Source organism: Apodemus sylvaticus, chromosome 22 (assembly GCF_947179515.1).
Source record: "Apodemus sylvaticus chromosome 22, mApoSyl1.1, whole genome shotgun sequence".
In the NCBI taxonomy this organism is placed as follows: Eukaryota; Metazoa; Chordata; class Mammalia; order Rodentia; family Muridae; genus Apodemus; species Apodemus sylvaticus.
Window position 1 is genome coordinate 39,399,791 of NC_067493.1, and position 72,089 is coordinate 39,471,879.

The following is a 72,089-nucleotide window of genomic DNA, read 5'->3' on the forward strand; positions in this document are numbered from 1 at the left end:
CAACCAAGTAACTCTGGCTGTCCTAGAAACTCATGTAGATCAGGCTGGTCTCAACTCACAGATTGTGTCTGACTCTGCTGTGATTAAAGGCCTAAGCCACCACAGCATCCAGCCCTGTCAAGGATTCTTTTTTAAAATTCTTTCATGTATATTGTTTTGCCTGCATGTGTGAATGAATCAGATCCCCTGGATCAGGAGTTATAGACAGTAACGAGCTGCCACGTGAATCCTGGGAATTGAACCCATGTCCTCTAGAAGAACAGCCAGTGTTCCTAACCACTAAACCATATCTCTCCAGCCCCCTGTCTCGGATTCTTGAGAACCACAGGAATCCAAGAACATAGAGCCTAAAAAATTCTGAATAAAAAATTAGGAGAAAAGGCTCTCAATTAGTACCTGTAGGGATGGGTTCCGGTACCTCGGATACTCAAATCCTCCCTGACTCTAGACTTTGATTCACCTGGCTTCATCTTTGAAGACTCCACACTGAAGTAAGAACGATGGCAGCACAATATCCACAGGTAATGTCTACATTTATTTTATACCAAAAAAGTTATGTGCAACAAATAAACATTCTTACATATTTACATCTGTTTTTATTTACCAGTTAGCAAAATGGTACTCTAAATCTCTGATAAAGAATAGTTCTATCTATAGTAAAGAGGGAATCTTCCCAGTGAACTCCTTTTTACATGAAGGTTTACTCGGGAGCTTTTGAAGCAGGAGTAATATTTTAGATGGAACATACTTCACAGGTCAGATACACCTATTATCTAGGCCACGCTCAGTACAGCCTCATAACACTTCACGCCTCCTGGGCCAGTTAGTTTAAAGGGGAGGGGCGATTGGTCACACTGCCTGGAATCTACTCTGCTCTCTATGACTCAGGGCTGTCCTCACAAAGTTAGGATTCATATATGTACTGCCTAAAATGCTAAAAGGTGGAGGGAGCGGGTTCGCTGATGTGTGTGCACTGGAAGAAAACAGGAGTGGGTGAGGTTCGTTGCTCCAAACAGGTTCCTGGACATGAGTGGGGAACTTTGCTGACGTTTTCTGACTTTTAAGGTCAGGTCACCTACCACCTGCCAGTACCCATCAGAAGCAACTGGTGGTACCAGCTAGAGCTTAGCAAGTAACTGCTGAGCAGTTGTGTTTTGAGTTTTTGCTTTTCTAGAGACAAGGTCTCAAAATAGCCCAGACTGCCCTTGAACTTCTGGTCTTCCTGCCTCTACTTCCAAGTGCTGGGATTCTAGGCATGTGCTACCATGCCTAGCTGCAGTTTTAGTCTTTCGAATATAATTATAAATAAACAAAAAAGCAACAATATTAATTTTCTTGTCCTCATAGGTACAAGGGTCTTTTATACCAAACAAAATACTTTCATATTTATATGGGTGTTTTGCCTGCATATATATCTATATACCATATGCATGCAGTGCCCTCGGGGGCCAGAAGAGGGTGTCAGATCCCCAGGAACTGGAGTTGCAGCTAACAGTTGTTAAGCAGACATGTGGGTGGTTAGAGCCAAACCCAGGCCCTCTGCAAGTGCTCCTAACTGCTAAGCCACCTCCCTAGCCCCCAAAACTTGTCTCTTTACATGAAAAAAATCAATGTTTTTCAATATTCCTTATGTATAATGAATCTGAACCTCTCATCCTAGCACTTGGGAGGCTAAGGCAGGAGTAATGTCAAGTTTGAAGGCAGCCTAGGCTATGTACTGAGTTCTAGGACAGCCGAGGCTACAGAGAAAGATCATGTGTCTCTTTAAGAACAAACAAAACAACCACAACAAAAGAGCTGAAGGAGAGGCTATATAGATGAAGCAAAAATAATTCTTGGAATACAGCTAGTGCAACTAGTTAAACCTGAGTTGTGCCAGAAGTTTACCCTCCCTGACAGGAACCAGCTGTGTGAAAGGACCATGGGAAACCCCACATGCCGAGCACAGGCCCTGGAGCACACCTAGCCAGAGCTTCTCTTATTCCCTCAAATATTGTGGCTGTGAAGTGAGAGGCTTTTTGTTAGGAATCCCTTCAAAAGCATGAAGCACAGAATTACTGTAGGAATCATTTTCCCCCGGTCTGCCTGTCTATATTTATTGTTAAGTCAACTAGCAGTGTTCATTATTGTTTTGTGGGTAGGGTTTTTGAGTCCAGGTTTCACTATATAACTCTGGCTGGCCTGGAGCTCATTATCTAGGTCAGGGCAGTCTAGACCTCAGAGATCCACCTGCCTCTGCTCCCCAAGTGCTGGGACTTAAGGTGTGTGTCACTGGGCCCGCCAAACCCTGCTTCTTCAGTGTTTAAATACTCAGTCTGAAACAGTTATAACAATATTAGCAGTTTTATAACACAGTGTTTCTCTTTCCCATTTCACAAGATGGTACAGAGAAAAGGAAGCCTGAATTCCCTCAGGGCAAAACTTAACATAAAACACAACAGGCTCCCTTACAGTGAACATATATTTTAGAAAAAAAAAAGTCTCCTATAGCTAATGCTGGTCTCTATTTTGCTATGTAGTCAAGGATGACCTTGAATTCCTGATCCCCCTGCATCTATCTCTATCCCAAGTGATGGGGTCATGGGCAAGCATGAGTACACTGGTCAGCAAATGCTGTTATTTCCAACAGCACCTGGTAAGTCTCTGTGAGAAAGGGGTATTCATCCTATTAGGTCACAGGAATGTAACAAACAAACAAACAAACAAACAATTCATACAATCAACAATGGTGGTACTCCCAAGACTTAGGAAAGCAAAGGGAAGCCTTGAAGGGGCTGGCGGAGGGAGCCCTCTCACATTTTCTTAAGTAAGGGTTGGAGACATCTGTAATGTCAAGACAAGCTTTAACTCCACCCTGCTGAGTGATGATGTAAGACAGAAAAGGTCATTTGGAATAGGGACCCAAGCGACACTTTTAGCAGAGCCTTGATACATTAAGTAGCAGAAGTCTTAGCTATTAGCCATTCCACTGCCTTGGGAGACCGGACACAGGCCTATGAGATGACTTCACTGTACAATTCTTGATTGAGGACTTGGTTTACCATAAACTCCATTCAGTACTTTCTAGACGTTCTTTAACCACTTCAGAAGACAACAGTAATGCATACATAGTAAGATGGTCGAGGAAATGTTCACATTCATGGGGAAACACAACCTTTGATGAAATTGGAATTAAGCTGTCTTTTAAGAAACTGGTTAGGACCTTCTAAAGGAGCATTACAATTCCTATTTTATACCTGCCCCAGGCCAGAAATCCTATGGTGTATCAGTTTTGACTGAAAGTCATAAACCACTCAACGATTGCCATCTCAGAGTTTGCTGTCTAGTTGCCTGTTTTTTTGTTTTTTTTTTTTAACATATTAACCAAATCATAAACAAAAACACTGCTACTTCTCAACCCGAGAAATAAAATGGCTGCACGGACCCTTCTGGTAGAATGCAAGTTCTCTGCTTCGTGGTAAGGAGGGATACTTCTGCCCCAGTTCAACACACAGAATGATTTGGTTTGAGATTTAAGACAGAAGGCACTTTTAACATCTCCTGTAAGACGCTAACCAGAGAAACACAGCCGCCATGCCATTGGGGTTTATTCAGATCACTGCTTCTGTGTGGCTACCAGAGTGGGACAGTTTCCACGTTGTGTTTCTTCTGAGTCAGCAAACGGTTCCTCCCGACAGCCCTAAGGTTTACACATTCAGTATGTGATTCTGAAACACTTACTGACCATCCTTAGTGCAGAAGAAACGAGAAAGGAAACACTATGGCCCGACCTCAGAGCACCTGGCCTGTGCCTACTTCAGTCGGAATACTGCGCAGCTCACTGGCACCGGACTCAAGGGAACACATGCGTATAGAGAGGGCAGCCGCTGTTTAAGAGGCTTTATCCAGAAACGCCATAGTGGTTTTTCAGTTGTTCTCCAAAGACTATATCCACTTCCCACCATCAGTGTCCTGAGAGCCTTGGAATTAAAAGGTCTAGTCACGTGACATCCTGTTCCATTACGATCCATCCAGCTCTGACTAGTCAAGCTTGACTCGGATGTTCAGACTTAGTTTCTTCCTCTCAGAGTGGGAGATGGAAGGGAACCAACCATCCTACTGTTTCTGCTGTCAATACTGCACCAGGGCTATCAGCACGTTTCCCAAGATGTTCTGCTTGCCTCTACTATCTCCACTATCAGTCACAATGAGCTGACAATTCCTTGCTACACTTCAACTAAACTGTACAGTAAGTTCTGCAGGGGTGGATCCAATGTTTCTACCTTTATTTACAAATATCACACGAATGGACTCTAATTGAATCTACAGGTTTAAATCCATCAGCTAAAAACATATTACATATTGTAAACATGGCAATATTTAATACAGTATCTATTCTAAAATATTTTCATGTTCATGATCACATTTGTTATACCTGAAATTGAATTTATACACATTAAAGAATGACTAGCAATGGCTGCTCACTTTACGGCTGAGGACCGGGGCTAGGGCTACATTTTATTATCTCAGAAACATCTTCAAGGTAAGGTTAAAGCTTGTCTTTGATTGGCTCGGCGTATCCTTTTTTTGTATCCGGATTTAAAATGAAGACTGACACAGGAAATAGCTAGGGCCCCTTCTAATTTACAATATTTTAAAAAATCAGTTTAAGATTCTCAGGGAAAGTGTCTGTTGTGAATTAAAAAAACAAAAAACAAAAAACAAAAAACAAAAAATCAAAACAAAAAACCACCTTGCAAAATAAACTTAATGAAAGAAGTGTTTGAGACGGCTGGGTGGAGTCCGCTGGGCATCAGTCTTCCTTAGGCTGCAGCTGCCGCTTCCAGGCCTCATTCAAATAAACTAGTCGTTTGTAATTGATGATGAGGAGGAGGAAGTTCAGCACATATGTGGTGACGCAGATGATGCAAAACTCCTTCAGCACAAAGTACAGAATGTAACCCAGGTACAAAGAGCCCACCACAGACACAATGGAGGAGCTCATGAGGACCAGAGCTGCAACTGCGCTGGCTGTCAGGCCTGCAAGAGAGACACAATGGCTATGTCAGCGCTGGGCCTGGACAGACGCTTCTCAACTGACAAGTAACAGGCTGTGGCTAGAGCAGCGTATCAATACTGACCTTACCTTCTTGACTGTGAAAGAAAGCAGAGTGCAAACACTGCGCATGTGTCTTAAGGCTAAACGGGCTGAATTGTGCTGACAGGAGAGCTTCACAGCTGCCAGGGTTCTGATCTGTTACTACTGCACAAGGAAGTGCGCACACCAACTGTGCAGGCTCCCCATCACAGTGAGCCAAGATGCCAGTGGTCTCCTGATGAGCACAGGGACTAGGGCAGCAGCTTTCCCTCTGAGGACAGACTGGGTAAGGTCCACTCTTGTCATTTCTCTATAGGTTCTCTACCTGGGGAGATGCTGCCTTTCATGTTTAGATCAAATTTACCAAAAAAAGCCAGACCAGGTAATGCCCTTGCCTACACTGTGCTGGAGAGGAAAAAAAGGAGGGAGGGACGGAGGGAGGGGGGGCGAGAGAGGGGGAGAGAGGGGCAGAGAGAAAGAGGGAGGGAGAGAGAGAGAGAGAGGGAGGGAACAGAGAAGGGAGGGAGGGAGGGAGGGAGAGAGAGAGCGCAAGCAAGCAAACACTTTTTTTTTTATTTTTTGGGGTTTTTTTTTTTGTTTTTTGTTTTGTTTTGTTTTTTTGGTTTTTGTTTTTTGTTTGTTTGTTTTTTGTTTGTTTGTTTGTTTTTCAAGACAGGGTATCCCTGGCTGTCCTAGAAGTCACTCTGTAGACCAGGCTGTCCTCAAACTCAAAACTCGGAAGTCCACCTGCCTCTGCTTCCCTAGTGCTGGGATTAAAGGCTGCCCAGCACGTTGACACTTTAGAATGGTTAACTGATGGAGAGGGAAAGTAAAGCGGGCGGTAAACCACATCTGCATCAAAATACACGAGGGAGGAGGCAGCGTTCTGGGGGCAGAGGCAAAAGGCTCAGGCTGGAGGCCTGCCTGGATGGATATATAGTACGACCTTGCCGCAAGGAGAAAAATGAAGTAGTCAGGTATTAGTGTCTGCAATCTTCACTCCCTTCACTAGCACTATCCTGTAACTCCTAATGCCAGTAACACAAATACTATACATTGATTTTAAAGGTCAGAGAAAGCGAGAGCACACTAAACTCCCAATTATCTAATTGCTGATGGGCCAGGAAAGCCTAGACTCTGTCAATCCACTCACTTGCGCCAAATCATGTATGCTCAGAATCTAAAACTGAATAATTAGTGCGGACACCTTAACTTTATCAAAGAAGTTAGTTTTTAAAATGATGCAAAAGGCATGGCGATCTACTCCATAATCCAGTCAGTACTCAGGAGGCTAAGGCAGGGGAATCTAAGAACAGTCAAGGGTAGGAATGATTCCGGCCTAGCTGGAGATAGGTACGTAAATATTTTGAAAAACGACACTTGTAGGCTAACGGTGTAGCTCAGGAGGCAGATTTCTTGTCGCCTAGATGCTTACTTAAGGCTGTGGGGTTCAACCGCTAGCACAGCAAGCAAACGGACGACAATACAGACATAAAATGGCCTGTGAACCATGTCCTGGGTTGTCTCTGCTCGATTTAAGCAGCAGACAGGACTCTACCTCTCACGTCTGCTGTGAGAACGAAGCGGGCTCAGGTGAAGCTTGAGTCTATGAACTACATACAATAAGGTGCTCAGAATGCCCCGTGAGTGCTGCTACTGCAATGATTGCAGTATATGCGAGCACCTGTGATTTGTGGGAAAAAAATGTGGACTTTATAATGTGCCATTACTGTAACAATAGAATATCTTCTAGCTGTAAAAACATCAACCAAAAAAAAAAAAAAAACCCTAAAAAAAAAAAAAAACCATTAAATGTATTCATTCCATATAAATGTACAGATAGATAAGTTTAAAAAAAGAAAAAACAAATAAAAGGGGCAAAGGAAAATACACTGTAGGAAGGACAGCGAACACAGCATTTGCTTTTCTATGTTTTGAAAATAAAGAAGCCGGGCAGTGGTGGCGCATGCCTGTAATCCCAGCACTTGGGAGGCAGAGGCAGGCGGATTTCTGAGTTCGAGGCCAGCCTGGTCTACAGAGTGAGTTCCAGGACAGCCAGGGCTACACAGAGAAACCCTGTCTCGAAAAACCAAAAGAGAGAGAGAGGAGAGAGAGAGAGAAGAAAATAAAGAAAATTAAGAGCATGTGTTTGTTTGCATTTTCTTATTAAAAAACAAACTCCAGAAGCATTGCTCAGGGTGGGAGGGAGGTGAGCTGAAGTGAATCTGAGGTGGATTATCTTCACCACATAGCAGCTTGTTTCGTTAACATTTGAACTATGTGGAAAAAACCATTTACAATGATGGCTGTCACACAGTCTACAAGAGGGTGAGGTGGCACGCTCTGGATGTGTTAGGTGACTCAGAAGAGCTGACGTTACGAGAGCACGTGGAAGCCAAAGTCAGCAAATGTAAGTGGCTATGCCTGCGATGGGCCTCGCACACGGGCTGGAGCCAACACATCAGTATTATAAATACGGACCACCTCACCTTGGTCTTCCACGGGAACCTGGATGATGGTTTTCTCTAAGCTCTTTCTTTCCTACTACGGGGAAATGATGGCTCCCTGAGTTGGGGTTTGTGCTTTAGAAATCCCACAAAAAACAACAAGTTGGGGATAAGCTCCTCCCCTCCTCCGACGGGACCCCTCACTACACAAACAAGCATAATATATAGGATATATTATCCTATAGCCTTAAACCCCATTTTGCTTGCTTTACTGAACCTTAATCTCTTCACGCTCACTTCTTTAACACACAACTTTCTAAGATGGAGATGCCTTCGCTAGCTCAGCCACTGCTTACTGCCGAGGCCCCAGGAGTAGCTTGCCGCTTTAAACCGCACTGTCTTGAGTATCGTGTCTACACCTTTCTACTTCCTATTTCTGCAGGATAAATGCATACTCTCAGCATTGGGCAACCTTGATAACACTTTTTAGAAAAAGTCATACTCCAGTGTGAATGGCAGCAAGCCTACTCCAGACTTAGGTTAGCCAATCACTGCCCAAGAGAGCTGACGAACAATAGGATCTTATATTAACGGCTGATTGCAAAGCACAAGTGGGAACAGGAGCCTATCACAAAGCTAAAGTTTAAAGATTATCAAAGATGAGCTTAGTGGGTAGTAAAAGAACATTAAATACAATAACATCAAAATAATGGCTACTGAGACTTGACAACTAGAAATTTTGACAAAACAAAACAAAACAACAAAAAGCAAAAATGAAAAACACTTCTAAAATGGACATTAGATGGAGACCAGACGATTTGAAGAGAGGAACAATTTGGCAATAACTGTTAAAATCCATTTTTAAAAAAAAAAAAAAAAAAAAGGGCCTTTTTTGTTTTGTATTGCCCCATGGCATTGTTTAGTAAAAATGTGAACCTGAGATGCCCAGACACTCAGGACAGTAATACTGAAAATAAGAGGCTACAAAGTTTGTTGTTATTGTTTTCTTTTTCTTTTAGCAAAAGGCAGGGCTGAAGAAGCAGCTCAGCTGTCCAGTCCTGTGTTCAATTCCAGCACCAAAGGGACAAGCAGAAGACCCACAAGACAGGAAACAGTAGATACATAGACATGCTGAGTTATGGCAGCTTACTGCTACTGTTTTCTTAAGCTGTGATAGATACTTTAAGATAGCTAGAGCCTATAATACAACTTTAAAAAACAAGCTTACAAGCAGGACTGGAATAATAATTTCCATGGATGGGGCTCAGTTTCTGGACCTCATGACATACTACTAGCCATGACTAAACGTCCACTGATACCAAGGTCACCACATGATAAGCAGCAGTGACTCACACTTCACAATACAGAACTGTGCTGGACTCTGTGGTCCTCCATTGTTAGCACATGCTTTGATTGTGAGGACACACGAGGGAGAAGACACAAGCACTGAATGGGCAGAACAAGCTTATTTCTGTATCTCTGAATCAATACTTACCAAGCAATAACTGTAGTATATAAAATATAAGTCCAAAGACACTGTTTGGCTGGTTTAATACACCATCTTTTCCAAAAATGGAACCCAAAAGACCAAATCCTCGACCCCATCTGTAAAATAAGGAAAACCAGTAACCCTATATTTGAGATTCCCTAATTTTTTAAATGTAAAATTATTTGAGAATGTTATCCAATCCCACAATCAACTATGTTGACAAAACACTTAAGTATCTTTGTTCCATGACCGATTTGCACAAGGGGAAGGCCAAACATTAGATTTCTGTACTGTGTCTGAATTAAATAGATGGTTTAACACAAATATCCCTAAAAGCTCTGTATTGCCACCTAAGACTCTCCAGGGCCACTTTCTATTCCTAAGGCAAACACATGGTTTCTTTACCAACAGTATTAGCATTTGCAAGAGAAAACTTTGCTCAATCCAGATTATCCTCCGACCTTTCCAACTAGGTAGTTCTCTAGTGAGGGCTGTTCTTACATTTACAGCGCTTAGAGGGTCCCTGGCCTCCTCTCACTCCATTTCCCACCCTAGGCTGTGACCATTAACAAAGCTTGCAGCCACTGCTAAGTGCAGCTACTGAAAACTACTCATGTGGTCCATTCCATAGCAAACAAGACAGATCTTTGAGAAGCAGCTTACTGGACATTTCACCAGGGTAAGCTTGAGGAGAAACACTCTGATCTTTGAATCAGAAACCATAGGTCTCTTCTAGAATCCTGTTTCCAAAGTAAAAAACTGGTATTTCACATTCCACTATACATTTTCATTCAAAGTTTTTCAAAATTTGTACGTGACTTTACATTTTCAGAATCTTTTAAAATAATTTTTATTGAATTTGTTCTCTGACAATTTTATTCACATATAAAGTTCATTCTGTCCACCCCTTTAATATCTTTCCCACCTCTATAACCCTCTAAAATCTAAAATCCAATTTAATAAGGTAATACAAACAGACCAACAGTAACTGGATTAAAAACCTCCAGACACTTCAGCTTTAACCCAGAGTGACAGTGCTTCCTAAATACAAAAAGGAAATGATGTCTGAGACTAGGAATGAATGACTAAATCATGCTGGTTTAAAGGAGCTCATGTTGAATTGACAGAACAAAACCCCTTCACAGTCACACTGAAACAATGACCATCCCAATCTTGGAGCTGAGAGCTACAGAGGATTTTTATTTCACAGACTTACACATTTCAAACACACAAAAGCAGGCTCCATTACATTACATGCACGGATTCTCTCACCCACCAAATGCTTGGTGAGCAATGGTGGAGTACACCTGAGGCGCAGGACCTGATAGGCAGCACTGCCCTCGTGGACTTACATTCTAGTTATGGCCAAAGGAAAAAAAAATACCAAGTACATTACCTTCAGAATTGGACAAGCCTACTCAGACAGACAGAAGAACGGGGGTGGGACAGTCCAGGTCAGCACTTGGTAAAGTGAAGTCACCTAGTGAGGACTTGTCAAAATGCAGATTTTGCTTCAGTGGGCTGGCAGTGAGGCTAAGACTGCATTCAACAAAAGGAGCTGGGGCTGGGGTGCATATCTGTATTTCCAGCACTCTGGGGGCTGAAGCAAAAGGAGTATCATGAGTTTGAGGCTAACCTGAGCTACACAGTGAGTCCTAGGACAGCCTGGGTTAAAAAGAGACCCTGTGTCAAAACAACAACAAAAATAACCAGGTAGAAATAGATCTCCCATTTGAGCTATAGCTGTACTAGACAGAGCTCACTCCTAGCTATTTATCAGAATGACTCCAAGTTTGCACATCAATGTCTGCTGCATATGTGGGTAATTCCATACATGTAATAATATCCTGAGTTCAACCCCCAGAACCCACAGAACAGACACCATGATGTTGTCCTTTGACGTCCACGTGTCCCAGGGCATGGACCTCCACAACCCTCCCCGCATACATCATGTGTGCATATCTATACACAGTATTAATAAACTAAAAAAAAGTTAGGGCCAGTAAGATAGCTCAGAGGCCTTCGTCACCAAGCCTGACAGCCTGACTTCAATTCTCAGGACTTACTTTGGTGGAGAGAACCAACCCCTAAAAGTTGTCCTCTGACTGACACACATATGCCATTAACATGCACACCCATGATAAGTAAACAACACACCAATCTTGCCTAAAAGACAGCCAAGGAACCAGTATGGATAGAACATAAGAGAGGGGAAAAAAAGAATGTTAAAAAGTTGGCTTTTGGGCCGGACGGTGGTGGCGCACGCCCGTAATCCCAGCACTCTGGGAGGCAGAGGCAGGCAGATTTCTGAGTTCGAGGCCAGCCTGGTCTACAGACTGAGTTCCAGGACAGCTAGGGCTACACAGAGAAACCCTGTCTTGAAAAACAAAAAAACAAAAACAAAAACAAAACAAAAAAAACCAAACACCTTTGATCCTAGCATTTAGGAAGCAGAGGCAGTTGGATCTCTGAGTTTGAGGCCAGCCTGGTCTACATGGCAAGTCTGAGGTCAGCCAGAGAACTACATAGTGAGACCTGTTCCAATAAATTAAGTAAGTAAGTAAGTAAGTGAAATAATTTGAAAATTTATTTTAGGCATTCTAGCTTCACTACTGAAAATAGACTGGAGGGAGACAGCAGCGGTAAGACGTCCAGTTAACCAGCACTGAAGGATTCTCAGGGGATGGAGCGTGCGGCTATGGCGGCCATGTGCTGAGAAATGAGATCCAGGCTCTTTGGAAGGGGCAGCTCCCACAACTTGCTCCCGGATGGAACAAGCAGCATGACACAAAGAAATGATGCAACATGACACTGAGGACTTTGACTTGAGCAGCTAGGCAGAGAAGCTGTGTTTTCTGAGCTGGGAAGAGGATCTGATCAGAAACTCAGCTTTGGACATGGCTCACCCTGCCTTTAGAAGCTAGAGAGAGGACAGATAAGCAAGTATAAACTTGCAGTGTAAGCTAGAGATAAATTTGTTGGTAGTCAGGATATGGGTGGTATTTTAGAGTCAGGAGACTTATGACAGCAACAAAAAACTTTGATAAATTAATGGCTATCAATCAACAACTGACATATGACTCAGCTTCCGAGATGGCAAGGGTGAACACGTGGCACAGGACTTTGGTGGCTGATGCTTCTGTTGACATCAACCATGACTGTTGTTTCAGTCGTCAAACTTTGCCTTCAGATGTTCTCATACACATAGTTCAGCAAAAAACACCCAAGCAATATTAGAACACTGATTTTCCTCAAGAAACTGTAGATTTAAGTGGCTTTCCCTTTAATTGGCCCTGAAAGTTAAATGTATTTCCTATATATGTTGAAATGAAGGCTGTGGATATTTCCTCAATACCTGCCTGCAGGGATGGAGATGGCTCTAGGGGAAAGTGTTTGCCATGTAAGCAGGGAATCTGAGTTCAAGCCCAAGAACCCAGGGAAAATGCTACATGTGGTGGCACCTATGACACTAGCTGGGGGGAGAGCCCTGGTAAACGAATACCTGCGGCTGGCTGCCTAGACAGCCTAGCCAAATTAGCATGTCCCCATACAGTGAGAGTCAAAATTAAGGTGGGGCTGTCGAGATGGTTCGATGGTTATGGTGCTGGCTACGAAGCTTGACAACCAGAGTCTGAGTTCTAGTCCTGGGACCCATATCCGTGGTGGATGGACAGAACTGACTACTAAAAGTTGTCCCTGGACCTCCAAATAAATTCTGTGGTGTATATACACAAATACACAGAAATAATAAAATAACAACAACAACAACAAAAAAAGTAAAGGGAAATTGAGGAAATCAACATTGAGCCCCTGCCTTCACGAGTACTGTCCTGCACGCTCGAGAGCACACACAGAGGCTGAGAAACATTCTGTGGATGCATCTGAAAGTCTCCCCCTCATTTCCTATGGGCTTTAACTTTTTTAAAGTTTTGACACATGGTCTCTCATTTTGTACCCTATAATGGCCTAGAGCTAAGCTACATTCCCCAGGCTGTCCTTAAACTTGTGACAACCTCCCTGCCTTAGCCTCCCAAGCACAGGGATGACAGGTGTGAGTCACATGTCTAGCTGAGTTTCACCCCTGAGTCAGCCATAACCACCAGAAAACTCTTTGGACAGCACTGTCTTTTATATGCAACTGTTTCCATGGAGTATAATGTTGGTATTAAGTCTTAACTACCAAAAGAATGTTTGTATGAATTTGCTAAGGAATATTGCTAAAACACCTATATCTATGTAACCTTAGGTTAAACTTTTAAGGAGATTACTAATTAATAGAAAAAAGGCTGTGTCCTCTCTTTTTCTTCTTTTTTTTAAAGACAGGGCTTTGCTCTGTCACCCAGCTAGTACCAACTCATTCAGGACAGTGTTGAATGAGCAATAATGACTTGCCTCAGTCCCTCAAATCCTAGGATATGGACCAGCCCCATCTGCCTAATGCTTTCCTGTGCAGGCAGCCGGCTGGTGGGGCATGATGATGCAGCCCTAGAAACCTAGCACTCTGGGAGCGAGGCAGAGCACAAGGTCTAAGACGAGTGCGACGAAGTATGTAAGGCTTAATTACTTGTTTTTTTTTTTAAATCATCTAAATTAAAAACAGAATTGTAGTGCTAGAGGAAGAAACCCCAACAATAATTCCCTCTAGAGGCTTGGAGGCAGATTCCTGGGACTAAAGGCGTACACCACTATGTCCCACCACTGAATCCCGAGCATGCTGAGCTCCAAGAATCTACCTGTCACAACTTCCCTGAACTCCAATATTTTGTGTGGGTGCTGAGGGTCTGAACTCAGTTCAAGCTTGCATAACAAGCACTTTGTTCACCGAGCTATCTCCCTACCAGAATTCTCCTTGTAAAGAAAAGATATAGGTCATAAAGCAAATTGGGAGGAAAAGACCTCGCCATGTAGTATTTAATGTTTGTTTTTTGAGACAGTCTCACTATATAGCCCCTGATGGTCAGGAACTCATTATATAGACCAGGAGGTCTTCAAACCCAGACATTATATAGACCAGGAGAGCTGCAAACTCCGAGGGCCGCCTGCCTCTGCCTCCGAGTGCTGCTATTAAAGGAGTGCATCACCCACACCTGGCAGACTTGTTTTTTAGCATTTGTACCTATTTTTTTTCAGTTTTGCTATGTAGCCCCAGCTAGCCTGGTACTTGTTTATTGCTGGCCTAAAACTAATGGCAATCCTTGCCTCAAATTCCTGAGTGGTGGGATTACAGACACATGCTATTATGCTATTTAATTTAACACGAATTAAACTAGAGAGATAAATTTTACATATGGATGAAAATTTTACATATGGCATACAGCAGCAGCAAACGAGAAGAAGCTGGAAGAATTCTAGCAGACAAAATCAAAGAAGTATAATCTTCCCCAAAACTCGATCTTGGTACCCAGACAGATGGTGAAAGACTAACAACTCAGTGCTCTGCCTGACAGAGTAACAAGACTGGTGTGTGTGTGTGTGTGTGTGTGTGTGTATTGGGGGGGGACAGTGAGGTAGTTCAGTTGTGCTTGCTATATAAACATGAGGACCTACCTAGGCTTGGTTCATCAGCACTCAAGCAAAAGCCAGGAGTAGTGATGTACTCCTGTAACCCCAGGACTAGTGTGGCACAAGGATCCCTGGGGTTTGCTGGCTGGCTGGCTATCCAAGATTTCTTGGTCAATTCAGGCCAATGGAAAGATACTGTCTCAAAAAATAAAGTGGATTGTGCCAGAAGAACAGCCAAGGTTGGCACAGAGACTGAGTTACTTGCAGCCAAGTACAGTGGTGAGCACCCCTCATTTATTTTTAATCTGTTTGAGATGTCGTTAGTTTTATTTCATGTGTGTGTGGGTGTTTTGGTTTGTGAGCTAGATGTATGCAGTACCCTTGAAGGCCAGAAGGGGGCCTGGAACTGGAGGTACAGATGGTTGTCAGTGATCATGTGGTACTAGAAAATAAACTCAGGTCCTTTGGAAGAATATTCGGTGCTCTTAACCCAGGAGCAATCTCCAGACGCCCCGTCCCCTACCTAATTTTTAATGCAAGGCCTGGGGACAGAATGCAGAGTGCTCTATTTCTGAATTTTATTCCTAGCTTTCTTGTTTGTTTTTGTTTTTTTCTCCCTCAAAACAGGGATTCCTGGCTATCCTGGAACTCGCTCTGTAATCAGGCTGGCCTTGAACGCGCAGAGATCTGCCTGCTTCTGTGTGAACCAACACCACCCAGCTCAAGCTTATTTTCATACTTTTTTTTTAATGCCTCCAACACTGGGAGGTGGAGGCAGCCAAATCTGTGAGTTCAAGGCCAGGCCAGTCTATGAAGTGAGTCCCAGGCCAGCCGGGCACTAAACAGTGAGACTGTGTCTCAAATAAAAAGTTGGTTCTAGTTTGTCTCCTATCACCATCAGTCCTCTTAGAGATCTGCACTTTGTCAGTGCAGACAAGTTTAAAGAGTGAAAACGAGGAACTTTCAAGATGGCTCTGCAAGTATTATATTGCGGCTGGTAAAGTCAACTTCCCAGAAGCCTCACTGAAAGCAAGCCTGCCCACAGCAGCACAGACAGAAGGCCTGGGGCTGAAGGAGGCTGCTCCCCTTTTGCTTGCTTGGCCTTCCCTCTTACCAAGGAGTCCATCTGCTCTGCCCTGTTGCTGCTGCTGATTCCTTCACTGATATCAGAACCAGTATTTCCAGGCTTCCCTTGTGAACTAAGGGCTAGTGGCTGTCCAGGAACCTTTCAGACTTTCTGCACCAAACTGTAAATGCTCAGGCACACAGCCTTGTGGGCTAGGCAACCACTGAGTTGACCAGTGAGAGATGGTTACTATAGATCTGCTCTGGGTGCTGAGTCACTCACTCAACCTCAAAAATGAACAAGCCTGATGTGGTAGGTGGCCCATGCCCTTAGGGTCAGCACTCAGGGGGCAGCTGCAGTTCCTGCAGAGGCAGCTGGATCTCCCTGCGTTGGTGGTCAGTCTGAACAATGAGTTCCAAAACAGTCAGGGCTATGGAGACACCTGGTCTTAGAAACAACACAATTTTAAAAACTCTGAGCAACTAATAAGTTCTCAGCCTCTGCGGTGTGATTCAACTGTTAATAATACAAGCTGATTTAAACTCTTTAGTATATACATATGTACTGTGTAATCTATATTAATCCCATTGAATCTAAAAGTCCTCCAGAGAACTGTGAATACAAATAAAAGCATCTGCCACCAAGCCAGATGACTTGCGCTTGAGTCCAGTATACACATACATACATACACACACACACACACACACACACACACACACACACACACACACACACACACACACGGTGGAAGAGAACCAAGTCCAGAAAGCTGTCTTCTGGCCTTCCGGCCTCCACTGGAATGCTATGTGCATTATGACCTCCACATAAAATTAAAAGGAAAGAAGTTTTTAAATAGTGAAAAAAGTTAGAAACATCAAGGGAATGAAAAAGAAGCTCTGAAAAATGCTTTTCACAGATTATCACTACCTTATAAATTCAAACTTAATTTTTCCAGCCAAATAAAGCCTACTTATTTGTAGTAAGAACTAGATCTAATCCTTTCATCTAAAGTTAGTATTTTTTTTTTTCGAGACAGGGTTTCTCTGTAGCCCTGGCTGTCCTGGAACTCACTCTGTAGACCAGGCTGGCCTCGAACTCAGAAATCTGCCTGCCTCTGGCTCCCAAGTGCTGGGATTACAGGCGTGCGCCACCACTGCCTGTCTAAAAGTTATTTTAATTATTAACACCATAAACTCTAGGAACTGGTTACTGCATTAGAGAATATATTATATTATATATGCATATATATAATATAATATAATATAATATAATATAATATAATATAATATAATATAATATAATATAATATAATATAATAATATTACTTCATTTGTATAAAATTCCGAATAAACAGTCTGAGTAGAATCCAACTGTTAATCTCTTCTCCTAATTCTATAACAGAACTTGCTAATAGTTGTTTGGGAGTTATGAGGATTATTAAATTAATGCACTGCCAAGTTCAGTCATCATCCAAGAGTGGTAACGCACTTGGATAATCAACCAGAGGCACTCTCAACTGTCAGATACAAGCTTTAACTACTGCAAGGAGGAAAAGAGGCAAGGGAAATGGGAAATGATTTAATTATGTTATAGTCTCAAAAACAAAAAGTAAAAATGTAAAATAAACCTTTTACCTGTTGATGAAATGTTAGTGCAAAGTACTGCTCTTCGGTAGTGCTTTATTGTTACACCTGCTAAATAACTACGCATGTGACTCTGTCCAGTTTTGTAATTCTCCATCTTGCTCCATGTATTAAGCATTGAAATGTGATTGTCAAACTACTTGCGCTTATATTTTACATGACTGCTTTTCATTAATTGTTTCAGTGATACATTTTATATCAGTCCACAACTGATTGGGAATTAGTATTTGTATGTGTTCAAATGGGTGGTGTACGCACACATGTGCTTGTGGATTGGGGGGGGGGGGGGTCAGAGGTCAACCTCAGGCTTTGCTCTTCAGAACCGGGTCAACCTTGCTTTTTCATTTTTCAGACAGTCTTTCACAGGAACCCGACCCTTTCTGATTTTGTCAGGCTGGCTAGGCGGGCAGGGAATCCCAAGAATGTGACAGTCTCTGCCTTCCCGCACTGAGCTGACCAAAGTGGCCCACCACACAGCAGTCTTTTTCCATGGGTACTGGGGGTTGGAGTCAAGCACCCATGTTTGCCTGGCAATCACTGTACCACCTGAGCTATCCCCAACCCCAACCCAGCCTCTGGACTGGAAATTACAATTTCTATTAGATTTACTTTACGAGTGTTTGCCTATATGTATGTCTGTGCACCTACAAATGTTGTCTGGTGCCAGAGAGTATTGGAAGAGGGGGTGCTGGATCCCCTCAAGCTATAGTTACAGATAGTTGTGAGTGCTAGGAACTGGACCTGGGTCCTCTGCTCTAAATTGCCCTGGACTGGAAATTTTACAAACTTCACCACAGTTTGGGAAATACTGGGCTAGCCATAAGAAGCTACATGCATCTTTAGATGGTCAGCAGATTAATATGGATAGAATTTTAAATACATTTCTATCACTTGAGATTATATTATGGTAACATGTCAAGTAATTTTATAGATTTTTTCTTTTTTTCTTTTTTCTTTTTCTTTTTTGGAGACAGGGTTTCTCTGGCTGTCCTGGAACTCAGTCTGTAGACCAGGCTGGCCTCAAACTCAGAAATCCGCCTGCCTCTGCCTCCCAAGTGCTGGGATTAAAGGTGTGTGCCACCACCACAGCCTGGCTTGTCAAGTAATTTTAAATTTTACTATTTAAAAATTAGAAATGTGGAGTTTACAGGAGCATACATTTAGCCATATTAACTTTTACATGTAGAGTAATAGTGTGGCCTTGACAAACCAGCAAACTAAGTCTCACACAGTTTCCCTGCTTCTCCAGTTAAGTAATAAAAGCAGAACTAGGACACAGTGGTTCCTATTTAATCTAGCAGTGTGTCCACTGAGATTGTTGAAGGAGAGACTAATAGAAAGTTATCTGAAAAACCCGAACCTTCTATGTGAATGTGCAAGGTGCCTGTGGAGGCAGAAGCTGATGAGGCATCTTCCTTAGCCACCCCTCTAGATTTTTCTGAGACAGGATCTGTAACACTGACCCTAGAGCTCCCTAACTGGCTAGACTGGCAAATCCAAGGGATTCTCCAGTCTCTACATCCCCAATGCTGGGATTACAGACAAGCGTCACCCAGTCATTTCTGTGGCAAGTACTTTACAAACTGAGCCACCTTCCCAATCCTCCCCAAAACAAAACCTATGTCAGACTACTAACAAATAACAAATTTTTTTTTGGAAATACCAGAATGTTCTGTTAAGCCTACACTCCCTAAAGCTTAAGTAGATTTTACTTCAAGCAACAATTAACCACCAGGTTCAATGATCTGAGCACGATTAGCCCATCAAGCAGCAGTGAAAAATATTCTTTTTCTTGGAGAGTACAGTAACACAGTAGCAGTAGTGTTTGTTATGCTCCGAGTAACTCAATGGTAGACGGTCCAGAATGGCTTCTGCTAGGACGACAATGCAGCTTTGCAGGCTCTTTTAAGCTAGCCACCAGGAAGACGATGTCAGAATTCTGCCACTATGAGTTAAGTTTTTAGGTATGAGGGAGGAAATCCAAAGCTGGTTTGAAGGATGCCTTTTCAGTGAGACTTCTGACACTCATATACCCAGACTGAGGCGTAGGGTGGAACAGGTAGATCCCTGTCCCTCCCACTCTGCTTCAAAGCATCCACTGTGAGTCACTTACCAGCACACTTCAGTTACACCCCTAGGAAATCTACTTAGCACTCCAGGAGCTGTGGGGCAGGGTGGGTATGAATGAGAATGTCCTTGTATCAAGTCTTCTGCCTGAGCTTAAGCACTGCTTTGTAATCTTTCTCTGAGGCAAGAAGTTTATGTAGGGACCTGCTAGTCCAGGCTAGCCTCAACCTCAATACAGTAGAAGTAGGCCTTAAACTCTCACAGCAATCCTCTTTCTTCATTCAGCCTTCATCTGGTTGGGTTTACAAGTATATACCACTCAATCCAGGTATAATTCATTTTACTCATAGATTAACCCAAAACAAAAATCCCAAATTTCCATTCTGTATAAAATTCCTTCTAAGCCAGGTGGTAGTGGCATACATCTTTAATCTCAGCACTCAGGAGACAGGCAGGTGGATCTCTATGAGCTTGAGGCTAGCTTGGTCTACGGAGAGAGTTCCAGGATGGCCAGGTCTACATGGAGAAACTTTTGTTTCCAAACACACACACAATGCAGGCCATGGGGCTAGAAAGATGGCAGCGAAGAGTGTGTACTGCTCTCGCAGAAGATCAAAGTTTGATTCCCAGTACCTGTGCCTATAATTCCACCTTGAGGATTACTGAAAGTCTCTTCTGGCCTCTGCTGATACCAGGTATTCACATATATTCACATAGGAAAAACATTCATACTCATAAAACATGTTAAATACATCTTAAAAAACAAAAATTAATGTTTTGGGGACATTTTCCTAACTGTTGATCATCATAAAGTAAGAGAGTAACAGATCTGGGGAAAGACTTTAGAGAGATGAGAGACTGTTCAATCTGGGCTTGTGGTATGTCTGTAGTACTAGGCATTTGGAAGGCTGAGGTGGGATCAAGGTTTGAGATGACAAATTCAAGGCCAGTTTAAGAAACACAAAGTGGAATCTCATCTTTTAAAAACCATCCCACCAGAAAAGCATGTCCTGACAAGTTTAAACCGGTGATAGAAAGTACAAAGCAGGGTGTAAATCTAAAGAAACAAAAGCTCTGGGGCTGGAGAGATGGCTCAGTGGTTAAGAGCATTGACTGCTCTTCCAGAGGTCCTGAGTTCAATTCCCAGCAACCACATGGTGGCTCACAACCATCTGTAATAAGATCTGATGCCCTCTTCTGGTGTGTCTGAAGACAGCTACAGTGTTCTCGTATAAATAAAAATAATAAATAAATCCTGAAAAAAAAAGAAAGAAACAAAAGCTCAGTAGTGAAGTTCTTGCTTGGGGTTGGGGATGGGGTTGGGGCTGGGGCCGGGGATAGGGATAGGGATAGGGATAGGGATAGGGATAGGGCTGGGGTTAAGGCTGGGGTTAGGGTTAGCCATGAGGCCTGGCTGCGTCTTGGTGTGGTCACCTTTCTGTTGAGCTTCTTGGAATTTCCCTTGGCCCCACTTACAAATGTTTTACACCTCCCTCTCTTAATTCTTTGTGTGTCGGGGGGGGGGGGGGGTGGAGGCTCCAGATGCATGTTAGACTGCTTTTGTCTTAAACTGTTGTCCCTGGTACAGTGCCTCATGATTTATTGCTATTTCCAGTTTTCTAACATCTCATTTCTGCTTAAATTGTTACATCTTCAAGTTCACTGGTTTATAGGTGCCTCCCTCATCAGTGTTCTTTTCCATCTCTAAATGTTTTATTTGAATAAAATATAAATTCTTATCTTCATTGTGTTATCCATTTCTTCTGCCTTCTCAAACGACAACAAAAAAATTAATTGTTTCAAGTTCTCTCTTAATTCCAACGTGTCATCTCTGAGGCTGACTTTTCTCCTCATTTGAAGCACATTTCCCTGGTTCTTTCTTGGTAATTTTGAATGCTAAAACACTGTTTTCTCTCTTGAGTGCTAGGTTTCTGTTTTGGCACACAGTGTTAAATTTCTTGGGAATCAGCCTTCAAAATAGCTTCTGTACTGAGAGGGTGGGTGCAGCGCAACCTTTAATTAGGGCTGCATTACCCTCATTCCCAGGGCCATACATAGCCTGCAAATACTGGGCTAGTAGGAACAATCTATATCCCACTCTGTGTGAGGCCCTGGATCACTCTGCCTAGGGCTTTCCCGGGGTTGCAGTAGCTCCCTGTCAAACAAGTGCAGATCAGTGCTCACCCAGACTAAAACCCTCTCTGCCTGTCTGGAGTTCTACCCTAGGTAATCTACCCCAAAATTTTCTTCCTCCTCTCCTCCCCTACCCGACCTTTATGTTGGGCTTCCCAACCAAGTTAAGACCACCAAACTTTATCTGGGATCCTTTAATTCCTTCTGCAGCCTGCAAACTTCTACATGAACTGGGACATCCAAGAGCTCAGGTTTGCTTCTTTCTCTGAGAGATCTCTGGCCAGTGTTACCTAGTACCTGCTTACTAGTTTCTTTTTCTTTTAGTGTTGAGGACAGGACTAAGGATTGCATTGCCTAGGCATACTATATATACCACTGAGCTAGTTTTCTGGGCTTGGTGGCTCTGGCCCAATGGGAACTCACTACCCTCACAGTTGTTTACATTAATACCCGACTTGTTCTTTGAGATGGTCTCACTGTAATGTAGACTAGCCTCCAATTTGAGAGGCTCTTCCTCTCTCACCCTTCCAAGTGCTGGCATTACAGGACAAGGCCAGTATACCCAGCTAGTTTTCTGGCTCCTTTTCTTTCCTCTTTACTTTTTATTTATGGGGAGAGGCATCAATGTAGATGTCAGAGAACAATCTGCAGGAGTCAGTTCTCCACTTTGACCATGTGAGTCCCAGGAACTGAACTTCCGTCATCAGGTACCTTACTCCCTGAGCCACCCAGCTCACCAGGCCCATTTGCTGCTTTCTTAAGGTAGCAAAGTATAGTGAGTATGGCCAACATCACAGGACTCAGGCTCTCACGGAAGATGGGCCCCGGAGCGTGCCCTTGAGGGATCCTCTTGATTAAGTTAATTGGCCTGTGAAGACCCATTTTAACAAGAGGTTGGACCAGTCCCTGATCTATAGAAAATGGGGAGACTAAGCTGAACTCAGGCAGTCATTACTCTCTGGTTGCAGATAAAGCATGCCTGATGCTTCAAGTTCCTGCAGACTATAACCTAGAATAAACCCTTTTTCCCTTAAGTCACTTTTGTCAGGATATCTTGTCACAACAACAGTTTTCCTTTTGGAAACTAACCCAGGGGATTAAATCAGCCCTAGTTTTTCTCCTCTTGCTGGTTAGGATATTGCAAGTCACATGGTAATGCCTTCACTTCTCATCTGAAGACTCTGTCTTACTCAACCCAACACGGCCTCTTTGCAATGTCGAACCAGTGACTTCCCTCCTCTTTCCTGACATTTGCTCCACTTTCATGTCTGATACTGAACTCTCTCCTTCATAGTGCCTTGCCTTAGTGCCTTGGATTTCTTCACTTAGCAACAACACAGAGAAGAAAAACAAACTTTAGAATGTACTCAATTAGTTTTTTTTTTTTTTTTAATTAGTCTATCTGCTGGGCGGTGGTGGCACATGCCTGTAATCCCAGCACTTGGGAGGCAGAGGCAGGCAGATTTTTGAGTTTGAGGCCAGGTCTACAGAGTGAGTTCCAGGACAGCCAGGGCTACACAGAGAAACCCTGTTTCGAAAAACCAAACCAAACCAAACCAAACCAAACCAAAAAAAAAAAAAAAACATACATACATATAAATGACCAGAAAACTAGATAACTAGAAGTTAATTCCAATGTTAAGAAAGATGACCTGTTCTGGCTATTTTTGTTGTTGTTGTTTTATTTGTTTGGACACAGTTTCTTTGTGTAGTCTGGTTGTCCTGGAACTCCCTTTTTGTAGACCAGGAGGGCCTCAAACTCATAGATCCACCTGCCTCTGCCTACCAAGTGCTATGATTAAAGGAGCGGCCTACTATAGCCCCACTTTTCTGGGGTTTTGTTTTTGTTTTTAAATGTACATAAGTGCTCTGTCTTCAGATACACCAGAAGAGGGCATCAGATCCCATTATAGATGATCATGAGCCACCATGTGGTTGTGGGAATTGAACTTGGAGCCTCTGGAAGAGCAGCCAGTCCTCTCAACTCTGAAACATCTCTCCAGACCCTGAACCACCCCACCCCACCCCTCATTCTAATGATACACAGCCCTCCAAAAAGCCTCAGTCTTTTCAACTCTTTCCTCTGTTTCCACACCCACTCATAAACCCCACCATAGCTAGTCTCGGTGGTACATGCCTAATAAATTCTAGCACTCAGGAGGCTGTGGCAGGAAGACCACAATTTGAGGCCAGAAAAGACTACATAGTGAGGCGACAATATTGCATGAAAGCCAATTAAAAAAAAAACAAAAAACAAGCCGGGCGGTGGTGGCGAAAACCTGTAATCCCAGCACTCTGGGAGGCAGAGGCAGGCGGATTTCTGAGTTCGAGGCCAGCCTGGTCTACAGAGTGAGTTCCAGGACAGCCAGGGCTACACAGAGAAACCCTGTCTCAAAAAAACCAAATCCAAAAAAAAAAAAAAAAAAACTAACAAAAGCCATATTTACCTACCATAAACAATTCACAGGAACAGTGAATACTGCAGAGGGAGTTAGGAGAGTGGTCTTAAAATAGTATTGAAAGCCACTTTTTTCCAGGTCAGAGATTCAGAAATGGTCAAATATGAAGCAATAACCCCGGCAGACAAGATTGTGTAGGGAAAGAGGTAGATATTGAGGACAGGCCCAAAGTTGGATAAGCCCAGAGGAAACACTAGTGAGCAGGCTTGGGAGGCTGGGGATACAAGTCTGCCTTTCTGCTTGGTGCCTACTGATAAAGGAGAAACACACAGTGAAGTGTGAGGCTTCAAACAGCGTTTGACATAAGCTATTCTGACAAACAACTTGACAAAATGGTTGATTGAATAATGAACACCAGTCATCAACTTTTAACCTCAGAAACTGGCTCTGAATGATGCTATCTTTTTATGTTATTTTAGAAGTGGTAAATAAAAGAACAAGGTGCAGAAGTCAAAAGTTGTAAAATAGTATGAAGTCTGAGGCATTATATAAAGTAAAATAAGTTCTTCAGCTTGATATGGAGCACATGCCTGTAATCTCAGTACTCCAAAGGCAGGAAGGTCAGGAAAGACTGAGACTAGTCTTGGCTGCATGACACCTTCTTCCAAAACAAAACAAAACTTACTCACAAAAATACAACTACTAAATAAGCTTTGCTATAAACATTTTACCTCTAAATTTTTTCACTATTAAATTCTTGAAGTTTTATTTTACTAAAAACTTGGTTGGTTTTTTTGTTTGTTTGTTTGTTTCAAGACAGGGTTTCTCTGTAGCCCTAGCTGTCCTGGAACTCACTCTGTAGACCAGGCTGGCCCCGAACTCAGAAATCCACCTGTCCCTGCCTCCAGAGTGCTGGGATTACAGACGTGTGCCACCAATGCCTGGCTTTTTTTTTTTTTTTTTTAAGACAGTCATATATAGCCCAGGTTGGCCTTGAACTGTGTAGCAAAAGATGACTTTGAACTCTTGATTCTCCAACCTTTACCTCCCAAATCCAAATAAACTCCATGTCCAGCTTAAAGTTTTATTCTCGTTAATTTTGTCCTTTCTTTTTCTTCTTCTATTTGCCTTTTGAAACAGGGCATCATTCCATAGCATAGACTTGCCTCAAATATACGGCAATCCTCCTTCCTGCCTTAGCCTTTTGAGTGCTGGGCTAATTAAAAGCATGAGCTACCATACCCAGACAAAGGCTTTATTTTAGTTTTTGTTTTCTCTAGACAGGGTTTCTCTGTGTAGCTCTGGCCATCCTGGAACTCACTCTGTAGACCAGGTTAGCCTCAAACTCAAAAGAACCACTTGCCTCTGCCTCCTAGAGTGCTGGGATTAAAGGCATGCACCACCACCACCACCACCACCACCACCACCACCACCAGCAGCAGCTAGAATCTTAACGTTACAAAATACTACACAAAGAACATATCTCTCAATTCTGCCTCCCAGCCAGTTCTAGACCTTTCGATAATACATTCTACTCCCTCAGAGAGCATCTCTATATGCTTGTATGTCTGTTATTAAGAATAAACATAGACTTAAGAAAAAGAAAGAACTCCCACGAGTATGAGAGATTACAAGGGAGGAAAAGTAGGCCTCATATCTTTTAAATACAGAAGTATACTATTTATTAATAGTAGTGTATCTATTGTTTATGTACTTTGATCTTTTCATGTAATATTATCTCAGAGTCTTCTGAATTAGTTCATATAGGACTACCATTCTTATTCTAAAAGCTAATTCAGCATATGACCAAATCATCATTTTCTTTGTTTTTTTACTGACAGAAATTGGGATTTGTCCAAACTTTTACGATAACCATTGCTGCACTGTCTGCACACTATTTAACCCCTACAAAAATTATACATATGTCTACAATGGATTTACTGAATCACAAAGTAGTCGTTTTTACATTATTACACTAGTGAACAGTATTTTTCACATATGATTTTTATAGGTAGCCCTTGTAAGCTCTACATCTGCAGGCTAAACCAGATGTGGACAAAAAAAAACCCTGGGGATGGGAAAGGGGTTTAACTAGGCTTTAGGTAACTATAACCCAGCTTCTTGGAAAACTGAAGCAAGGGAATCACAAGTTCAAGGCCAGTCTGTAGGCCTGTCTGCGCAACTTAGTGAGACCCTGCTCCAAAATAAAAACTAAAAAAGAAGGCTGGCATGAATCTAACCAGAACCCCTGCCTAGTACACCTAAGGCCTTAGGTTTAGTATCTGGTACCATAAAGAAATCTGTACTAAACATGTATACCATCATTCCTGAAACAATAGTGTAAAAACAACTGTTTCATAGTATTTACACTCTACTAGACAGTGAATCTATAGATGATATAAAATACACAGAGGATACGTGTACATTATACACGAATACTACTGTGATGTATATGAAGAACTGGAACATGGCAAGTACATTAATACACAGAAGCAGCTATTTTCTACACACTGTACTTAACCTCTTGACTTGGGCCACTCTAATATAAATTCTTTCAATACAGTTTGTTTACCTTCCTCTTATGACTGAAATTGTGGATCAGTTTATGCTGAGGTATGGAACGTTCCCCTCGCAGTATCTTCAAATGTTCACTGCTCACCTACCTATTTTCTAGAATCAAGGGCTTCTGCGTTTAGTTATTCTTATGGAAATTAGCCCTTTGAACATGATGCAAATATTTTCTCCTAGTCTACACAGGAGTTACAACTCTGTTTAGCTTTTGCCATGCATAAGTTATCTGTTTGGTTTGGTTTAGTTGGTTGGTTTTTTGAAACACTGTATTACGATATGCTCTGGCTGTCCTGAAATTCACTACACAGACTAGGCTAGTCCCAAGCCCACAGAGATCTACCAGTTTCTACCTCTCAAGTGCTGAGATATACAAGCCCATCAATTCTTTTCTTTATATTTCTGTAAAAGTCAAAGCAAGGAGAAGTCTCATATATCAAAGTGGGATTATAAGCAGGTACATATCTAAAAATGTGTTTGGTAATATACACTAAAACTAAGCATCCATGAACTCAGCAGTTCTATCAATTTCAACAACACAAAATTAGTACTTATATCTACTAACTGTAGTCAAGGTGAGTAGTCTTCCTTATTCATGCTAGTCAAAAATTCACAACCAGTTTCAGTCAATAAAAAGATAAACTGCATATTTTAAAAACATAACACTGAAGCCGGGCAGTGGTGGCGCACGCCTGTTATCCCAGTACTCTGGGAGGCAGAGGCAGGTGGATTTCTGAGTTTGAGGCCAGCCTGGTCTACAGAGTGAGTTCCAGGACAGCCAGGGCTATACAGAGAAAACCTGTCTCGGGAAAAAAAAAAATCCAAAAAACAAAAACAAAAAAAACCCCCAAAAAACAAAAAGACATAACACTGAACAACTACAATTTCATAGACAAAATGTTAAACACAAGAAGCTAGACATTAGAAAGGATCTATTATAAGACTCACTTTATTCAAAACCAAAAAACAGAAAAAAAAAAAACTAAGGTACTGACTTGAAGGCAGATGCGGTCACCTCTAGGAGAGGTGCCCTGCCTCAAAAAAAACAAAAAAACAAAAAAAACAAAAAAACAAAAAAAACAAAAAAAAAACAAAAATAGAAAAATAGAAAAATAAATAAATAAATAAAGTAGAGAAATCATTAAAGCTTCAAAACAAAACAGAAAAAAAAAAAAAAAAAGCCAGTGCCTGTACATATTTGAAAAAAAAGAAAAGAAAAGAAAAAGAAAAAAAAAAAAAAAGGCCTAGCTGTGGTAACACACACCTTTGATTCCAGCATTCAGGAGACAGAAGCAGATGGATCTCTGTGAGTTTGAGGCCAGCCTGGTCTATAGACTGAGTTCCAGGACAACCAGAGCTATACAGGGCTACCCTGTCTCAAAAAAAAAAACAAACCAAAACAAACCAAAACAAACAAACAAAACAAAAAACCCTACTCATTTGGTCCTTGAAAATGCATGTACTACATTATATCTCAAAAAAATGTTTTTTCTTTTTCCCAAACTAGTACTCAGACTGCCAAATATAATTTCTTGAAGAACTAATGTTTTAAAAAATATTTATTTTATTTATGTGTATGTGTCTGAGCATATGCCAAATATGTGTGAAGGTGTGACCATGGAGCCTAAAAGAGGGAGTCAAATACTCTGGAGCTAGAATTACAGACAGTTGTGAGCCACTGAAACTGAACTCAGATCTGTGTTTTCTGACCAGCTGTGACAGAAAAGCCAGTGTGATTAAACCAGAGACCAGCACCACCGAAGTGAAACCTCTGCTTTATTAGGACGATAGCTGGGGCTGAGGAATCTGCTGTGGTTAATAAGAGACCAGCAAGACTGAGACCAAATCTGGGAAGTAGAACTTCTTCAGGGTGAGTACAAAGGAGCTGTAGCTTGGAGGGGATCAAGTCTTTGGCATATTTCCTGCATTAATGACTGATGTGGGAAGGTCCAGTCCCCTCCCAGGAGAGCCAGGATGGTATAAGAAGCAGGCTGAACAAGCCGTGGAGAGCAAGCCAGGAAGAAGAGCTCCTCAGTGATCTCTGCTGCTGCCTGCATTCCTGCCTCCAGATCCCTGTCCTGCCTTGACTTCCCTCAATGAGACATGACTGAGATACATAAGCCAGATAAACCCTTTTCTTCTCAAGCTGCTTGTAATAAAAACAAACTAGGACCCTGTGTAAATTATTTTGACTTGAAAGACTCTTTGAAATGGCCTCAGGAACTCTGTCTCACACTTTGAGAACTCTTGAGATAGAGTATTTAAGAACAAAGAACACAAGCCCAAAAAAAAAAAAAAAGGAAAAAAAAAAAAGGAAATTACAAAAAAAAAGAAGGAAATTACAAAAAGAATGAAGTAACAGTTGGTCATACAATGACCTGATCTATGACAAAAGCGGTTCTACAGAGCAGACTGATGATTTTCTTAATTGTACAATACTAATTATGACAATATAGAAAAAAACAATTGACTATCTTATACCAATAAAAAGATTTTTCACCTGTCTCAAGAGGGGGATGTGGAAGAGGGAAAGAAAAGCCAGGCATGGTGGCACATGCATTTAATCTCAGCAGTCAAGAGAAAGAGGGAAGCAGATCTCTGAGTTCAAGGCCATCCTGGTCTACATGATGAGCCCCAGAAGAGTGAGGCTATTGGTTGCTGGGATTTGAACTCAGGACCTCTGGAAGGGCAGTTAGTGCTCTTAACTGCTGAGCCATCTCCCCAACCCTTAATGTTCTTTTAAAAAGGAGACTAAATCCTATAAATTGTTACCTAAATGCAAAACAAAAACAGGAAGTAATATGAAATATTTTCACATTAGAAGACAAGACCCCTTAATTTCAAAGGGAACTGTTGGTAATATAAGGATTTAAATTAGTTGGACATGACAGCATAGGCCTGCAACTCCAGCATTCAAAAGAATTTCTAGCTGGGGACCAGCACGATGGCTCAGTGGATAAAGAGGCACATGCACACAGGTCTGACAGCTTTGGTTAGTCCTATAAAGTGTCTTGAGAGAACGAACCCCCAGAGCTGTCCTCTAACCTCTCTATAAGCTCACAGTTCCAACACATGGACACATGCATACACAGATACATGCTTGCACATACTACATGCGCATACTCACAGAAGCAAAACTGTCATTTCAGCACCTGGGGTGGGGGGAGGAAGAGGAAGAGGAAAAAGAAGAGGAGGAGGAGAAGGAAGATGAGGAAGAAGAAGAGGAGGAGGAAGAGGAAGAAGCAGCAGAAATCAAGTGAACAAGTTCACCCTCTGCTAAAGGCCCACCTGAGCTATATGAGACCCTATTTTAAAAAGAACTGTTGGTACAAGCCTATATAATTCCAGCTACTTAGGAGAAGGACTGTAAATACAAGGCCAGCCTGGGCTATAGTAAATTTCAAACTAGCCTGAACAACTTACTGAGCCCATCTCAAAGTAAAAATAATGCTGGGAACGTAGTTCAGTTGTAAAGTATTTGCCTAGCGTGCGTGAAGCCCTAGGTCCAATCCCCAGAACTGCAGTGGGGTGTGTGTGTGTGTGTGTGTGTGTGTGTGTGTGTGTGTGTGCTTCAAAAGGTTATCTTGAAGAAAAAAGAAAAGACAAAGCTATATATAGGAATGTGTGTGTGTGTGGAGAACTCACAAGCATATGCCCGTGTCTCTCCTACAGTCAAACCATGACAGAGTAGCAACTAGAAAAATAAGCATAAGATTTTAATAAGTCTTTCAAAAGAAGTTACCTAAAGAGCCAAAGCCCAAGTGAAAGGCTGCTCAATTTCCTTAGTAATCAGGGAAAAGCAAATTAAATCCAAAAAAGAGTGTTAAAGTGTACAGTCACTTGGGGAAATTGTTCTATAGTTTCTAAAGAGCACTCACTCTCTGACCCAGAAACTATTCCCAAAGACATACCCAAGAGAAACAAGAACATATGTAAAAAGATTTGCAAGTGATTGTTCACAGCAGCTTAGTTCACCACAGCCAAACTCTTAGAACCAGTACTCAATAAAAATGAAGAGAACTCAGCAACAGTAATAATGGCTTTATATTACTGTTTTATATATTTATATTAATAATGGCTTTAAAAATTATACAGCCAACAAATTCAATGAAAAAATCATTATACTGAGTGAACAATACCAAACAGCAAAGAGTAAATACAATATGACTCCATTTATAAGTTCAAACTACAGAACGAATTACCAGTTAAAAGTTTACCTGGAGCTGTAAAGACTGCTTAGACCTTAAGAACTCATACTGCTCTTGCAGAAGATCTGAGTTTGATTACTAGCACCCACACTGGAGCTGACAACCTCTGGCCTCTGAGGATGGACGGATGGGCACACACACATGCACGGGCAAGCACACATGCACGCACACGCACAAAGGCGCCTTAAAAAAACAAACAAGAAACATCTTTTAAAACTGTAACAGTTTCAACTGGGTGGTGTAGTACATATCTTCAATCCCAGCACTTGGGAGGCAGAGGCAGAAGGGTATCTGAGTTTGAGGCCAGCCTAATCTACAGAGTGAGTTAAGGGCAGTCTGAGATACACAAAGAAACCCTGTCTCAAAAACAAACAAACAAACAAACAAACACACAGCAACTGTCTCAAGGTTTGTAATTCCATAAGAATTCCCACATATTACAGTTTGTAATTCCATAGGAATCCCCACATATCACTGGTAGGAATCTATTGAAGGGCTTATGATTCCATAGGAATCCCCACATATCACCAGTAGGAATCTACTGAGAACAACCACTTGGTCACTTGGTCTGACATTACCAACAATACTGTATATAAACAAAAATGTTCATACAAGCAGTGTTCATAGCTGCTGTGAACGAGGAACAACTAAACTATCCATCAAAAAGTAATAAGTGAGGGGCTAAAGAGATAGCTTAGCAGTTAAGGGCACTGGCTGTTCTTGCAGAGATCCTGAGTTCCAGTCCTGGCATCCAAATGGTGACTCACAACCATCTGTAACTGTAAAAGAGTCACCACTCTCTTCTGGCTGCCTCAGGTGCCAGGCACACATGTGGTACTCAGGCATACTTGGAGGCAAAACACCCATACACATAAACCAAAAGTTAAATGGGATCAATCAACTATACTACTCACAAGAGGATTTTACCCAGCAATGACTGACTGACTGACAAGCAGGTCCATAAACACAAAATCTTAAAGACTTACTGAATGAGGTGAGCATGGTAATGCACACATGCACACCTTTCATCCCAGTACTTAGCAGATCTGAGTTTGAAACCAGCCTGCTCCACACAGAGTATCAGGACAGCTAGGGCTACAGAGTGAAACCCTGTCTGTGCTCTCTCTCTCAAAAAAAATCACTAAGTGAAGGCAGAGAAAAACCAACAAAATTCAAGGTTCCATTAATAAAGTTCAAATGAAGTAGGCATAATGACGCCCACCTATCACCCTGGCACTTGAAAGCCTGAAGATGAAGAAGACCTTATGTTCAAGACCAGCCTGGGCTACCCTGTGAGACCATCTGAAAAAGTCAACTTCTGCCTCTCAGCTGAGTAGCCATCTTCCAGAAATGTACCACAATGACAAACACACAGGGAAAGAGGAGAGTCACCTATTAAAAAAATTAAATCTGGGGGCTGGAGAGATGGCTCAGCAGTTAAGAACACTGGCTGCTCTTCCAGAGGTCCTGAGTTCAAATCCCAGCAACCACATGGTAGCTCACAACCATCTGTAATGGGGTCCAATACACTCTTCTGGGGTATGTCTGAAGACAGTTGTAGTGTACTCATATAAATAAAAAATAAATAAGCTGGGCGGTGGTGGCGCACGCCTGTAATCCCAACACTCTGGGAGGCAGAGGCAGGTGGATTTCTGAGTTCGAGGCCAGCCTGGTCTACAGAGTGAGTTCCAGAACAGCCAGGGCTACACAGAGAAACCCTGTCTCGAAAATAAATAAATAAATAAATAAATAAATAAATAAATAAATAAATAAATAAATCTTTAAAAAAAATTAAATCTGTTTTTCCTTTTCTTGTTTCTTTCAAGGCCTCTGGGGTTTATTTTATTTTATTATATTTTTCCTTTTCTTGTGTCTCTACTATCTTAGTATTTTCTTCATTTTTAATTACAAAATTTTCTTCTGTTGTTTGTATCTACATCCTTTTTGTTGTTGTTATTGTGTTTTTGGTTTTTTCGAGACAGGGTTCTCTGTGTAGCCCTGGCTGTCTCTGGAACTCAGACTGTAGACCAGGCTAGCCTCGAACTCAGAAATCCACCTGCCTCTGCCTCCCAAGTGCTGGGATTAAAGGTGTGCGCCATCACTGGCTGGCTTCTACATCCTTATTATATAAGTATCCTCCTGATTTCTACTTAAAATTTTTTCTAATTTTTCTTGTTTGTTTACATCTTTCATTTTTTTCTTCTATTGGTTATCTTAGTATTTTTCTCCTTTTTATGTATAATGTTTTCCAGTTTTTCTTCTGTGGTTTGTATGTTTTTTTATATTTTTCCTTTTCTTGTATCTCTATAACCTTAAGAAGGTATAAAGAATTATGATGATTAAGATAATACCAGCATAGGGCTGGAGTGATGGCTCAGTGGTTAAGAGCACTGACTGCTCTTCCAGAGGTCCTGAGTTCAATTCCCAGCAACCACATGGTGGCTCACAACCATCTGCAATCGGATCTGGTATATCTGAAGACAGCTACAGTACACTCATATACATTAAATAAATAAATAAATAAATAAATCTTTAAAAAACTAATACCAGCATAATAATCATCTTATTTGTCTTATTCCCTTTATTAATTTTAAATTTTCGCCTGTCTATAATTTTTCTATAGCTAGTTTCCTTTACTTAACATGTAAAGATAACTTTAAACAGTTCTTACTTGGTCAGAAGCTTCAATGCTTTGGAGTTTTCCTTGTTTTCCCTCAGACTCTCTTCTCTGTTTAGTCAGATGGTGAGCAGTCCCCGCCGGCCCACCTCTCTGTTCAGCAGGAGAGGCATTTTCACTGTCCTGTCCTCATACAGCTGTACTGTACCATCCATCCATTCCGGGGAGCTGCTTCCCATTCTCATTCCTCCCGTCTCCCTAGGAAGCAGTCTTAAATCGGCTCCTCAGAGCACCAGCACAGTGACTCCTCAGCAGTCAGGGAGGCAGCCGGAGCCCCCTCAGCTCCAGCCTCCCACCTAACTAGGAAATTGCTTTGGGATGTGCCTGTTTATAGATGGGGCCAAGCTGGTTCTCTTTCTACTCAGCCTGGTCTTCTCAAAAGCACCCATTTTTCTATTCAGCAGGCTCTTTTTAAAAGGGCTGGAGTTCTGTTTTTTGCTATCTATTGGGCCTGCTGACTCAACTACACTTGGTAAAGGAGGGAACAGAGCCTCAAACAAGCCACAGGTTACTGGCTTGTACAACTGCCTGCAAAGTGATGCCTTCACTAGTAGCATTTTCAGAGGAAGAATACAAACTAATCTTAGGTATGCTGAATTTAAAGTACTTTTATATAGCCAAGCAGTGAAGTCCAGTAAGGAAAAAAAAAAAAAAAGACATGCAGATCTGTGCTCAGGAGAGGCCATAGGTGGTGATTACAAACTTTAGATTCCTAATTGAACCTGTTAGAAACAAGGGAGACATAACTGCTAAGGAAAAACAGAGTCACTGGAAGACCCAGAACTAAGCCACTCCAACATTTAATGACCAGATACAGAACAAACCTGTAAGAAAAGGGAAGGGACCAAGTGGTAGGAGGAAAATCCAGAGAACGTCATGAATCATTGAGCAAGATAACACAGCATGAGAAAGCCACTCTTCAGGTTGATGCATACTAAGAGGATACCAAATATGGGTAATACTTAGCAGGCCAGTTTCTACTCCACCCTTTATGGCTGACTCAAGACAAGCAGCATCCCACCAGAAAACAACTGCTTCTGAGAATGGATGCACAAGTGGTCTCTGATTATCTTGTGAGGAGACAAATCACAGCTCTGCTCTGCCTCTCAAAGAGGGAAATGGCAGCCTTCTAAGACAGATGCATTAAATCTGTGCAACTGGACAGTGTCACTATTAAGAGGTCAGCAAGCAAGGGTTGACTCACTTTCTGTTTCTTCCGAAGTAGCCGGCAAAGGTTCAATACCACCCACCCCCACTCTTCCAGGAGACACCCAGGGCCACGGCTACTGCTTGTGCTGAACAGGCCTGGGGCAGATGGCCAAGGCAGGTCAGCAGTCAGCCAAGGCAAATGGGCTCCTCCTGTTACATGCCCCAGGGTAGGTGACAGGCCCAAGTGAAATCAGGCTTTGCTCAGACCTCCAGGGAAGAGCTAGTCATATCTGAAAATTCGATGGTTCACCTCACGTATTTTAGTATGAATAATTTAAGTTAGAGTCTAAAAAATATCATTTCTTCATGTACCAGCTGAGCTCATGCCAGTCTTCTGTCCTAAAGTTTGGTGCCAAAGTCTTAGTTAAGAATAAAACAGGGGGTGGGGAGAGCTGGAGAGACAGCTCAGCAGTTTACAGCACCCACATGGTGGCTCACACTATCTGCAACTCCAGTTCTGCAGGAATCCTGACCCCTATTCTGGCCTCTACAGGCAGTGGGCAGGCATACAGTTCACATATATAGTCATGCAAGCAAAATATATACATAAAAGTTTTTAACCAAACAAACAAAACAGGGTGACTAAAAGGGCCAGGGGATTATAAGTCTGAGATCATCATGGGCTATACAGCAAGTTGCTGGCTACCCTGGGCTATAAATACAAAGTAAAACCCTGCCACAAAATATAGTAACAGCGCAAACCACAAGTGATCCATCAGTATGTGAATTCATAATTTTTAAAGGTTTGTGGAGGGCAGTAGTGGCGCATGCCTTTAATCCCAGCACTTGGGAGGCAGAGGCAGGGGGATTTCTGAGTTCGAGGCCAGTCTGGTCTACAGAGTGAGTTCCAGGACAGCCAGGGCTACACAGAGAGACCCTGTCTTGAAAAAACCAAATCCAAAAAACAAACAAACAAAAAAAAAGGTTTTTTTGAATAAGCTTTTTTTTCCTTTTCTTTTGTGAAACAGGTTCTCACTATTTCTGCAGGTTCGGAGATCCTCTGGCCCCAGCACAAGTTAAGCAGGACTGAGCTCACTCACACAGCAAGCCTGCCCTAGCACTCCTTCAGTGAGCTTGTACAAAACTATCACAACTAAACAGTACAGGCGATGTCAACATATGGGAAGAACAAGAAGGTACAGGCACGTGGGGCTGGATTTGAAAAATGGCACTCACATCTTCAGAGGTGGCACCCCTTTCTTACACACTGCCATAGTGTGTGCACTGTTCACAACTACAGGTTACCTAAAGACTTTTCTTTCTTTCTTTTTTTTTTTTTTTTTTTTTTGGTTTTTCGAGACAGGGTTTCTCTGTATAGTCCTGACTGTCCTGGAATTCACTATGTAGACCAGGCTGGCCTCGAACTCAGAAATCCACCTGTCTCTGCCTCCCAGAGTGCTGGGATTACAGGCGTGCGCCACCACCGCCCGGCAAGACTTTTCTTTTTTTACTTTTTGAGAGGTTTTCCAAAAAACTAAAGCACGCTCTTGAATGACATTTTAAAATAAAGTAGAGGGGTGAATAATATTAGTTTATACTACCAAAACTAGTCTGGGGAGATGGGGCAGTAGACAGAGCATTAACAGTGCTTTCTCTGCTGAGTCTGAATCCCTAGAACACATGAAAAGCTGTGCAAGTGGGGAGGGCCCCTGCAACCCGGAGACAGGAGACTACTGGGCTATACTAGCCGCAAGTGGCAAGTTCTGGATTCAGCGGTTCTGTCTGAATAAATAAAGTGGAGATTGATTAAGGAAGACACCCAACATGCATTTTGGGCCTCCATCCACACATGTGAACACGCATATATGCATGTACCCCATACAAATACATGCAAAAGAAAAAAAAGAGAAAAAGAAAAAACCTTGAAAGTATCCTTAATATCCAACAACAAAAGAAAGGTATAAGTTCAGTTATCAACTTGATGCAATATCTTTAACCATTATATTAATAAATGACATTAAGAAAAAAAGATCATAACTAATCATAGTGGTGTATGCCTTTAATCCCAGTACTAAAGAGACAGAGGGGCATGTGAGGCTAGCCTGGTCTACATAGCAAGTTCCAGGATCACCAGAGCCACATAAGTACTTTCTCAAAGAGAGCAGGGAAGGAGGGAAATCACTATGTGGTGCCAACTAAAAGAAACTTGAGTACAGATTTCACAATAACATCTCTTTAGGTTTCAAATTAAAAGACTACAGAAAACTAAGTGGCGTTTTTCCCAACTGATGGACCCAATAGCTATCTTTTTAATACATTTACTTAAGAGCAAAATAAAGCCATGCAGGGATTCTAGATTAAAAAATCATCAAGTCGGCAGTGGTGGCACACGCCTGTAATCCCAGCATTCTGGGAGGCAAAGGCAGACGGATTTCTGAGTTCGAGACCAGCCTGATCTACAGAGTGAGTTCCAGGACAGCCAGGGCTATACAGAGAAACCCTGTCTCGAAAAAAACCAAATCCAAAAAACAAAACAAACAAAAAACATCATCAAATAAGCAACTCAAGAATAGGAGGATGAGCCTCGCAGTGGTGGTACACTAATCCCAGCACTTGGGAGGAAGGCAGATTTCTGAGTTCGAGACCAGCCTGGTCTACAGAGTAAGCTCCAGGACAGCCAGGGCTATACAGAGAAACCTTGTCTCGAAAAAAACAAATCCAAAAAACAAAACAAAACAAAACAAAGTCATCAAATAAGCAACTCAAGAATAGGATGAGCCCAGCAGTGGTGGTACACTAATCCCAGTACTTGGGAGGCAGAGGCAGGCAGATTTCTGAGTTCAAGGCCAGCCTAGTCTACAGAGTGAGTTCCAGGACAGCCATGGCTACACAGAGAAACCCTGTCTTGAGAAAAGAAAAAAAAAAAAAAAGAATAGAAAGATGTACTATATCACTTGATGGAAGGATTGGTTGAAAAGAATTGGAGAAAATGAACTCCTTCCAAAGTCATCTACAAAACCAATACAATTTGTAATTAAAATCTCAAAAGGGACATTTTTAGAACCCAGATCTAAGATTCTCATGATAATATATGCATGCAAATAGCTCAGAAAAACTTGAAAACAAACATTAACACTATTAGATAACAAATTTACTATGTAAAGCCACAGGGGTCCCAAGAAAATGTGGTAATGGAATAAATACAGATAAAAAACTTTCCAGAACAAGAAATCTTATCTATCCAGGAAAGTCTGTACTAGCTCAAATGCAGACAAGTCTATACTGTGTGTGTAAATAGGAGTTAGGCAAAATGCTATTTAGAAAAAAATTAGTCAGATCTCTACTTAATTTCCACACAAGATAAAACTGTGAGCATTTTTTTTTTCTTTTTTGACTTTTCCAAGACACAGTTTTCTGTGTGGCCCTGGCTGTCCTGGAACTCGACCTATGGACAGGTTGGTCTCAAACTCAGAGATCTGCCTGCCCCTGCCTCTCTCTGTGCTAGAATTGAAGGCGTGTCCTACCACACCCAGCCAATCATTAAAAAGAAAAGAAAGATTTTAATATTCTAAATTTGGCTAATACTTAAGGGAAAAATTCAAAACCTATACAGAAGTAAAAGATCTAACCAAATATTTCCCACTTCTATATAAACAAAGGCACCATAAACAAAATTAAAAGGTAAGTGACAAACTAGGAGAAAAATTAATATATAATCCAAATATAACAAGTCCATACAGTTACTGGGTACGGTAACACAGGAGTTTAATCCTAGGACTCAGACAGAAGTCAAGCAGTTTATAGACCAGTTTATAGGTCAGACAGGTAGAGCTCTATGAGTTCAAAGCCAGCCTCATCTACCTAGTAAGTTCCAGACCAGCCAGCACTACATAGTGAGATCTTGTCATTTAAAAAAAAAAAAACAACTTAACTACAACTACAATCATACCTTTAAAAAGAGATCTATAAAAATAAAATATTAAAAAAATAAAATATTCAAATCCTTTAAATACATACAAGATATCCAAATCAATACAAAAGATCTATATAAGCTAGATTCACAAACAAAAAACTGTAAAATACAAACAACTACTATAAATGTTTAAGTCAACTCAGTTGGTAGAGTGTCGGCCGATTCTGGAGTCTTGGGTTCCATCCTAGAACAGCATACACAAGCCGGGTGACATACACCTGCAATCCCAGCACTGTGCAGACAGAAGCAGGAGGGTTACAAGTTCAAGGCCAGCCTGCACAACAGACAATTTGTCCCAGGACCAACATCAGTTCCTAGCAGCACCAGGGCAGCTCATAACCATCAGTTATTGCCATTTTGGGAATCCATCACCCTCCTCTGGCACCACATAGTTGGATATGCACACACGCAGGCAAAACACACATATAACATTAAAAAAATAGATTAAAAAAAAAACATTAAGCTTTACAGATCCTTGGGGAGGGAGAAATGCCAATCAAGACAAGAGAACATTTTTCATGTACCAAACTGGCAAAGACCTAGAGTGAGGTGCCCAACACTGGCAAGGGTACAAGGTTGCTGACATTCTCTCACATTACTGGTGTGACGTTTTGTGACAAGGGAAAGTAGCTGTGGTATACTAGTGAAAAGACATTAAATACACATATGACTCAATTACATTCTAAAATAACTATGAAGAGCACTTTATTCAGGCATGATCCTTAGACACTTCACATATACTAACCAGTGTCCTTCACATTCCAAACAGTTCTTGTGAGGTAATACTATTATTTCCCTCATCAGGAAAAGGAGACAGAAACAGTGACAAAGTGATAGAGCCAAAGTTTCAACCCTGCTTGACTCATGTTGACACTCTACATCATGCACAATGTACAGAAATAAATCAAATTGGAAACACAGTGGCATTGACTTTACAACCTAATTTAGCTCTTCATTTTGTCATAGATTTTTTTTTTTACTATTTTACTTCTCAAATACAATGACATTTTGGTTGACAAAAAAAAAAAATCAATAACCACAAGACAGCAACAATATGTCCCTGAAATTCCAGTAGAAAAGCTTAAAGAAAGCCAGGCAGTAGTGGCGCACGCCTGTAATCCCAGCACTCTGGGAGGCAGAGGCAGGCGGATTTCTGAGTTTGAGGCCAGCCTGGTCTATGGAGTGAGTTCCAGGACAGCCAGGGCTACACAGAGAAACCCTGTCTTGAAAAAACCAAATCCAAGAAAAGCTGATAGAGAAACAAGCTTATAAACCAAGTCTAGTGGAGCTCACCCACTAACCCCTGGATGAGGAGGCTGAGGTAGAAAGGTGGAGAGATCGAGGCTAAACCTGGGCTAAGTTCCTGTCTCAAAATAAAAACAAAAACAAAAGTAAAACAAAAATTTCTAAGTGGAATTTTACGGGGAATGTGAATTTATGAGAAACAAAGCAGATTTTATTCTAATTTCATCTTTTACGTTTTTTAATGCATTCATTTATTTGTGTGGAAGAGCATTTATTTGTATGGAGTTCAGAGAACAACTTGAATGATTCTGTCCTCTGCTTACACCATGTAGGTCCAAAGGATCAAACTTGGGGCATCAGGTTTGGCAGCAAGTACCTTAACCCATGAGCCATCTTGCTGGCCCTTTTTAAATCAATGCACTTGATAAAATCTGTAACACTTATGGTCAGAACAATAAAGTTCTCTGATGAATAAAAACTAAATAATGGCCAGGCAGTGGTGGTGCATGCCTTTAATCCCAGCACTCAGGACACAGAGGCAGGAGGATTTCTGAGTCCGAGACCAGCTTGGTCTACAGAGTGAATTCCAGAACAACCATGGCTATACAGAGAAACCCTGTCTGGGGGGGGGGGGGAGGGGAGCTAAATAATGATGAATGGGACAGACTACAACAAATTTGTTTTGATCACATAGCATCAAGAAAAACCTGGTTCATCAGAGTCAAACAGCCGCAAATGACAAGTATTTTGTTCTTTAAAACAACAAAAACAGGGACTGGAGAGATGGCTTAGCGGATAAGAGTACTGACTGCTCTTCCGAAGGTCCTGAGTTCAAATCCCAGCAACTACATGGTGGCTCACAACCATCCATAATCAGATGGGATGTCCTCTTCTGGAGTGTCTGAAGACAGATACAGTGTACTCATATATAATAAATAAAACTTTTTTGAAAAATTAAAAATGTAAATACTTGCTAAATGCAAGTATTTTAGTAAAATTAAGTATGTGGTAACTGTGATAAAGAAATATATGCATGTATGTTCATATTATTGCACAGTGCAGTGGCTGAATTAGTCCTGAATTAGCTTATATAACTTAACATGAGCAAGCAACCACAAGCATGATTCTTTTTTGTGTGAGACAGAGACAAAAAGGGTCTCCCTAGGTGGTTCAGGCTGGCCTTATGATCCTCTTGCCCCAGCATCCCTAAATGCTGAGATTCTAGGAATGTGCCACCACTCCTGGCTTGAATTCTTAAACTACTACCATAAGTCAGTCTTACAGTAGGTTATGCACAAACTGAGAAACTATTCCAGGATGCTGTTCCTGGGTGATAGTAGCATTACAGATCATTTACATTTTCTCCCTTTTGCTTGTTTTTATTTGCCCTCCAAATATTCTAAATATATTGCATTTTTTTTCCTTTTTAAATTTCGCAATTATAGACACAGAAACTTGCAAAAAGAAACATAACTTCTGGAAGAACTCTACAGCCAGATGACATAACTAGTTCACTCTCCTAACCAGGCCCCTGACCTTGATGTGCTGCAGTGGGACTCAGATCTCACATCAGGCACAACTCTATCACATTCATACCTTTGTGCAGCCATAGCTAATACCGAGCTGGTTTTGCTCCCCCCAAGACCCTTTATGCTACTTCTGAACCACACCACCTCTTGGCTTCCATTCCTAACTCCTTGCTGCATCTACCCCTCCATCTCTAGTTTTGTTATTTTAGTGTTACATAAATGCTCTCATAAGACATAACATGCACTCTTTCTTTCAAGACTGGTGCTCCAACTTGATGTAACTCTATTGTGATAACCTGGCAGTACAAATCAGTGATCCCCAATACATTAAAGGATAGTGCGATAAGGCATTTGAGCCTACATAGATGCTTATGGTGTTTAAGTTCAAAGCACTAAAATAGGAATCAAACACTGAAATTCTGACACAGAACAAGGATTCTGAGGAACGAATTTTAGATAGATAGTAGTCTAGCAGTTTTGCACAAGTACTTAATAAGAGAACAATCCAAGGCTCAGTGCTCATGTTTCTTACATGAACACGATGCGAAAGAATGCCTGGTTTTGCATTTTTCTGTTGGAGCTCTAGATTTCAGTCCTTTCCTGAGGTAGATATGTCACATTCAAAGACAACACATGCTGTTTATTCTCGCTAATGGCCAGTTTTCCAATGTTCATGCCTTTCCAAATGCCATTTCCTGCAGTTGTTTCTAATCATACAGGAAACAATGCCTGTATAGTCTTAGTTCTACCTAGTGATTTAGCCAGCTTACCAAGACTTGAGCCTCTCTCTATGTTCACAAGGCTCACCGATCTCAAAGGGGTTACCCCAGTGGTTCTCAACCTGTGGGTAGTAACCCCCCAAAAAACATCAGAAAACACAGATTTTATTATTCCTAACAGTAGCAAAACTACAGTTATGAAGTAGGAATGATAATAACTTCATGGTTGGGGGTCACCACATGAGGAACTGGATTAAAGGGTCACAGAGTAAGAAAGGGTGAGAACCACAAGGTTACCCCAACACAGATTCAAAACTTCCCCTTCTTTGCAGGTGCCTAGATTGTTTTATTTTTCTTCACAGGGCTAACCTCCTAAGTGCTCACAATAGCTACTTCACGAGTATCTGTAACTACTGGGTGTGACAAAGGGCAGGCCTTTACAGATCTAGGCTTAGAGGGCAAACACTCAACAAACTTTCTTCTTAAACACCACACCTTAGTAATGTCCTTGTTCTTCCATAAGACTGCTGTAAAAAGTTATACTAAAAACTCATTCTTATGCATTTCTATGGAAAAAATTGTCAACACTTCTTATAGCTGTTTTTTGTTTTGCTAATACAGACACCACTATATATCAGTATTCCATCTAAATGGAATTTAAAGTCATGGTAAAAGGCTAGGCATGGTGGCACACAGCTGTAAACCCAGTAACCAGAGGCTGAGCAGGAAGGTTAAGGCCAGCCAAGACTATATAGTGAGACCTTATCTCAGAAAACTTGGGCCAGTGAGATGGCTTATGGGTAACATCCACTGATGAACTAGCCTAACCACCTGGGTTACATCCCTAAAACCCAATTAGAGGTAGGAGAAAAGCTGCTTCACAAAGTCCTCTAGCTGCCACATATGCCCCAGCACCCAAAAAAATAAAACAGAAAGAAATTTAAAAATAGTGAAGTTCTTGGAGTCCTGAACCAGTCTGCCTGCATTCTAGTCAGCCAAGCTCTGCCATCACACTCTGGAACACATTTCAGTCACACACTGTGTGCCTCAGTTTCTCCTCATCTATAAAGCAGTGCTGAGTTATTGAGCTCAAAAGACTGTTCCAAAGATAATATACGTGAAGTATTTAGCCTCCTGCCCAGCAGAGAACAAGCCCACCCTGTAAGCACACATCCATCTTTACCACAGGGTAGCCATTCACATTCACCTCTTTCTATTCCTCGTTTGGCTTCAGCGGCTTCTGAGATATATGTTACCAGTCACAATAGCAACATAGCAATCTGTTTCTTAAATTCACCTGAATTTGTGAAATTAGGAAGGTTTTTTTCCTCACTAGTTACTAGTGTTTCACTGGTATGAATACAACACAAAATACAGAGTGGTAGAAACAAGGCTTCTTAGCAAAAAGCAAGAGGCAGGTCAGAACATATGATGAAAACTTGCTTAAATTTTTAAAATACTTGGCATGGTAGTACAGCCTCTGAAGATTCTGTCCTTTCAAATTACTTAAAATACCTAAAAATGAACCAATGATGGTGACAGACAGCAGTAGCATCACTACTTTTTGTTTTTGAGACACTGTCTCTCTAGGTAACCCTGGTGGTTTTTAAGCTTGCTTACGTAGCCTAGCCTAGCCATGAACTCAGAGATCCCAGCTCTACCTCTTAGGTGCTGGGTATACAGACATGTGCCACCATGCCAGGCTCCTTTGCTACTGCTGTGATTGGCAATTCTGCTGCCTCTGAACATTGGGGGAAATGTTTCTTTGGAAATCCAAAAGTCTGGAACTACTATTACGTAATTATACTTCCCAAAACACACAGGCCTTAGACACACAGACTGCTTAGGACTCTTCTCTTCTGTTAACTTCCTTTACCATTTAGTCTATTAACTCTTGGACTCAAACTTTCTTTTCCTGAAATAGCTAGTCTTTGAATACTACTGCTATCTGGCAGTCAATTTCAAACAAAATTAACTAATGTAAAGTATCTGATAATGTTTCACTTAAGGGCTTTCCCACATTCTTAAGAGCATCTTGCAGATACTTATTCTACCCATTTCAAAGGAATTCAGCTTATAAAGGAAACTTTGTCTAAATCCTTATACCTTCCTTAAATAGACACACATCCCTCATACATATATACATACACACACACTTCTCTCAAGATAGTTAAAAAAGCTAGTTCCTGAAAATAGTTTTAGTATACATATGTGATACATTTACTCTTATTAGAATGCCTAACTTCTTACCTATCCTTTGGCAGACATCAAATGTTAAAGTGTTAAAGACTTTGTTTAATTATGTGTGTGTTTGTATGTAGGTATGTACACAAACGTGCAGCTGGCCTCTGAGGCCAAAGAGGGCTGTTTACAAATGCCTGTTAAGTCCAGTCCCAGGAGACCCAATGCCATCTTCTCATCTCTATAGGTACCAAGCATGCACGTGCTGCATATACATATGAACAGACAAAACACTCATACGCATAAAATGAAAAAATACATTTTAAAGAAAGAAAGAAAGAAAGAAAGAAAGAAGGAAGGAAGGAAGGAAGGAAGGAAGGAAGGAAGGAAGGAAGGAAGGAAGGAAGGAAAGAAAGAAAGAAAGAAAGAAAGAAAGAAAGAAAGAAAGAAAGAAAGAAAGAAAGAAAGAAAGAAAGAAAGAAAGAAAGAGAGGGCATTGAATCCCCTGAAGCTGAAGTTACAGGTGGCTGTGAACCACTCAGTCTGAGTGCTGGGCATCAGACACATCCTCTGGAAGAGCTCCTAAAGGCTAAGTCATCTTTCCAACCCCTAATTTAAGTATTTACGTACATGGCTAATAACTAAACAGTTTTAGCCACAACATACTAAATTCACACTTTATATATTATAGAGATATAGGAGCTAGACATGATGATGCACACCTGTAATCTCAGAACATGAGTGAAGAGTGGAGGATCTCAGGAGTTCAAGGCCAGCCTCAACTGATGCTATAACACAGCAAGTTTGAGGCTAGCTTGGGTTACACAAACAATGCCAGGCATGGTGGCATAAACCTTCAGTCTCGGTCAGCATTTAGGATGCAGAGGCAAGCAGATCTCTAGGAATTTCAAGTCAATCAATGCTACATAGCAAGACACTGACAAAAAATAAAATAAGCAAGCTGGGGATGAAACTCGGTCACAGAGAATTTGCCTAACATTGGTCAAGTCCTGTAGTTTAATCTCCAGTGCAACTGACAGAGAAAGACTCTTAGTTTAACATACTTTAAAATAACTTTAATTCATTAATTTATATTATTAAAAATCATGTTATCATGTCTTATTAAAAAGTAAATGAAAACTTTACAGATGTGTAGGCAAGGCTATAATTCCAGTACTCAGGAAACTGAGAACAGAGGACTGCTTTCAGTTCAAAGTTGGCCAGAGAGCTGGAGAGATGGCTCAGTGGTTAAGAGCACTGACTGCTCTTCCGAAGGTCCTGAGTTCAAATCTCAGCAACCACAGGGTGACTCACAACCATCCACAATGAGATCTGACACCCTCTTCTGGAGTTTCTGAAGACAGCTACAGTGTACTCACATATGATAATAACTTAAAAAAAAAAAAAGATCAAAGTTGGCCAGTACTACAAAGCAAGAAACAAAACACATGAAAATTCGTTTCTTGTGATACATATTAACTATGAGAATATTTAGTGTGCAATTAAATGGTTCAGAGACAGTCTCTTAAAGAAAAGCCCATTACAAGAACTTAAAACAAAGTAAATTACTTTTTACGTGAACAAATATTAAAGGCCCAGTAAGATTTTTTATAGACTGCATTAAAAGAAAAAGTCTAAAGTTGGTAATAATTATAAATACATTTCGTATTAATCTATCCAGTCATTTTTATTTCACAGTTTCTAAGTATTTGAAATATGCTGCAGCATATCCTTTTTATTCTCAATTTATTCATTTAACTAATTTGGGAAGTTAAAAACTTAAGTTTAAAAATCCTTTCCAAAAGTGCAAAGAACATAAAAAATGTGTGCATAAAATATACTCATTGGGCTCAGTAAGAGGGCTCAGCTGGTAAAGACGCCTTGCCACCAAGCCTGATGACTTGAGTTCAATCCCTACGACCCATTTGGTGGAAAACTGATTCCCACATGCTGTCCACTGACCTCCACACGTGTGTTTGCTACCCCGACCCCCAACAATGAGCAATGGAAGCAAGATACACTCAGTGGTTCTCAACGTGTCTGAAGTCTAGGAAGACTTAACCTGGATGGAAATAAAACTCCTGAGGGCTCTACGTCACACTGATACTGTCTGCAATATAAACTCAATGCATTTTAAAAAATGCTTAATGAGACCATAAGGACAACCATTTTTTCTACTAAAAAGCTACAGGAAAGCCATTTATGAACACACAAGCTAACTGGTCTATGAAAAGGTCTAAGTAGAAAGGATCAACAGCCCTAAGTCTGCAGATAAACTCAAGGGAAACGCCAACCATAGCTTCTTCAAATACTCCTCCACCAATATGGAGGCCAAAACGAACTAGAAAGCTATACATTAGTGTGTCCCTAGCAATGTAGTGAAATGTAAGCACTGTTAACAAACATCAAAATACTAGGGGTTGGAAGTCTCTACTAAAATGACAATCAATTCTGCAATAATTCTTTTCACTTTTGCTGGGTTTGATGACTGTTATCCTTTTAAAAAGAAGCCTTTTCTAAAAGTGCAAAATACTTTTTTCTAAGAAAAAACTAGCGTACTACATAAAACGTTAACAGAAAAAAAATCGATTGTATTTTCAAGGAACAAAAATTGTTCAAATAAACCAGCTTAGCAAAATTGCATAAATTTAATCTTTTGCGGATTATTCTGCTAATACTAATCAGCAACATTTAAAAGTCATTCTAAGTCACCCACGGTGGTGCATTTCCCAACTCAAAAGACTAAGGCAGGAGAATAGCTGTGGGGGTTATAGTCCGATGAGTTTCAGGCCAGCGTGGGTCACAACTCTGATCCTTTCTCGAAATAAAATAACAGTCATCGTAATACCTAAAACATCATCACTACACACGAGGTGCTCATCTTTTACTCAAAACTTAAAGTAGACCCAAACTCTGGCCATTTTCCCCCTGCTGGGCACACTTCATGAAATACACGAGGGAGAAAAAAAATCTAAGAAATCAGATAGGGTTAAGTACTGGTACCTTCCTCTTCCAGAGTAGGGTCAAATGCATGTCTACCCGCAAATGTCACTGTCGCCTCCAGAAGGCTGCCAATTCTCCTTAACTCTGAGTACAAAGAGGCCTGAGCACCGAAAACACCTGTCCCGAACAACCCGGAGGGTGGTGATGAAAGCACCCCCGGGAGCGCACGTCCGAACACATAGCCCCGGGGTAGCAGAGGTCCGAAGACCCCGGGGGTGAAGGCTGGCTTCGCCGATCCCTGCATCGGGTCTTCACACGCCTCTCTCGGCGACAACAGGGAGAAAAGTCACACCGGCCAGGACGCGCCCGTGCCCTCCCGGCTGCACGGTGCCACCTCATCCCGGAGGCCTGCCCTCGGCCACCGCCCCCCGGTCGCCACCGTCCGTGTCGCGGCCCGGGCCCCGCTCCCTCAGGCCGGAGCTCCCCGCGCGCTCCCCGCCCCCCGCCGCCGCCCGCGTCGCGCTCCCCTCACTCAAGCCGGGCTACCTGGAGGCCAGGGCGGCGGAGCACTTCACCCAGGGCCCCAGGTCGCAGAGGGCCCGGTGCTCCGGGTCCCTCTCCTTCTCCCGCTCCACGTGGTAGGCGTAGATGGAGAGCAGGATCCCGGCGGCGCACACTGCATACCGGGCCACCCGTTCCCACCGCGGCACCGACACTCTCAGCAGGACGGGCGCCGCCATCTTCCCCCCTCCGCCGCCGCCGCCGCCTCCCTCCGCCTCCACCTCAGACGCCGCCGCCCGTCGGGGCCCGACCCAGCCGCCGCCGCTGCCGCCACCGCCTCCGCCGCCGCCGCCGCCGCCACCGCCACCGCCGCGCCCCATTGGCTCGGTCGCCTCCTCCGGGCCCCGCCCCCACAGGCGCGCGGCCCAACCGCCCCGAGAGGAGTGAGGCGGACTGGGCGGGGAAGGCGCGCGCGGACACGGAGGGAGGGGCGGAGCGCGCAACCGCCAGGGAGGCGGTGCGGCGCATGCGGAGGGCGGGGTCTAGGGGAGGGAAGGGCTTGAGAAGGGGCGGGGTTTGACCAGAATTGGGGCGGGGCGAGGAAGGCGCTCATAAGTGTGGAGAGAGGAGGCGGAGCGCGCAACAGCAGGGAGGTGGTGCGGCGCATGCGGAGGGCGTGGCTGAAGGTGGGTGTGGTTTGATTTAAAAGGGGGTGGGTGGGAAAGCCGCGCGCGGGCGGGGAAGAGGCGGAGGTTGAAACCAGCCAGGGTTGCGTGGCGCAAGTAGAGGGTGGTACTGAGAAATGGGGTTCGTTACACTGGAGGGCGCGGTCAGAAGAGAGGCGGAACAAGGTGGGGCGGGAGCGAAGGGAAAGGGCGGAGCACAAAAATCTGGTGTGCTGGATGGGGCAGGGGCGTGACCAAGAGAGATGAGGGGTGTGGTCTGGGAAGGGGCGAGGCGAGAGGTGGTTTGACTGTAACCTTAGGGGGCTGTTACAAGGCATCGATTTCAATGATGCTACTACAGTGCATGACTGGGCAAGCCCTTGGCTCCTGGTAGCAATCAATTGCCTTCCCACACATTCTCGTCGTTATCACTTGATATTTCTTATCCAATCCAGATTATCCCTGACCAATGGCTCCAGAGCTCCAGAGACAAGTTTGACATGATCTTCCCCAGGCACCACCTCCAGGCATCTGTGTTCAACATGTGAGAAACTTTTTTTCTTAAATGTGCAAAACTATTTTTACATTTTAAGAAACCTATTTTTAAATGGGTTCGTGAATACTTCTCTATAATTTGGATTTGATGTGGCTTTAACATAATCCATACTGAAAGGATAAAAATGAACTAAAAAAAAAAAAAAGACTCAAAGACTTGGAAAAAGGAAAATCAGAAGAAAACGAAAGGGGAGACATGAGGAGACAAATAAGCAGGCCACAGAGGCTTGCAAAATTGTTAAAATTGAGCCATAACTGATTCTGAGCTTCCTGGTGGCCAAAACTGGATAGGAAAACCCATGTAAGGGCATCTGTATCTTCAAAGAAACAAACTGTTTTTTGAGATTCCTAGCTTTTGCTTCAATGCAGCTCTTAGACTTTTAGTGATTTTGACTAATAAGTAATGTTCTTCAATTAATTATACAATGTTGAATAACAAATCACCCCAAATTTTTGCAGCCTTAAGAAAGCTAATAAACTGTTTTTTTGTTTGTTTGTTTGTTTTGTTTTGTTTTCTCTGGGTCAGGAATCTTCCGGCTCAGTCTCTGCACCTTTCCCTCTCTCTCTTTCTCTTCCTCTCCTCTACCTTGGGTCAAATTAAGATGGCTATAGTTATCTCAAACCCTGAGAGTCCTCTTTCAGGTTCACTCCTATGGCAGTTGGAAGGCTGTAGGCCGTCCCTGGATGCTTGGCAGTAACAACAGTTCCAATTTGCACCTCCACAGCTGGCTTCCACCCCACCTGCCTCCCCCCCCAAAGTAAGGGGTTGAAGAAAACAAGATTTAGCTCAACAGTAGAACACTTGACTAGTACATAGATTAAACCTCCAACAAAGGAAAGAAAGGGAAGGGATGAGATCAGAGTCTCTAAAAATGATATTATTGATTTGTGTGTGTGTTCACATATGTGTGGGTACAAAGAAAATCACTGGACTGTAACCATCCCTGGGTGGCACTCTGACTTGCCTCCTCAAGACAGGGTATCTCACTGAATCTGGAATCTGTGGTTTGCTTAGCTAGGCTGGCTGCCCAAGTACTTTCTGAGAATCCATCTGTCTCTGCCTGTCCCCACTTCCCGTGCAAGGGTTACAAGTAAAAACAGCCACATACAACCACATTAAATAGGAGGAGCCAAAGATTTGAACTCAGGGCCTCGTATTGAGGCAGCAAGCATTTTTACCAACTGAGCCATGTCTCCAGCTTGAGTCTTGTGTTATTACATGATCTCAGAAATGATATCCTGTGACTTTCTTACATTCTGTTACTTAGAAGCTTGTCTCACCAGGTGGTGTAGTGTTGCACCTCAAGTCAAGCACCCATAAATGCCTACGACTCCAGCTCTGAGGAATCCAATGACCAATGACCTCTTCTGACCTCCATGACCCAGACACATATGTACATCTCTCTCTCTCTCTCTCTCTCTCTCTCTCTCTCTCTCTCTCTCTCTCGCTCTCGCTCTCGCTCTCGCTCTCTTTCTCTCTTTTTCTCGTTCACTCTCTTACTCTTGCTTACACCCTCTCCCCCCTCTCTCTCTCTCTCTCTCTCTCTCTCTCTCTCTCTCTCTCTCTCTCTTACACACACACACACACACACACACACACACACACTCTTTGGTAAATTTAAAAAGGGAGACTATTATAGGAGTTAAGTCCATCTGCTTGCTACTGGAAAGCTAATACTTGAGAGAAATTGTTTGAAAGGAGTCAGGTTTAAGAGCAGAAGATGACTCTGTCCCCTGTAGGGATGGGAAGAACCATCTGAAGGAACTCAGGACCACAAAGAGGTGTTTACAGGAAAGAGGGAGAGAGTGGGACAGTGGACAGAAAGCAGCAAAGATATCAGAGATCTCTCTTACTGAGCATTCCCTCACTCCATACCACCTGGAAATTTTTAGGCAGACACACTGCCTCTCTATAAGTTAAATACTATAAAGGACCAGTCAGTCCCTCAAAGGAACAAGAAAGTGCTATTTCACTTTCTTGAAAGAGAAAGTGTCTCTTTCACTTGAGACAAAGCAAGAGACCAGGGCTGAAGTATAGTCTGTGATAGAATGCTTAACTAGTAGACACAAGGGCAGGAATGGCAGGTGCACCCAACCACACCTGACTGCTGCTTCTGAGGTCCATCTATTTTTTCTCTTTTTAAATCAGGTCTCACATATCCTAGGCTGGCCTCGAACGCACCATATACCTGAAGGTGACCTTGAAGTTGCAACTGTCCACCTCCAACTACCTAGTACTGGGATTATGGGTATACACTTCCTTCCATACCCCGGTTATGTAATGATGGGGATCGAAGTGAGGGCTTTCTGTATGCTGAGAAAGCACTCTGCAAACTGAGCCACATTCTAAGCCCCAGATCCCTATTTTCTGACAAACTCCGCTTTCTATTCAAAACGGTCTTCTTTTCCTTAGAATACGTAATCCAATATTCCTGTGTTTGTTCAAAGAAAGAGATGGCTGCTGGCTCAACTCTGCTCCAGAACAAAAATCCCAGAAGCTTCCTGCAAGCACCTTCAATGACCTCAGACTTGATTTGCTGAATTAGAACTCTGTGCTTTTCCCCAACACTTTGAAAATAATCCCAGCAGGGATTGAGCTGGAACTCTGAGGTGGAACAATACTTGAGCTAGAAAGCTTTAGAACAGAGTCTAAATGTCTAAGGCTGCCCAGGTTCCTTCGAGAAAACAGCCTATGGACAGGGGACAAGTCTTATTTTCATATTTGAGAGATACTTGGTTCTGTTATCATTCTATTAACATGAGTATGGTTGATATGTCAATATGTCATATTTAAATGTAATAGGCATGGTAGTACACACCTGCAAACTGAGCACCCAGAAGGGTTAAGACAGGATGATTGCAAATTCAGGGCCATCCTGGGCTATATTGAGAGACCCTGTTTCCCAAAAAAAACTCTTTTAAGAAAAAAAAAAAAATTGCCAGGCAGTGGTGGTGCACGCCTTTAATCCCAGCACTTGGGAGGCAGAGGCAGGCGGATTTCTGAGTTTGAGGCCAGCCTGGTCTAAAGAGTGAGTTCCAGGACAGCGAGGGCTACACAGAGAAACCCTATCTCGAAAAAACCAAAATAAATAAATAAATAAATAAATATTTTTAAAAAAAAGGGGGGGGCTGGTGAGATGGCTCAGCAGGTAAAAGCACTAACTGCTCTTCTGAAGGTCCTGAGTTCAAATGCCAGCCACCACATGAGGGTCACAACCATCTGTACAGCTATAGTATACTCCTATACATAAATAAATCTTTAAAAAAGAAAAAGGGGCTGGAGAGATGGCTAAGAGCACTGACTGTTCTTCCAAAGGTCCTGAGTTCAATTCCCAGTAACCACATGGTGCCTCACAACCATCCAATAATGGGATCAGATTCACTCTTCTGGTGTGTCTGAAGACAGTGACAGAGTACTCATATACATTGAATAAATAAATATTTTAAAAAAGAAAGGAAGGAAGAAAGAAGGAAGGAAGGAGAAAGAAAGAAAGAAAGAAAGAAAGAGAGAGAGAGAGAGAGAGAGAGAGAGAAAGAAAGAAAGAAAGAAAGAAAGAAAGAAAGAAAGAAAGAAAGAAAGAAAGAAAGAAAGACCTGTACCATGATCTAATGGACATAAAGAATTAGGATTTTTTTCACTATATAACAACCAAATTCCTATTATTTCTCTTGGTTTCTCTTCCTCTTCTCCTCCTCCTCTTCCTTTTTCCCCTCCTTCTGTATCTCTCCCTATGCTACAAGTCCCCCAGATGAGACTTCTTTCTCTGTTTTGTCCACTGTCTTGACCACTATATAGGTCAGGAAGACAGGATCTGGCCAAAGGGTAGGGACCTAGTAGGTGGATTTTGAATGAATGAGTGATTCCTTTAAGGGGTTAGTTTATATGCAAATGGTAGTTGAAAAGCCAAATGCAGTGGTTCACAAGTGTAGTCTCAGAAGGTGTCTCATTTCTTAAGGACAGGATTGGGATGCTGGTGTCTCCTCAGCTCGGTGGTGCCTGGTAAGCTTCTTGCTCTTTCTGCCCCATTGTCTTCAACTATAAATTAGGAAGTCTGCACTACTGACCTAGAGGGCTTAAGGAGGATTAAATGTGTGGCTGCCGGCACGTTCAGTCAATACTCCCTATTGTTACCTTAATCCTCTCCATGGGCACTTGGTGAAATTAAAATCTTCCAGAACCAATGGCTTAAAATAAACATCTGAAACTTAACTGATCTGTAATTCAGCAACTATGAGATACATGATTTTTTTAAAGATTTATTTATTATTATATGTAAGTACACTGTAGCTGTCTTCAGACGCACCAGAAGAGGGTGTCAGGTCTCATTGTGGATGGTTGTGAGCCACCATGTGGTTGCTGGGATTTGAACTCAGGACCTTCAGAAGAACAGTCAGTGCTCTTTAACCACTGAGCCATCTCTCCAGTCCTAAGATACATAATTTAAATTGTGATTCCTGGGGCAGAGGCCTAGAAATGGTTTTTGTTTGTTTTGTCTGGGGATTTTTGTCTGTCTGGTAAGTTGGTTGGTTTTGGTTTTGGTTTGATTTGGTTGTTGTTGTTGTTGTTGTTGTTGTTGTTGTTGTTGTTTTCTGAAACAGAGTTTCTCTTTGTAGTCCTGGCTGTCTTAGAACTCATTCTGTAGACCAGGCTGACTCAGACCCTGAGATCTGACTGCCTCAGCATCCTGAGGGCTGGGATCAAATGCAAGTACTACCATGCCTGAATGCATTAGGTTATTTGCTTGCTTGGTTTAAAACAAGGTCTCCCTAGGTATCCCAGAGTGGCCTCAAACTCATGGCCCTCCTGTCTTAGCTTCCTACTAGCTAGAATTACAAGATACTTTGAGACCGGTATGGTGGCTCAAGCTAGCATTTGAAAAGTGGAAGTAGTAGGATCAGGAGTTCAAAATCATCTTCAGCCACATCGAGAGTTTGAGGCCACCGTGGAGTTCATGACACCTTCTCTCAAAAAAAAAAAAAAAGAAAAGAAAGAAAGAAAAGAAAGAAAGAAAAAAAAAAAGAAAAAGTAAACCACAACAAAATAGTAATAACAAAACCTCAGAGAAAGGCAAAACAGCTCAGTGACTGAAAGTGTCTCCCACATATACTGTGGCATGTATACACCCACACATATCCGTGCGCACACACATACACACAATAAATAATAAAAGTAATTTTAAAAATGCTTGCTGGGCAATGGTGGTGCACATCTTTAATCCCAGCACTTGGCAGGCAGACACATTCAGATCTGTGTGAGTGAGTCTCAGGACAGCCAAGGCTATGCAGAGAAACCCTGTCTTTTGATAACCAAAAGAAAAACAAATCTAGACTTAAATATGGTCACATCAACATTATACCTAACGGCCATAGAATATCACGTGATTGTGCAAAGCAATGGGCCCTCCAACCGTGGCCTGTGACCCTCAAAATCATGAGCCAATAGAAACCCTCCCTTCAGCTGTTTTCTTCAGGTATTAGGTTAGAATCTACACTAGAAAAACCTGCGCAGTGCAGGTCATAGAAATAGAGTATTTTCTGGGTGAAAAGGCTCCATAAATCCTGCCTGTATTGCACTATAGTCCCTGATGAGTAGCTTTCCATTCTACATCCACAAGACCTGATTAGAAATGGCATGCTCTGAGCCAATGAGATGACTTAGCCAGTAAAGGTGCTTACTATGTGTTCTGGAGAGTCTTACTTCAAACAAGAGGTGTCTGAAAGGAGGGAATCTTAACTGAGAAAAATGCCTCCGTACAACAGAAGGCATGTTTCTTCATTAGTGATTGAAGGAAGAGGGCCCAGCCCACTGTGGGTGGTGCCACCCCCTAGGCTGGTGGTCCTGGGTTCTACAAAAAAGCAACCTAAGCAAGCCATGGAGGGCAAGTAAGCAAGCAGCATCCTTCCATGGCCTCTGCATCAGCTCCTGCCTCCAGGATCCTGTCTTGTTGAGTTCCTGCTCTGACTTCCTTCAATGATGAACAGCAATGTAGAAGTGTAAGCCAAATAAACCCTTTCCCTCCCCAACTTGCTTTTTGGTCCTGATGTTTCATCACAGCAAGAGGAACCCTAAGACTCCATGCAAGCATGACAGCTTGAGTTCAGTCTATAGAACCCACAGTAAAAGGTGAGAACCAAGACCCAAAAGTTGTTCTTTGACCTTCACATGCACACCATGACATGCATGTGCCATCACCCACACACTCATGTATCACGGTCACGTGAAATAAACTTTAAAAGAAAATAAATGGAACTCTGTGTTAGGGATGTTGTTTTGTGGTAGAGATTTCCTAGAATTTCCCAGGGAGGGGCTTGGAGCATGGCTCAGTGGTAGAGCCCCTGCCTAGAATCCCCCAGGGAGGGGCTGGGGGCGTGGCTCAGTGGTAGAGCACCTGCCTAGAATTCCCCAGTGAGAGGCTGGGGCATGGCTCAGTGGTAGAACTCCTGCCTAGAATCCCCCAGGGAGGGGCTGGGGCGTGGCTCAGAAGAAGAACACTTCTCTAACATCTCCAGCATTGAAGACAGACCAACAGACAGACAGGCACAAAGGCAAAACAGAAGTCCAGAATGGAGATATAGCCTAGTCTGTAGAGTGCTCGTCTAGCATAGACAAAGCCTTTGGTTCATTTCCCAGAACCACATAACACTGAGTGTTAGTACAACATATTTGAAACCCTGTACTCTACGGTTGGAGACAGAGGATCAGAAGAAGTTCAGAGCCAACCCAGGATAGATGAGACCATGCCTAATATGAGAAAAATGAAAAGAAATGGAATCCTCGTTATGCTGGGGCAAAGCTTGTGTGTCTGCATATGCCACGCCTATGCAAGTGCCCATCCACTATGGACCTGATGGGAAAATCAAAATGTACACTATTCGCCTAATGGTTTGGATGAAAGCTACAGAGTATATTGCCTACCACTTGAGAAGGTGAGGTAGGGACAGCCAGTCCAAGGGCAGACTGGGTTACACACTGAGACCTTGTCTCCGAACAAAAAAATGTGTAGGGGTGGTGGTGGCACGTGCCTTTAACCTCAGCACTCAGGAGGCAGATGCAGGCAGATCTCTGAGTTCAAGGCCAGCCTGGTCTGCAAAGTGAGACAGTGAGTCCCAGGACAGCCAGAGAGAGCTGTTACACAAAGAAACCCTGTCTCGAAAAACAATAAAATAAAATAAAACAAAATAAAAATCGCAAACTTAGGTGGCTAAGGAAGGGAAAGAGGGTCAGAGAAGAGTTGAGGGGGGGAGAACATGGTCAAAACATGTCGAATGAAACTTGAAACTCTCAGTTAACTAATGTTTAAAATGTAAAAACTAAAAGAAAAAATGATAAGCCCATGAGGTATTGGCTTTATTGAACCATTCCATAATGTATATGCATTTTAAATGAATATATTATACATGGTAAGCAATATGATGTTTGCTAGTTAATTCAAAGAATATAAATAGTTTAAAGTGTGTGTGTGTGTGTGTACAAAACAAAATGAAGAATAAAAGTTTGTTCTGATTTTAAAATAAATCTGGAACATGGTGAATCTTAGTGAATATAATTTTTGGATTCCCAGCATTAATGATATAGAGACAAGAAAAGTGTGAAGCTACAGTGGGGCCCACACCTTTAATGCCAGTACTTGGAGACAGAGGCCGGGAGATCACTCTGAGTTCCAGACCAGCTTGGTCTACAGAGCAAGTTCCAGGACAGTCAGGGCTAAATAGGTCTTATCTCAGAAAGAAAGAAAGAGAAAGAAAGAAAGAAAGAAAGAAAGAAAGAAAGAAAGAAAGAAAGAAAGAAAGAAAGAAAGGAAGGAAGGAAGGAAGGAAGGAAGGAAGAAGGAAGGAAGGAAGGGAAGGAAGGAAGGAAGAAAGAAAGAAAGAAAGAAAGAAAGAAAGAAAGAAAGAAGAAAGAAAGAAAAGAAAGAAAAGAAAGAAGAAAGAAGAAAAGAGAAAGAAAGAAAGGGAAGGAAGGAAGAAAGGAAGAAAGGAAGAAAGGAAGAAAGGACAGAAAGGAAGGAAAGAAAGAGGGAGGGAGGGAGGGAGGGAGGGAGGGAGGAAGGAAGGAAAAAGAAAAAGAAAAAACATTACACAAGATCATCCTCAGCTACATAGGAGTTTAAAGGCAGCCTAGACTACATGAGAGGCTATCACAAAAATAAAAAGAATGGTGGTGGCCTGTGCCTTTAATCCCAGCACTCGGGAGGCAGAGGCAGACAGCAGGCAGATCTCTGAGTTCGAGGCCAGCCTGGTCTATGAAGCTAATTCCAGGACAGCCAGGGCTATACAGAGAAACCCTGTCTCAAAAACAAACAAACAAAAAACCTGGAGGAAAAGCAGATATGATAAAAACAGAAAACAAGGAAGGCTCCCTTATGCCTTGAACTAAGTTGAAGGAGAACATTTTTATTCAAAAATTCCTAACCAAGGCAGAAAAGTGACGACCCGTGACCACGTGGACCAGCATTCATATCATGTTCTCTAGGAAACCACGTTAGTCAAATCTGATGAATCTCATCACTTGGTGGTCACTGGTTTGACTCAAAAGACCTGGCTCTGAGCTAAGGTCTCTTTCTTTCTTTCTCTCTTTCTCTCTTTCTTTCTTTCTCTCTTTCTCTCTTTCTTTCTTCTTTCTTTCTTTCTTTCTTTCTTTCTTTCTTTCTTTCTTTCTTTCTTTCTTTCTTTCTTTGGTTTTTTGAGACAGGGTTTCTCTGTGTTGTCCTAGCTGTCCTGGAACTCACTCTGTAGACCAGGTTGCCTCAAACTCAGAAATCCGCCTGCCTCTGACTCCCAAGTGCTGGGATTACAGGCATGAGCCACCAAGCCCAGCTTTTTTTGTCTTTTTGAGACAGGGTTTCTCTGTATAGCCCTGGCTGTCCTGAAACTCACTATGTAGACAAGGCTGGCCTTGAACTCAGAAATCTGAGTACCTCTGCCTCCCAAGTGCTGGGATTCAAGGCATACAGAGAAACCCTGCCTTGAAAAAAAAGAAAAAAGAAAAAGGGAAAGAAAAAAGAATACCTAGCTGGGTGGTGATGGTGGCACAAGTCTTCGATCACAGACAACATTCAGGAGGCAGAAGCAAGCCAATCTCTGAGTTTGAGATCAGCCTGGTCTACAGAGCAAGTTCCAGCAGGCCCAGCAGCAGTGGCGCTCGCCTGTAATCCCAGCCCTCTGGGAGGCAGAGGCAGGCAGATTTCTGAGTTCGAGGCCAGCCTAGTCTACAAAATGAGTTCCAGGACAGCCAGGGCTCTACAGAGAAACCCTGTCTCAAAAAAACAAAATCCAAAAAAACCAAAACCAAAACAAAACAAAAAAGAAAAAGTTCCAGGAAAACCAGGGTTACATAGAGAAATCCTATCTCAAAAAAATCAAGAAATCAAATCAAAGCCAAACAAAAACTAATACCATAAAGGGCATAGTAAAATTCCAGGCCAGTAGATATAGCAAGACCTGTATTTGTTTATTCTGTTAGAGTTTTTGAGAACGCGGGTCTCACTATGTAGCCCCAGCCCATGTAGAACTCATTATACAGACCAGGCTGGCATCGAACTCAAGAGCTTCAGGAGGCTGAGATTAAAGGGTGTGCATATTGCACCTCCACATCCAGCTAAGGTTTGTGGCACATACCTTTAATTTCAGCACTTGGCAGGCGGAAGCAATCAGATCTGTAGATTTGAGGCCAGCCTGGTCTCCATAGTGAGTTCTCTGTATAGCCAAGACAATTCCATGGAGTAAGATGGCCACAGGAACACCTAAAACTGAGTCAAACACCCTCCCTATTTTTTTCTATTTTCCTCCCTATTTCCCCCCACCCCTTTTTTTCTTCATCTTTGTTTGTTTTGAGACAGGATTTCTCTATGTAGTGCTGGCTCTCCCAGAACTTGCTTTGTAGACCAAGCTGGCCTGGAGCAGAGATCCACCTGCCTCTGCCTCTGCCTCTGCCCTCTGCCTCTGCCTCTGGAGTGGGGGGGGGGGGTGGAATTAAAGGCTTGAGCTGCCACCACCTGGGCCCTCCCCCTCTCAAAGGACATCTCTTATGCAGGTCTAATTTGCCAAGTAGAGAAGGGAGTTCTTAGGTCCACTGTTATCACAATGACAGTCTCACTAGAAGTCTGGTGAGACTTTTCCAGAGTGCAGTGGGAACTGTTCCTCCCCTTCAGAGGACAGACAAGTCACCGTGTCCTTTGCCTTTCTTACACCCTTTCCTAAAGTGCTATTTCTCAACCTTTTGTTTATGCAAGCTCTTGAAAGGCCCTGCCTGAATGGGGGAGACACTCTGCTTTGGTTTGCAGTGGAGGCCAAAGGCTGGAATGGCTTGGCCACTTTCCAAATGCCTTGCCCAAAGGGCTGAGGTGCTGGTGGAAGGCTGGGGGAGGATATTTATTTCCTTATCTTTTGTACGTTGCGAGTGGAGACGAGGCTCATCACGTAGAGATCAATTTGCTTACTCATTTTTGCTTTGCTGTCTGACCCTCTGTTTCTGTCTCTATCCCTGTCCCTGTCTCTGTCCCTGTCTCTGTCCCTGTTCCTGTCTCTGGATGTGTGTAGAAGTTGACTCCCTCCATTCCTCCCTCCTTCTCTACCTCCCTCTCTGATGTTTTGAAGCAGGATTTCTTGCTGTGGTCACAGAAAACTGACAAGAGTGTTGGGCAGTGGTAGCACACGCCTTTGATCCCTGCACTTGGGAGGCAGAGGCAGGCAGATTTCTGAGTTCGAGGCCAGCCTGGTCTACAGAGTGAGTTCCAGGACAGCCAGGGCTATACAGAGAAACCCTGTCTCGAAAAAAAACAAAAACAAAAAACAAAAAAACAAAAAACAAAAACAAAAAAAAGAAAGAACAGAAAGAAAAAGAAAGAAAACTGACAGAGCAAAAGAAACAGAGCAAAGAGACTGAGATAGACCAATAACTAACTAGAGAAATCAAGTATGGCGAGGCTGGGGTGGGCTTCCATGGCTCTTTTGGGAAAGCTCTTGCCTACGGTGCACCAGGCCCTGGGTTTGATGCTCCAAATCACAAAAGATCAAACAAAAAGACTCTCTAGCCAGGTGGGGTCACATATGCCTGAAGTTGCAACACTTGGGAGACAGAGGCAGGAGGATGGAGACTTAGGGATCATCTCCAGTTAGGATCAAGCTCAAAAGTTAGCCCAAGCTACATGAGACCCTGTCTCAAAACCCAAACCCAAACCAAACCAAAACAACAACAACAACAACAACAACAACAACACAAACCCTGAGGTTGTAAGAGGGATTTGGGGATAGTGGAAAGAAATATGCTCAAGATACATTGAATAGATCTATGAAACTGTCAGGCAACAGATTTTAACATGACTTTTCGTTTTCTTTTGTTTTTCCAGACAGGGTTTTTCTGTGTAGTGCTGGCTGTCCTGGAACACACTCTGTAGACCAGGCTGGCCTTGAACTCAGTGATCCACCTGCTTCTGCCTCTGGAGTGCTAGGATTAAAGGCATGTACCGCCATCACTTAGCTAAAAATACTAATTTTTTAAAGTAAAGAAAAAATAAATTAGGTAAAGTTGGGATTGTTATTTGGTGACTACCCTCTCCCCCCCCACACACACAAACCCACCCAAACAGTAAGAGAACCTAAAGACCAATCAGGAAATTTCGGCAGAACTGTAGAAAAACGAATCCTTCATTAAGGGACATGTCATATGTCTATAAAAATTAATACAGAATTGGCTTAGGCCCAATGCGTCTAAGCTTTTCTACTTGAAAGATAAAGGCAGCATTCCCTAAACCTTTGCACTTGGGTGCAGCTGACCATGGAGGCCCAATTCCCCTGGAGCTGGATTACAGGCAGCTGTGTGTTATTTAATGTCAATTCAGAGAACTGATTATGGGCCTCTGCAAGAGCGGCACACACTCTTGGCCACTCAGCCATCTCTGGGGCCTCCTTATTTCATTTACTATTTTATTGTGTGTGAGTCTGAGCTCATGAGAATCACAGCACACATGTGGAAGTCTGCAGATAGCTTTCTGGAGTCAGTTCCATTCCTCCACCGTAGTTCCAGGAACCGAACTCAAGCTGTCAGGCTCGTCCTCTGTTGAGATTGGTTGTATATTTGGTTTTGTGATTGTTGTTGATATTTTTGTCTTTTGGGGGTTTGATCAACTTAACAGAAATCCAGACATGGGAAGCATGACTCTTCACTGAAGAAATGCCTTCATCAGACAGATTGGCCTGCAGATGATTCTGCAGGGTGTTTTACTGATTAAGATTGATGGGGGAGGGGCCTGCTCATTGTGGGCGGTACCATTTCTGAGCAGGTGGACCTGGGATGCTGGAAGCTGAGCAAGTTGTGGAGAGCAAGCCAATGAGCAGCATCCCTCCTGGCATCTGTTGAAGTTTTGGAGTTTACTGTTTATTGTAATACTAAATGCTGGCCCCAGGACATGGAGTCTACAGGTAGCCCGAGGGAACCCTGGTTAGTTCTGATTAATAAATAGAGATGCCAGTAGCCAATAACTGGGGATAAGAAACATAGGTTTAGGTTTCCTGGGCATGTGACCGTGAGGAGGAGGAAGAGGGAAAGGGAGACAGAAAACCTGCCCAGGGACAGAGGAACAGAGAGAGCCGCCATGGCTAGGGGCCCAGAGACCTTGGCCCAGAAGGCTGCCTAATTGGAGCTAAAGAGCAGCCCAGACAAAACATAGAACGTAATAACTTGGGTTATGGATAGGAAGTAGGTTCTAACAGCATGGAGGGTAGGCAACTGCCCAGCTACTGTGCATATTAAAATATAAAGGTTGCGTGTCTTTGATCCAGGAACATCAATGGTCAAAGGCAGGAAGGAATCATCCCGCACCGGGATTTCCACACACACACCCCTCCCACTCCAGCCTCTGCTTGCTCCGGTGCACCGGGAGTTTTAAAATATTTTTTACCTTAGCTTCTTCTTCAGTTCCTGCCTCCAGCTTCCTGCTCTGACTTCTTTCCATGGTGAACTTTAAACTGTAAAGTGAAATGAAATGAAGCCTTTCCTTCCCAAGTTGCTCCATCTCATTACACCAACAGACACTCTAAGACACCACGGAGGCAGTTTTACACACCAAGACATCTCCTTGGTCCCATAAAAAAAATTTTATCAGAGCAGTGATGGTGCATGCCTTTGATCCTAGCACTCGAGAGGCAGAAGAGGTGGAGCTTCAGGTTTGAGGCTATCCTGGTCTATATAACGTGCTCCAGGGCAGCCAGGACTACATCGAGAAATCCTGTCAAAAAAAAAAAAAAACCCACATTTCAAATTAAGCATTTACTGAGGATAAACCAAAGAAATAATAGTTGTTTAGTTATATACGCTATCTTGCATACACTGTATTGTCTAATCTACATATCAGTGCATACTTTGAAGTGCAGATTATAATCATTTCCCAGAATAGGAAAGGGAGGTTCCTGAGTGTTTCATGTGTATGTTTTGTCTACATGTATGTTTGTACATCATGTGTGTGCCAGAAGAGAGTGTTGGATGCATCTAGCATTGGAGTTCTAGATGGTTCTGAGCCACAATGTGGGTTCTGGGACCTCGTTCTCTGAAATAGTAGGCAGGGCTCTTGCTTCTTAATTTTCTGAACACACAGTAAATGTGGGCAGAGTTCAGACTTTGCTTGGGGCCCAAACCTTCTACCAGCTTCATCAAGTTCAACCTTTACATGTGTGCCCACTTATGTGCACCCATGCATGTCACCCACCTCTCTACAATATCACTTCTGCCCAGGGCAGGAACTAGCTACTGCCAAACAGATACGATACCCACTTCCTGACCGAAGCAGTTACTCAATAGCTCTGTGTTGGGCAAATCGCTGTTGATTTCCATTCTGACAATGGTCTTAAAGGAAGCAATTAGCTACAGGGCCTTGCTCTGCGTGGAAGGATGTGACATTCAGGCGTTCCAGATCTCTGCCATGCTCTCCTGGGAGACGAGTAAAAGGCAAAGTCCTGTTGACTCATGACTCCCTTCAGTAATCTTTCATTAGTAAAAGTACATTGTACTTATTTAGGGTAATCTCACCCTCATTACTAACAGTACATCATACTTATTTAGGGTTTTTTGTTTGTTTTTGTTTTTCTGGGTTTTGTTTTTGTTTGGTTTTTTTTCTTTTTCTTTTTTCTTTTTTTTTTCTTTCTTTCTTTCTTTCTTTTTTTCTTTTTTCTTTTTTCTTTTTTTTTTTTTTTTTGATTTGGTTTTTTCAAGACAGGGTTTCTCTTTATAGCCCTGGCTGTCCTGGAACTCACTCTGTAGACCAGGCTGGCCTTGAACTCAGAAATCCACCTGCCTCTGCCTCCCAGAGTGCTGGGATTACAGGCGTGCGCCACCACCACCTGGTTTTTGTTTGTTTTTTTAAGGTAAGGACTCACTCATTCTGTAGCTCAGGCTAGTCTGGGACTCACTACCAAGCCCAGACTGACCTCAAATTCATGAAGTCTTCCTGTGTTAGCCTCCCAAGTGCTGGGATTACAGATGTGTGCTACCACATCTGACTTTTCTTTAACGTTTGCTGATAGTGATTTCAAAATCCCAAGGAAATGTGTCAGTCTCACTGTGTGTTTAAATATCCTGTTACAATGGATATGTGTGTGTACATGTGCACACACACACACATAGAAAGCCTTGCTTCATCCCCCTCATCCTTTGTTATCCATGGGGATAGGCTCAAGATCAAACTCTGCTCATGTTCAATTACCTTAATTAAGTTGGAGTAGTGACTATAAAATTCGGGCCTATGGGATGGCTCCGTGAGAAAATGCACTAGCCAATAAATGTGATGACCTGAGTTCAGTCTCTGGAGCCTTCCCTGTGGAAGGAAAGGAGTCCTGCAAGTTGTCCTCTAATCTCTGCAAGCATGCCATGGTATACATGCACACACACACACAAACAAATACACACACACAAACACATATACACACATGCACAGCTCCGGTGAATCTCACGGTACTGGGATGAGAGATTCCAGGCAAATACTCTACCCCTGTGCTCCATTGTCAGCCACCTCTCAGATTTGGAGACTGGTTCGAGCTCAACTGCACTGATCATGGTTCAGTCGTCATTGTCAACTCAATGGGATTTAGAATCATCCAGGGACTATACCTCTGAGGGTATCTATGGGGCTATTTCTAGCAAGGTTTAACTAAGGACTCAACCTGTAGGTGGACAGGATCATCCATGGGCCAGGATCCTGTACTGAATAGAGAGAGAGAGAGAGAGAGAGAGAGAGAGAGCGTAAGAGAGAGAGAGAGAGAGAGAGAGAGAGAGAGAGAGAGGGAAAGTGAATCAAATATTCATCTTGCTCTGCTTCTTGACTGAGGATGCACTGTGGCCAGTGGTCGTGGCCTTCCCCACTGGTCGGATGATTCCTTCAAACAATGGACCACAATAAAGTCTTTCTTCTTTCGATTAGTTTTTGCAGGTCTTCAGCCATAGCAATAAAAAACATGACTAACACAGTTACCAAGACTGGCCTTGAATGTGAGATCCTCATGCTTCAGACTCCTAAGTAACTGAAATTATAAACATGCGTGTGAACCATGCCTGATTCTGAAAGGGCTTAAAAGGGGGGAGTATAGGGGGTTAGGTGAGTGTGGCTAGGCGGCGTGGGGGAAGGTGTCCAGGCGGGCCCTTGCCTGGGCACCTCTGCCCCTGAGGGACCACACACACACAGACATGGTATAGAATAGAGAGAGTTTATTGGGAGTTAGTGGTAGAGAGAGGTAGAGAGAGAGAGGTAGAGAGAGAGGAGAGAGAGAGAGAGAGAGAGAGAGAGAAACTAGAGAGAGTGGAGTGGAGGCCGGCCATGACCACGTGGAGAGGGAAGAGCCCCAGGGGCAGAGAGGTTAGAGTGTGGGAGAGCAGAGAGCAAAGAGGGAGAGGAGGAGCAAGTAGCCCCTCTTATAGTGGGCCAGATCTCTGGGGCGGGGCATACCTGGCTATTGCCAGGTAGGTGTGGGGTGGAGCTTACACAAAACCCCAACATTCCCCAATGTTTGGTTAATTAATAAAAGAAAAAGAAAAAAGAAAAGAAGTGACAGCGAATACGGCGAAGCAGGAATAGGGTCGTTGTTGAGATCTGGCTGCTTCATGCTGACATATCACCTCTAGATACTTACAGAACTCAGTGCCATCATAAGTAATTTTTTATTATTATTTTTACCGTATTGTTTAGGGAGCAATGAAAAAAATATTCGGTACACAACTCTCCCACCAAATAGAGATATAATTATATTTTTGAAGATTTATTTTTAATCGTGGGTACTGTGTGTGAGACTGTCATGTATGTACATGTATGTGTGTGCTCTCAGAGGCTAGCAGTGTGGGAAGTTGGAGTCACGGGCCCTGTGAGCTGCTGGAGATGGGTGCTGGGGATTGAATTCAGGTATCTGGGAGAATATGTTCTCTTAGCCACTTAGCCATCATTCTAGTAAATATTTATTTACGTTTGTGTGTATGAGTGTGTAATTATCTGTATGTGTGTACACCATGTGTGTGTACCATGTGTGTGCTTGCAGAGGCCAGAGAGGGCATTGAATCCTTTGGAACTGAGGTTACAAATGGCTATGAGCCACCATGTGGGTTCTGGAAAAGGAATCCTAAGCCCTCTGCAGGAGAAGCAAGCATTCCAAACCACTGATACATCTCTCCAGCTCCTTCCCAAATATATTTTATGTGTATTTGTTTCCGTGTATGTAAGTGTGTGGGCCTGTGTGTGTGACTGTGCAGGTGCTGGCGAAGAGGGCATTGGCTACCCCAGAGCTGAAGTCAAAGAGTGTCTGTGTGTTTCCGGGCACTGAGAACTAAGCTCTGGCTCTCTGCAAGAATTGTAAGTGTGCTCAGCCACCGAGCCCTCCCTCCAGCCCCGGTCCCGATTAGTTTTGATCCATGTTTAATTGAGTTTACAGAGGTAGGAGGGGGATAAGAAGAACCACATATGTGCACTATTACTAGTAAAAGTTTAAGCCACTGATAACCTGTAAAAATCAAACGACAGTAAAGACGCAACCCATGTCTCCCAGAAACGCCAATGCTAGGTCAGAAGTCAAAAAACGAGGACACAGTCTAATCATTAAGGAATGTCACTGGTCCTGACTCCATTGTACTTATCTTCTGGAAACACCCTAGGGCATGAGTCACACAGTTCTTGCCTGTCCCCAACTGGATCTTCCTCAAATAGAGCAGTTCTTTTTTTGTTTGTTTGTTTGTTTTGGGTTTTTTTTGGTTGTTTATTTATATATTTTACTTATGTGAGTACACTGTCACTCTCTTCAGACACACCAGAGAGGGCATCAGATCCCATCACAGATGGTCATGAGCCATCATGTGGTTGCTGGGAATTGAACTCAGGACCTCTGGAAGAACAGTCAGTGCTCTAAACCGCTGAGCCATCTCTCCAGCCCTATCGCAGTCATTTTAAGTTACATTTTAACTTATTTACTTCTGGGAACGATGCATACATCATGGCTCATGTGTGGATCCTAGTGCCCTGTAGGCAGGGGCAGGTGGCTCTCTGGGACTTTTAGGCCAGCCTGGTCTACATAGAGAGTTCCAGCAGCCAAGACTACAGACTGAGATTCTTGTTGTCCTAACAACAAGAATATGGCCTTTTCAAAAGAGATAGGCAATCTCTGTGAGTTTGAGGGCAGCTTGGTCTACATAGTGAGCTCCAGGCCAGAGTCAGGGCTAGACTAAAGGAAAAAAAAAAAAAGAATATAGCCTTAAAGGAGGGATGGTAACACATATGTTTATCATATCAGCATTCTGGAGGCAAAGGAAGATAAAAAGGTTTGCTGACAGTATACCTCAGAGCACTCATGCTTTAGGTCCTGAGTTAATTCCCAGAGCCATAAATTAATTTTTAAACGCTAGCATCTACATGTCGTTCTCCATCTTCCTAATGCTGCAAGCTTTTAAGACAATTCCTCATGTTGTTTTGACGCCCCATCTACAAAATTGTTTTTGCTGCTATTCCCTAACTGTATTTTGCTAGTGTTATGAATCATAATGGAAATATCTGATATATGGAATATCTAATCTGCGACCTCTTTGAAAGTATCACTTAATACGGGAACAGTCATGACCCCCAGGTTGACAACCATTGGTTTATGCTGTTACAAGAAACAGCTACCATTCCTAGACTGAGAAAGAATGCCCAATAAGAGATTCATTTCTCGGAGATGTCCACATCACCTTGGAGAGGACACAGTCCTAAGAGAGAATGTCAGAGAAGAGTCGCTATGATGAGTCAGGGAGATCATCTACTCTGTGAAATTTACCACAAGTCTCTGCCTCCAAAAATGCTAGATTAAATTGCCCAAATTGTTTTTGGTTGTGTGACAGCCTAGCCTGGCCCCATCTTGCCATGCAGCTGAGGATGACCTGGAAAACCTGGTCCTCCTGCCTCCGGAGCTCTGGAATTAACAGGTATTTGCTACCGCACCTAATATCTCTCTTGCACTTTTTTGGCTTTGAATTTCTGTACCACCATAATGTTCCCTTCTAGCCCGGCGGTGGTGGCGCACACCTGTAATCCCAACACCTCTGGGAGGCAGAGGCAGGCGGATTTCTGAGTTCGAAGCCAGCCTGGTCTACAGAATGAGTTCCAGGACAGTCAGGACTATACAGAGAAACCCTGTCTCAAAAAAACCAAATCCAAAAAAACCAAAACCAACCAACCAACCAAACAAACAAATAATAATGTTCCCTTTTGTTGTAACCAAAGGCCAGGTGGGGTGGGGGTGTGGCTTAGTGGGAGGACCTTGCCTAGCCTATTAAAGATCGGTTCCCAGCACCCAGTGTGTGTGTGGAGGTGGGGGGCGGGGGAGGGGTGCAATTCCTCCCCGGGGATCTCTCTCCCTGCCTTCTCCCATACTCCCTACTTTTCCTGCTTTATCTTTATTTACCCCCTCCCTGCCCAGTAGTTCTTTCTTGCCAGCGTTTAAGCTCCTCTTGTTACTTCGCATTTAAAAACCTTTCCTAAATCCCAGCGTACTCCTCTAGGTCTCCAGCACACACACTGAGCCATCTGCTCCTGATGTCTTTCCGCATACAGCCTGAACACATCGCTCCTCGTTAACACAGCAAGAGGAAGAACTCCAAACTCCTTATCCATTCCCTCCTTTCCCGCTCTGCTCCGTCTTCATAAGAGCGTGTGTGAGAGGGATGGAGACAGACAGGACCCAGAAGTTAACAGCACTTGCTGCTCTTGCAGAGAGACCCACTGAGACCAAGTGCAGATCACCTTGGTATACACTCTTATGATGACCTAGACCTCTAGCTCGGTGGAGAGGTGGGGAGTGGGACGCTCAGGCGCCCTCTTCCGACTCCCTCGGGAACTCTCACACATTTGCCTAGATACACACACCTACACATGAATTAAAAACAAAAATAATGGAGCATGTGTCCTTATTGCATGCTGAAGAATCCTCTGGATATATGCCCGGGAGTGGTATAACAGGGTCCTCAGGAAGTGTCATACCCAGTTTTCTGAGGAGCCGCCAGACTGATTTCCAAAGTGGTTGCACCATCTTGCAATCCCACCAGCAGTGGAGGAGTGTTCCTCTTTCTCCACATCCTCGCCAACACCTTCTGTCTCCTGAGTTTTTGACCTTAGCCATTCTGACTGGTGTGAGGTAAAATCTCAGGGTTGTTTTGATTTGCATTTCCCTAATAATTAATGATGTTGAACATTTCTTAAGGTATTTCTCAGCTCTCCGAAGTTCTTCATGTGAAAATTCTTTGTTTAGCTCCGTACCCCACTTTTTAATGGGGTTATTTGGTTCTCTGGGTTCTACTTTCTTGAGTTCTTTGTATATATTAGATATTAGCCCTCTGTCAGATTTAGGGTTGGTGAAGATCCTTTCCCAGTCTGTTGGTTGACGTTTTGTCCTTTTGACGGTGTCCTTTGCCTTACAGAAACTTTGTAGTTTGTTTTTTTTGTTTGTTTGTTTTTTGTTTTTTTGGATTTTGGGGTTTGGTTTTTTCGAGACAGGGTTTCTCTGTATAGCCCTGGCTGTCCTGGAACTCACTCTGCAGACCAGGCTGGCCTCAAACTCAAAAATCCGCCTGCCCCTGCCTCCCAGAGTGCTGGGATTACAGGCATGTGCCACCACTGCCCGGCAAAACTTTGTAGTTTTATGAGGTCCCATTTGTCAATTCTTGATCTTAGAGCATAAGCTCTTGGTGTTCTATTCAGGAACTTTTCCCCTGTGCCCATGTCCTCCAGGGTCTTCCCCAGTTTCTTTTCGATTAGTTTCAGTGTGTCAGGTTTTATGTGGAGGTCCTTGATCCATTTGGAGTTGAGCCTAGGACCTCACAAATGCTGGGCAAGTGCTCTGCCACCTACAGCTGTCCCCAACTCCTGGCATTATTTTTTTTATTCCGTGCCATGTGATGTGTTTGCATCCATGCGTGCACATGTGTGGGGAACAGAGATTGGAGTCGTGGCTTCCTTAACCTACACCTTATATACTGAGGATGTGTTAGCTGAATCCAGGGCTTGCTGATTCCACGACTCTACGCTGACTCTAACCTAACTCAACTAAGCTAACAGCTTGCTTCCCCCCTGGCTGCCTCCCATGCACTGGGGGGGCGGGGGGGGGGGATAAGAGGAAGGCCAGTTTGCCCATCAGGCATTTGCATGGATTCTGGGGATCAAGGCTCTTATGCAGGACAGGCATTTTAGTTTCCACTCTAACAACTTTTAAAAATTAGAATGGATTCTGTAAAATGAATTCCCACAGGACAGTTTTAAGCCGATATTTGGAATCATGTATGTGTTTCTCTTGTCTGTGAACGCAGTCTTAAAAGCTAAATTAAGACAATTCCTCTCATGTATCACTACCCATTTTAGCTCCTTTTTCAATAAAGGATTCTGTGGAGAGCTCTTGGTGCCACTTCAAGACTATTGGCAAAAATCTGACATTGGGCTAGGAAGAGGAAGTAGGCTCAAGATCTCCATCATTTCAACGAGTCCCTAAATACCATGTTTGGTGGGCTGCCTTGCCTGAGACTTGCAAACTTCCCTCCTTCCTCTGGGAGGAGACGTTTTAGTTCAGAGGAAGCAGCTTTGCAAGGGGGGAGACAAACGCTGAACTCAATCACATGGCGATGACTTGGAGAAAGAGCTGCTTGGGGCTGGAGAGATGGCTCAGAAGATAAGAGCACTGGGTGTTCTCCCAGTGAACCTGACTTCAACTTCCAGCAACCACATGGTAGGTAGCTCCCAACCATCTGCAATGAGATCTGATGCCCTTTTCTGGCATGCAGACAAAATTGTGTATACATAATAAAATTTTAAAAAGTGAGTGAGTGAGCAGGCCAGACCTCTTAAAAATGGTATCTATGAGCCAGAAGGTTGTTGTGCATGCCTTTAATGCCAGCACCTGTGGGCAGGTGAATCTCTGAGTCACGCATGTGTTGCATGTGTTGAGAGCACGAGTACTTGTGGAAGTCAGAGGGCAAATTTTAGGAGTCCGTTCTCTCCTTGAATCGTGAGGGCTCCAGGGGTTGACCTGGGGTCGTCAGGTGTGGCAGCTGACCCCTTTATCCACCGAGCTATCCATGCTACCCCAGGGCAGAATTCTTCAACAGGACCACTTTTGGTTTTTTTGCATTTGTTTTTTACAGAGAGACAGGGTTTCTCTGTATAGCTCTGGCTGTCCTGGAACTCACTCTGTAGACCAGGCTGGCCTCAAACTCAGAAATCTGCCTGCCGCTGCCTCCCAGAGTGCTGGGATTACAGGTGTGTGCCGCCAACGCCTGGTTAACAGGACTACTATTGAATAGTCCTTGATGAATCAAGGGAGCAAGTTGTGTCTTTGTTTGCTTGTTTTGTTTTTGTTTTTTCAAGACAGGGTTTCTCTGTGTAACAACAGCCTTGACTGTCCTGGAATTGATTATGACCAGGCCAGGCAAGTCCCGAACTCATAGAGGTCCAAGTGCCTCTGCCTCCTGAGTGCTGGGACTAAAGGTGTGCACCACCACTGCCGACCTTTCCAGACTTCCTTTTAAGGCTTATTTTTAGTTTATGTGTGTGAGCAATGGTTCTCAACCTGTGGGTGGCAAACACCACTGTCTGGCTGCTGTGCTGTTATTAAGGCTGTGAGCATTTCAGGAGGAGGAGGGGACAGCAGTTATAAAGACTCCCAAGGGTACGTGATTTAGACGTGACAATTGGGTTGAAATGCTTGTCATGTTTTTGGCTATGTGGTGTTGGGGATTGAACATCAGGGACTGGGAGCATATTAAATAGCATTTGTGCCGACTATGTCATAACCTGGATTTCTGTGATATGCTTTTAGCATACACACAGGTTGAGAACCGATGCTTATACACATAAAAATAAATAAGCCTTGTTGGGGTTGAGGGAGCAGGTGAGATGGCTCAGTGGTTAAGAGTACTGGCTGCTCTTCCAGAGGTACTGAGTTCAATTCCCAGCAACCACATGGTGAGCCACGACCAACTATAAAGGGATCTGATGCCCTCTTCTGGCCATCGGGTGTACTTGCAGGCCGAGAGCTCAGGTTTTTTTGTTTTTGTTTTTGTTCTTTTTTAAAGTGTGGGAAGCCAGGCAATGGTGGCTCACACCTTTAATCCTAGCACTTGGGATGCAGAGGGAGGAGGATCTCTGTGAGTTCCAGGCAGCCCAGTCTACACAGTGAGTCGCAGGACAGCCAGGGCTACCCACAGAAACCCTGTTTCAGGGGGAAAAAAAATCTTGAAAAAGGCCACATCACCTACTCATCCATTGGCATGAGGAAAATGAGCCTCTGTTAAATATTTTCATTTTCACAAATATTGTTAAGCCCATTGTGTACATGTATTGGTGGTACATGTCTTTAATTCCAATATTTTTCTAGAGATTGGCGGATCTCTGCGAGTTTGATGCCAGCTAGGGCTACAAAGGAAGGCCTTGCCTTAAAACAAAATTATGAACTAGTTTACACATACTTTTTATCATACCCCAGAGATAAATCCTAGGTAGAGCTGAACATGAAACCGTCCCTGTTGCCCTGACAACAGGAGCATAATTGCTAGGACCAGGTCACTTGGTTTACTTCCAGGTGATCTCTGCGTGTCACTTACACCATACTTGTTCTAGGTTCCTTTCTGTTGTGAAAATAATCTGGAAAAAAAAAAGGCGACAGGAAAGGGTTTCTTTGGGTTACACTTACGGGCCCTCAGTCAGGGGAAGAACTCAAGCAGTAGCTTGAAGCAGAAGTCACAGAGGAAGGATGCTTGCTGTACCACTTCACCTACCTACTTGTTACATTTGAGGGTTTTACTATATAGCCTTGGCTGGCCTGGAACCCAGTATGTAGACCAGGCTAAGCCTCAAACCCATAGTAATCT

At 42.9% G+C, this 72,089-nt stretch overlaps 1 protein-coding gene across 3 annotated transcripts; it reads right to left on the reverse strand.

Annotated features, from left to right (window-relative positions):
• Window positions 1-516: 516 nt before the first annotated feature.
• Window positions 517-47,807, reverse strand: Vkorc1l1 (vitamin K epoxide reductase complex subunit 1 like 1). 3 transcript variants are annotated; one of them, XM_052168804.1, is made up of 3 exons: window positions 47,700-47,801; window positions 9,020-9,129; window positions 517-5,019 (listed from the first exon to the last, which is right to left on the reverse strand). In XM_052168804.1, exons 1-3 carry the CDS (start codon window positions 47,753-47,755, stop codon window positions 4,793-4,795), a joined length of 393 nt encoding a protein of 130 aa, XP_052024764.1. In that variant the 5' UTR covers window positions 47,756-47,801; the 3' UTR covers window positions 517-4,792. The 3 variants fall into 3 exon arrangements, with proteins under 3 accessions (XP_052024764.1, XP_052024763.1, XP_052024766.1); XM_052168803.1 differs by having other exon boundaries at window positions 47,562-47,799; XM_052168806.1 differs by lacking the exon at window positions 9,020-9,129 and having other exon boundaries at window positions 47,562-47,807.
• Between the last annotated feature and the right edge of the window lie 24,282 nt (window positions 47,808-72,089).

Bases quoted from the DNA above. Each gene is read 5' to 3' on its own strand.
- Vkorc1l1 (XM_052168803.1), bottom strand. From the start codon at position 47,755: ATGGCGGCGCCCGTCCTGCTGAGAGTGTCGGTGCCGCGGTGGGAACGG. The intron at 9,130-47,561 runs GTAGCCCGGCTT...CTTATTTTACAG, and splicing joins TCCGCCGCCCTGGCCTCCAG to ATGGGGTCGAGGATTTGGTC. The intron at 5,020-9,019 runs GTAAGTATTGAT...TCTCTCTTGCAG, and splicing joins TATACTACAGTTATTGCTTG to GCCTGACAGCCAGCGCAGTT.